We start from the raw sequence: 69,791 nt of genomic DNA, 5'->3' as shown, positions 1-69,791 counted from the left end.
AGAGAGAGGGGGAGACACAGAATCCAAAGCAGGCTCCAGGCTCCGGGCTGTCAGCACAGAGCCCGACGCGGGGCGGGAACTCACAAACCGCGAGATCCTGACCTGAGCCAAAGCCTGACGCTTAGCCGACTGAGCCACCCAGGCACCCCAAAAGTTTGTTTATTTTGAGAGAGAGAGAGAGGAAAAGAAAGTGTGAGTGGAGGAGGGACAGAGAGAATCCCAAGCAGGCTTTTTGCTGCGAGCACTGGGGCTCGAACTCACCAACATGAGGTCCTGACCTGAGCTGAGATCAAGGGCAGAGCGCTTGACCGACTCAGCCACCCAGACGCCCCTGTGTTGTTTTTTTTTTTTTTTTAATTAAAAAAATTATTAAGCCCCCACTGACTGCTGTGGGCCGCGTGAGCCTCCGTGGGCATTCTGGAGGCTCAGTTAACATTCCTGCTTCCGGTTGTCTGGGAACCCAGACCGCTGGGGTGGGCAGCCATTGTCAGCAACCCAGGGGCCCTTGGAATGTAGAGCATGGGACTCCCTCTCGCCACTTTGCAATGCGAGGACATTAGTTGGCCCAGGGTGTAATAGCACTTGGGACAACTGTGAAAACATCCAGGAAGGCGAGGGCTTTCTTAGTTACTGGTATACCTGGGAGGAGTCTGATTGCTGCAGAGCACAGCCTCTTCTGGGTTCTGGGTCTCTCCCCTGGAGGAGTAAGCACGGAGGGGTGTGTCACACAGGAGGTGTGCACCCCTCGCCAGCCGCTGTCCGCTCCTGGGGCTGTTGCCACAGCCTCATGAGTCGAAGCCCTCCAGGCTCCGCCTCTTATTCTGGAGGAGACCTTTGGGGACAGACTGGAGCAGATTGTGTGTAATTCCAGTGGTGAGATCTGTTCATTTAGGGCCGAAGACCTCACCTTTGATGTGTGGGCCCTGAAATGGATGGTTCCCAATTAGGAGTCCTCAGCACCCCTACTCCACCCTCCTTCAGCATTAATCTTGAAACCTCAGCTTTGAGCCAGTTGGGTAATTAGATCCTGCTGACCTAAATTTCCCAAAGGAATCTCTGGGGGAGTGAGCCTTCCTTCTCTCCTCCAGGACTCCGGGCAGGTAGGCAGGACCACGCTGGAAAGCTGGTCATCGAGCGGTGACCCTCTGTGGTACGGGACGCTGTTGAGCAACTGTGGAGACCAGAAAGGGCTATATGCTCATCCTATCAGTGCTGATACTACTGTTTGCTAAAAAGATACAAAATCTTGCAATAGTGTGACATCAGCTGATAAACATCCAGGAATTTGAGGACTGACTCAAGTCTTAACCGATCTGTGCTCCACTGGGGTGAGTAGGGAGGGGAGGGGCTCTGGGCCTGGTGATGCCACCCCCCAACTCCATTCCCCTGCCCCCCCAACCCCTCCCCCTTTCATCACTGGCATCTGCACATATAATTCATTCCCTTCTGTAATCTGCCTCAGGAAAATGACCGGAAGAGATTACTAGATAGCAAATTAACATCAGCTGTTTTTTTCTGACGACGGAAAATCTGTCCAGGGAGACCTTGGACACCTTTGAGCCCTTAGAACAGAATCTTCTACCCTCACAAGTTCTCATGTCCCAGGGCACCCACCTTCTCTGGGTCCCTCTTGCTGCCTGGAGTGAATGGAGAAGGGTTTTAAAATTAGACAAACCCCAGCTCTGCCATTCACTGCCTGTATGACCTTGAACAAATTACTTAACCTTTCTGAGACTCAGTTTCTCCATCTGTAGAACAGCTCTATGTGTTTCCCATGATTTGCTGGGGGGGAGGGGCAATCATCCCACAAATACTGAGTACAACATGTGCAGGGCAATGTGTGAGAATGAAATCAGAGGTTTTTGAGGAATTTCGGAACAAGAGACACATTTTAGATATTATTAGTGACAAAACAAACCAACCAACCCCAAAACAAAAGCAAACTTTCCGGGGAAAAGCATGGGATCCATACACGAAAGGGTAGCAAGATTCACCAGAACAGAAAGAACACTGAAGCATATTAGTAAAATGTAGGTCCATTCTGCATCCCTAACATAAGATACACTTATCTCATGAAGTGAAATTGAAATCCAGTGGACCTAATCTTACAGAACTTTGATCTTACAGCTTTCGTGAATTAGTACATATTGATTCATTTCCTCAACTCTTGGCCTTAACTGGCTTTGGGTTTCACACAAAGGCATGTGTTGTTAGACAGTGACACCTGCTGGTAAATTGTGGTATTGCAGTGTAGCTCTATCAGACATTATTAATCATCAGTATAAAGGGGAAAATGTGGAGAAGAATTGGGGGAACTTTAAATGAGACACTAGGTGATAACCAAGCTTGAGGAGACTTCCTGTGACCTTGAGAAGAGATGATCTTGGGCTCATGATACCAATTATTGCAAAGTTCTTCAAAAACACTTGCAGTGAATTAAAAGTGAGCAGACTATGGTCTTGGTGCCTGTTTTAACTCTTTACCAGAGACTTTCAGTGTGTTTTTTCCCCGTGGGATGACATCTTCAATATTACAGGAGAACCCCATAATAGAAGTAAAGCAATCCTTGAAGTATTTATTCACTTAATCCTTCAGTATTTTTAAAAATTAAATAGTGAAGCACTGAATGAATAAATATTAAACAGCACTACTCTGTACCCAAGAGAAAGAAAAGTAAAAAAAAAAAAAAAAAAAAAAATAGACCAGGTTCCTGACCTTAGAAAATTTCAATTTAAGTGGGAGAGACAGACAGTAAATGGTAGGCGAGATCATTTCAGATAGTAATAAGTGATCATAAATAATCACTTGTTATGTAAGTTTGCTCCATGGTCTATTTTTCTTTGGACAGAGATCTGTATTCGGTGGCCTCAGTTCATACTCGCTTCAGACTCTACATAAAGATTCTAGAAAGATCATCCTTCTGTTCCCAGAATGACAGATCAGAGACCTCCAATAGTCAGGAACGTGTTTTTCCTTCCTGTCCCCCACAGCAGGGCTTGGTAGACACCCTGAAAATGAGCCCAAACTGACTGGTCCAGCCTCTCTCGGGGTCCCCCAGCCCCAGAGAGGGGGTCAGCTGCCTCACTCCCTCAGCAAGCACTTACCGGGAACGAGCTATGTCCTCCTCTGTGCCAGGAGCTTGTGAAGTTAACACTGGTCTCACAGAGACCAGTCTGAAGACTAAAGATGGACTAGTTCCCATCCTGAATCCTGGAAGAGCATCTCCAAGATCTTGGAACATTGGTCCTGCCATCCTTCTGCAGAGAGCCCGGCACATTCTGGCTGGGATTGGTGATGCCCGTTCTGGCTGGACTGTTTCCTCATCAGGGGTGCCCTGGGTTGTTCTCCTTAGGGGACACCAGGTTGCAATAAGGAAGGATTAAGGCATCCAAACCCATAAGATGGTCACAGATACATATATATTTTTTAAGCTAACGTTTGTTGAATGCTTATAATGTGCCAGCTACCGTGCTCTGTGCTTTACACGTATCACCTCCTGTGACAACCCCCCCCCCCACCACGAGATAGGTACTATGATTATCTACATTTTACAAATGGAAAGCTGGGATACAACGTGGCGAAGAAGATCACCCAGAGTCGCCTGGCCGGCAAGTGGCAAGACCAGGACCTGAATCTGGAGGGACTCAAAAGCCCCAGCCGTCCGTTGGCCCCGGTTGGACCGACGCCTGTGAACCCAGGGCGCCAGGAGCACCAAGGGCCAGAGAGAAGATTAAGTGCCACCGTATCAGCCTACGGAAGGGGTCAGGCACAGAACAGCAGCCAAACGGGAGACAGACCCGACGAGGAAATGAGTGGACGGCCCCTCCCGGGGGTGGCTCTGCGGCCAGGTGGAGGGTGAGAAGGGAGGTCAGAAGAGTGAGGTACCGAGATGGCCAGCAGTGGGCCCAGGTCCACATTCCATTCATTTGACGCCAACCCCCCCCTCCAGGAACTCCCCACACCGTCCACTGCCTACCACCTCCTCTACACATCCATCCTATGCCATGGGTACTGGGGTTGAAGAGCTCGCCCCCCAAAATCCTTGCCCACACTCAACCTGTGACTATGACCTTATATGGAAATAGGTCCATACTGTCTTCAAGTTAAGATGAGGTCATGCTGCATTAGGGTGGGCCCTAACCCAATGGCACGTGTCCTTATAAGAAGAGGGAGTGTGGACACGGAGGAGAGTGTGATGTGATGGCAGGGATTGGAGGGGGTTGTTTACAAGCCAAGGAACGCCAAGGATCGCCAGCAACCACTACAAACCAGCAGGGGCAAGGAAGGATTCTCTCCCAGAGCTTTCGCAGGGAGCGCGGCCCTGCTGACAGCCCGATCTTGGACTTCCAGCCCCCAGAACTGTGAGAGAATACATCTCCTGTTGTCCAAAGCCACCCGCAGGAAGTGATGCGCATGGCCTTCATCACCTGTCCCCTGGATGGCCGCCACGGCCTCCTCACCCGTCTCCGTGCTGGCACTCACGGCTCCTCCGATCCGTTTCCCGCTCGGCAGTGAAAGTGATCTTTGCAACATACCTACGGCACGTGGGCCCTACTCACGCTCTTCCCACAGGGTCCAGGATTCTTACCGTCCCGCCCACCCCCAGGCTCGAGGTGGTCTGGCTTCTGCTGCCCCATCAGCCAGCTCTGCGTGGCACCCTGTCCCACCTCTCCGGGCTCTGCTGCTTTCCTCCGAGTTCCACGCTCCCTCCTGCCTGGGAGCATCGCCCCACAGCCTCTCCACCTGGATTTCCATCCCATGTGTGCTTTCTGCAGCCACCACTGGTTCCTCCACCTGCTCCCAGCTCCCGCTCTACCTGACCTGATCATTGTCTCCTACTGCCCCCTCTCCCATTTACCCCACCCCATGCTCGTCACAGCGAGAATTTTATACTTAACTTATCTCAGACCTTGGCACACATGGGCCTTTGTAACAGTCAGCCGTTGCTGTGTAACAAACCACCCCAAAACTGTGGCTTCCGGCCACGATCACTTATGCTCGCTCACATTTCTGCAGCGGGGAGTGGGGAAGCGGCTGGTCCTGCTGGGCTTAACCGGGTGACTGTGCTTTGGGCGACTTTGCCTCGTTTGGCTCATTGATCTGCTCTGTATGCTCATCCTGGGACTCAGGCAGAAGGCACACTGGAAACCCCTGGGAAGCCCCATGGTGCCAGCACATTTCAATCTCTGCTTGAGTCATGTCTGCTCACCCCCCTGCCCCTCATTGGTCAAAACCAGTCACACAGCTGAGTCCAGTCCTCAATCAGTATTTGTTGACTAAATACATTTGCTTGAACAAGATTAGTCATACGGAAATGGAAGGATAGTCATTGGAAAGCAAGGGACAAGGGAGGAGGAACTCCTTGGGAGGGTCCTGAATGCTTTGTGCGGTTGACACGCCCTGGTCCCCAGGCTGGACTTCATGAAAACGTCTCCTGGCGACCCCACAACTGTCAGCATTATGCTCCCGACCCCACAACTGTCAGCATTATGCTCCCGTGGGGAGAACACAGGACACTCCCCACCTTCAGGGGACCTTCACTCACCCACTTCTCACCTTCAGCAGGGTGAGAAGCACCATCCCTGCTAGGCCCTGGGGGAGCATGCTGGGAGAGGAACCACTCCCCCCTTCCCTCCTGCTATCCCTCCTTCAGTGCACCGGCCCCTCGTGCCTCACTGCCCACGGCTGCCGGCCGGTCAGGCCTGGGCGTTGCTGTCCCCCCGCTCCCCACCCCCAACTTTTCTTGGGAACAACCTGCCCAAGAGATTCGGAGGGAATTAGTGATAAGGAATTAAAAGACAAAGCACTACTTGGCTACAGAAAATACACACACACGCGCGCACACACACACACACACACACACACACACACACCAGAAAGGAAATGTAATCCTAGCATACTACGCGGCTCAGCTGTTAAGAATATTTAGATAATCATAATAACGGACACAGCGAATACTGACTTACTCCAGGGTCGTGATTTAACTCCAGTCTGAAGCCGGAAGGAGACCACGGAGCGGAGGATGGTGATGGTGATTGATATAATAATATTAATGGCCAACGCTCATTGAGAGCCTATTATGTGCCAGGCCCAAAGCACACGGGCAGGTCCACTGCCTGCTGACGTGAGCCCGGCGGGGTGCATACCAGCACCCCACACCACAGCTAAGGAAACCGAGCACAGATGAGGTAAAGAACTTGGTCAGGGTTGCTCCGCCGTAAGTGGCAGAGCCCGGTTTCGAACCCGGGTAATCTGGCTCGAATTATCCTCTTCTAGGTAGTTCCTTAGGTTTTAGACATTTAGGTGATATGAAAGTGAAAAGACATAGGAAACCGTGGTATGAGCAGGCTATTGAGAAATATGGCGGTAGATATCCAAAATAATGGCCCAAAAGAATCACAAGTAGTCACTTCTTGGGTGAAGCATTTGGGCGTGGGGGTGGGGCAGGAAATGGTTTGGGTTTGCTTGTAGGTAGCCCTCTGGTATTTTAAAAACTACTTGCATGTCTTATTTTGATTCAGATACAAATCAAATCGAGAAGGGCGCCCGAGTGGTTCAACCGGCTAAGCGTCCGGCTTCGGCTCAGGTCACGATCTCGCCGTCCGTGAGTTCGAGCCCCGCGTCGGGCTCTGTGCCGACGGCTCGGGGCCTGGAGCCCGCTTCGGATTCTGTGTCTCCGCCTCTCTCTCTGCCCCTCCCCCACTCACTCTGACTCTCTCTCTCAAAAATGAATAAATATTTTTAAAAATTAAAAAAAAAACAAATCAAATCAAGAAAAGGAGCTTCCAACAGTACAAAAGGGATCCCCAGTCTCCCCCCGCCAACCCCCAAGAGGTAAGCCTCTGGCCGGCTTCCTGTGTGTCTTCTAGACCTGTCTGGGCTCTCTAACTTGGGGGCTGCACACCACACCCACCAGATCTCCCTTTTGTATCTCTCCCCGTAATGATCTGTCTCAGAGATGGCGCCCATCGGGGTCTCTCTAGAGTTCCACTGGATGGTTCCATGAGCATCTAGCCAGGTCTACCAGCTGCAGGGGGACCTAGGTGAGCTCCTCCCCAGGTGCCTGAGGACCTAAACGGAGTCAGCCACCAACACGTGGGAGCAGAGCCATCAAGCCCAGTGGCCTTTTGTCCCAGGGAGAGTTCACACCCAGAAGGAGAGCTCCTGTCCCGGCCACTGGCTACTATTGGCACGGGCCCACGGAGGATCTCGGGGGAGGCAAGGTCAGCAAGCCAGGTGGCCTTGAACGTCAGAGCCTCCCTGCCCCCTTCTTGGTTTTGGGGTCATCTGGCTTCCCTCGTCCTGTGACAGATGCCCAGTACCTCTCTGGATGAGTGGTGCTCTGGGCTCCCGGGTCAGCCAAGTGCCAGCCTGCTCCTCCCAGACGCCTCCAGGAATTGCCTCAGGAGAGAGGGAGCCCCCTCCCTGTCCTCCGCCCTGTCATGGCTCCACCGCCCCCAGGGTTGCATCTGCTCGGTATCCAGGAAGCCGAGTCTGGGTGAGGTCCCCGGGGTGCCCACTCAGAACCCAGAAGGAGGAGGACTCGGGCGGAGTGAGCTGAATTTCCTTTCTATTTAAAGAAAAAACCCAAGTCAATATTTTTAGGTGCCAGCTAAGAAGTTGCTTCCTTTGCGCAGGGTCATTGTCTGTTGCGCGGCTGGGTGGTGGCTGACCCAGCCTGCAGAGCTGGGGAGGGGAGAGGAGGAAGAGGAGGAGGTGGAGGGAGTGGGCGGGGGGTGGGGGGGTGGGGAGGGTTTCCGTCTCCCTGAGCTGGTTCAGGACAGATGCTGACATCTGGTTTTAAGGGAGGGGTCTGTCCCCCCCCCCTCCCTCCCCCCCCCCCCAACCAGTGGGTTTGCCCGGCACTCCAGAAGAAACTTGCAGGAAATTGGTGGCAATTCGAACCCAGGCTCCTTCTGGCCTCTGGGTTGCATTCGGATACCAGACCACCCAAGCAGCTGGCACTTGGCAAGAGTGGACTGAGCTCTGTCTGGAAGCACATCTGGGAGACGCTCCACGGCGGACGCCGAGGGCCAGGGCCATCTGCGGGGCTGTCAACCTGTGTCTTTCTATGCCCAGAAGGGCCCGTTGCAGGAAAGCGTTCCAGGTGCTTCTGCAGCTTGTGTGTGTGTTGGTGGGGGGCAGTCGGGAGGGAGGAGGTCACCTCTATTCTCCCAGAACAGCTGGGAAGGACGCAGGACCGGCAAAGGCCCGGAGAGAAGCTCTCTGCCCACCGCCCCCCCTTAGAAGGTTCTGGGCCTTGGGGCAACGGATGGGGGAGGTAGAGGCTTCGTTGTGCTGAGACGGGGCCCTTCAGAAAAGCGAGGGCAGGGGAGAGGCTGAGCGGGCGGCCTGATGGACAACTTTGCCTCGAATGGCTACGGTGTCGACAGTTAAGGGGGCACTGAGAAGACTGTGCTCTCCAAGGGCCCAACGCATACTTGCGGGGCAATGTGAAATGAAAACAGCTCATTGGTGGCTCCCAGGCCACCTCTCCCTGGAGCCCCGAGGTTCCCTGTCACCTGCAGCACCTAAGAACGCTTCGTTCATTTCCTGAGTGCAGGGCCGGGTCTCAGTGACCCTTGCAGGAGGCAAATCCCTGGCCCGCCAGAGATCTGCAACCGTTAGAGAAACGGGCCTGGTAGGTGGGCACATGTCCCCGCTCTGCCTGTGGCTCCGGCCACCCAGGCACGCTACGGGGCTCTCCCGGTGGGGGGCCACCCTGAGACCCAGCTCTGTGCCTCTTCCCGGAAAGCAGAGTTTGTTATTCTGGTTAACAGAGGAGGAACCAGAGCTCACGGTGGGAAATTCAGCCCCACCGCTCTGCAGCCGAACAGCAGGGCCCGGATTCGAACCCAAATATTTCGGACTCCAGGGGCCAACCAACTCTCAACCTCACAATGTGCCTCCCGGGTGTCTTGGAAAAAAGCCAGGGACGGTGGGAATCCCGCGTCCTCGCTCCCAACATCCTACTGAGGGGGGCGGAAAAGTGCCTCGTGAACTTGGGGAGCGTCGCTGGCTGACGTCGGCACCGGGCTCGGGTATGGAAGGAAGTGGCGGCAGCAACTCTGAGGGCCAGAGTGGGCCGTGTGGGCAGAGCCGCAGACCCAGTCCTCGGCCCCTGATGGAAAACACACGGCGTCATGGACTGACAAGCCGCTATGCTGACAGAATCAACGAGCACCTAGTGGGCGCCGACTGTATACCAGGTAACGGGGCCATAGCGATGAGTAGGTGGCCCTTGCTGGGCTGATGGGGAGGGTGCCCAGTGACAGATCACAGCTTGGTGTGGAAAGGGAGGCCCCTGCTGGCCTCGCTCTCGGCTGAGTCCCTGGTGCGCCCCCCCCCAGTCCCCGCACTCATAGGTATCTGTAGACTGAACGAATGACTCCTTGTGTGAGCTGGTTTGGCAGCTGGGCTCACCCCCTTCTTGCTGGGCCCTCACGCCACGGCCACCTGGTGGGACCCCTCCAGGGCTGGAAACTCCTCAAGGACCCCTACCGCCCAGGAAGTGACTCGCAAAGTTGTCCCTCAAACCACCCTCACCCACCTCAAGCGGGACTGTTCTTGAAGTCTCGGGTTTTATATTGGAAAGGGATGGAATTCGGCTTTTTTTTTTTTTTTGCTCCAGGGGTTGTTTTAGGGTGAAAATAATATCTTCCAGGGCGCCTGGGTGGCTCAGTGGGTTAAGCATCCGACTCTTGATCTCAGCTCAGGTCATGATCTCAAGGTTCGTGAGTTCGAGCCCCGCCTCAGGCTCTGTGCTCATGGTGCAGAGCCTGCTTGAGATTCTCTCTCTCTCTCTCTCTCTCTCTCTCTCTCTGCCCCTCCCTCACGTGTGTGTACATGCTCTCTCTCTCAAAATAATAAACTTTAAAACAATAATAATATTTTCCTTCAATTCTGGGAGCACAGTTTTGTTTTGTTTTGTTTTTTTCTAGAACATGGTGCTTCGTTTGTCCTGTGTCTTCAAGTCTCCCCAACTCTGTGTGGTGATCCAGTCTGAGAAGTCGGGAACGACCTGGGAAAAGGTCCACGCTCCTTGGTTGGCCTTCGAGGCTTGAGGGTCTGGCCTCTGTCACCTCTGCTGCCCGCACTCACCACTGGGACTGCCCTCTCCAGCGGCACAGGACTGCGTGTGGCCCCGTACCCAATTCAGGCTGCTTTAGGCCTCCTGCCTGGGATTCCCCGTGAGGCCCCCCCCACCTCCTCTCCAGGTCGATGTCTACTCAGCCTTCAAGACTCGACTCGGCACCTCCTCCTCCAGGAAGCCCTCCTGACCCCCAGGTGAGGCCCAGTGCTCTGCCTGTGTCCTCCGTAACGCCCTCTAGTATCAGGCTTCTAATTTGGTTCTAGAACGATGCCTCCTATCCACGCTGTATTATCTAGGATCCTTTAACGGCAAATGCCAACAATCCAATCCGATTGGTTTAAGCTGGAAAACAAGTGAGACTGATTGGCTCACAAAACTGGAGCAGGGACAAGAGGAGCAAGCCTCGGGGGTGACAGGGACCTTGGAAACCCTCTGTGCCTCTTGTCTAACAGGCTTCTTTCTCTGGGACAGGAGCCCTGGCTGCCTGCTCCCCAGGAAGACACACAAACAGCTCCCAGCCACAGGAGAGAACGCTCTTTTTCCGCCAGCTCCAGCCCGTGGTGGAAAGCGTGTGGGCTGGTGCAGGCCTGGGCTGCCGACGGCGTCGGGGCTGGGGGGGGCGGGGGGCATTCCTACCCCCGGGCCTGAAGGGCCAGTGGGAAGGAACAGGTACTGAAGCCCCAGGGAACAGACGCAGACCGAGGCCATGCTGCATGCACCCTGGGACCTTCCTGCAAGGACGCGGCCACCCTTCTCAGCTGGCCGGTAAGTTACCCACCCCTTTCCCATCCCATTACTGATGGACCGGCTGGGGCTGGAGATCCGGCCCGTGTAGACCCACATCCTGGGGCCTAGATTGGGTAGGGGGGAGGCCGATGGAGAGGGGAGCAAACCGAGCTGTGCTAAAGATCGGGCCCCGGAAAGGGGCTCGGAGGCCGCTCTGCTGGGCTGGGGGACCTGCCGAAGGAGAGGTCCTGAGTGGGTTCCGGGGCTGGAGCACGAAGACGGGGCGGCCCGGAGCCGGCAGGGGGAGGAGGGAGGGTGACGAGGGAGTCCCTGGTCAGGAAGAAGGAAGCCTGTTGGTGGAGGGGTCACCAGGGCGTTCTTTCTCCGGAAGCTCGCCACCAAGAGGCCCTCCTCCTGTGCGGCCCTCAGAGGGGAGGCCGCAGCCGCAGCCCCCCGCCCAGCCGCATCTTGGGGTCTGCGAAAATTCTCCGTGACGGCGCCCTGAGTTATAACACCTGCAAGGAATCGAACCGTGGCGGAGAACGAGAAGCCGTGGAGGCCGCATTTTGGAGGCGCTGAGAGTCGATCCGGCAGTTTCCTGAGGGGGGGGGGTGGAGGGGGGAGCTGCGTCTGTGTGCGAGAGACCCGAGGCCACTTTTGAGTGTCTCCCCCGGAACTCTGCGCTCAGCAGGGGTGGGCGTCCAGCAGGCCGCCTGCCTGCGAGGCTGGCAACCACCACCCTTGGGTTTCCCGGGGAGGGGGGGTGGGGGGGGATGGCTGCTTCTGTAATAACTTCAGAATTAGCAAACCTTTGTGGCGGACGTTTCCTTCTCCGGAACACGGGATAACTGCCAAGATGGTTATTGCTATTAACGAGGCGGCCCCGATTTCTAAGGACCCATAGGCGCCGAGGAATGGGAAGCTTTTCTAGCACGGGTTCGGCCCGCGTGATGGATCCACGCAGACACCTCCTGGTGCTGTCATCACAAGGCCCCACACTGGACACAAAGTCCTCCCCAAGGTGTCCCAGGCGGAGCCACGAGCCCCACGCCCTCTCTCCCTCTGGCATCTCGAGCCAGTCGGTGCCGCGAGCCGTAGGCAGCCCCGGTTCCCTTACAGGAAAGCCTATGTGCACACACAGTGCGGGCTGCCGTGCTTGAAATCAGAATTTCAACTCAACAATGAGTAACGCTTTAAGCGTAATATGTCCCAAATGTTGCATGGGACACAGGTCCACCAACAGTGCATTTTTGTTCTTTATCTGAAATTCCAAGTCACCTGCATGTCCCGTAGATTTAGCCGCTGGGTCCGGCAACCCTAACGAAAGCCGGCTGAAGCCGGCTTCCTGGCCACACCGCCCGACGTCCCTGAACCCAGCCTCGCTGAAACGGCTCCCGCTCCGGGCCTTCCAAGGACAGGAGCCCGGCACCTCCTTGTTCTTTCAGACCTCGTTTGAAGTTGGGCTTCCGTCACTTGCAACCCAAGGTTAAAACAGGCGGTGACGAAGGGGCGCCTGGCGGGTGCAGTCGGTCAAGTCTGATCTCGGCTCAGGTCATGATCCCTCGGGCTCGTGAGTTCGAGCCCCGCGTCGGGCTCTGTGCTGATGGTGTTGAGCCTGCTCGGGATTCTGTATCTCCTCCTCTCTGCCCCTCCCACATGTGTGCACGTGCACTCTCTCTCTCTCTCTCTCTCTCTCTCTCTCTCAAAATAAATAAACTTGAAAAACAAATTTTTTTTTTTAAATTAGAAAATAGCCAGTGATGAAGCCACAATTCGGGTAAAAAGTAACCCGGTGGCCCGGGAATCTCAAACTCCCCGGAAAACTCAAAATGTAGCACCAGGGGCTCAAGACTCTTGAAGGAGGGTTTCGGGATCTGGTGCCCTGGCTGCAAACTCTCCCCCCCTTTTCTTTCTGGGCCACTGATTATTGCCGCCGTTATAATTACTGTCCTATCGGAGTTTGTTTTCCAATTACAAAGTAATTCATGTTTACCGGGGCATTTTAAACCCCACATTTCTGTAAATTTAAAAGAATAAACAAGTTGGGGCTCCCCCCCCCCCCGCATGAATACCTTCTGTTACAGCATTGTCTCCAGCAGGCAAATGCTAGATTCAACATCCGTGTTCAGTGACAGAGGACGGGGAACGTTCATCCGGACGCCGCTGTCCCTCGGGATGTGACGCACGCGTGGAAACGAAGTACGAAGACCGTGAGGAAACACAGAGAATGCTCATGAAAATATACGCCTAAAATAAAGCAGAACACACACCCCTGTGATGGCAAAGGTCACGTGTCCCGGGAGGGGTCCCCGAACACGAAAACAACAGATAGAGCGGCAGGCAGGCATTGTGGATGATTTTTCCCCATTTCACGTCTTGTGTGTGGTGTTTTTTGTCCGTAACTAGAAATCCAAGGGGGAGAAGATTCACCTTTCCCAATTTATCTCCCTCGCGGTTGGAAGTGGGAAAGGGAAGAGACCTCAGCTTTGCAGCCCCCGTGATTCAATTAACACAGGGAATAAACGAGGAGCAAATTATAGCAGTAGAAATGGGAGTCACCCTCCGGCCCAGCCCCGGCTTGGCCGTCAGGCAAAGTCGCCCGGGTTTGGTGCAGCCTGCAGGCTTTGGTGGTAACCCTCCCCACCGGCTACCAGCCTGGCTTAACGACATTCTCTACTGTGGATCACGCTCTCGGGGGAAGCAGGCAAGAGCTGAGCCGGCCAAGGTGGGGCCCCTCTATCAGCTGGAGCCCTCGTCTGGGAGTCCGACGGAGGCTGGGGACTGGTCGCGGGTCGGCCACTGGCTGGGAGCCGCTGGTTTGCCCAATGGCAGCATCTTCTGTCCCCGGAGCACCTGCTTCTGAGACGACCCAGTAGTTAAGGGTGTAGACTCGGGCCGGACAGACCTTGGGCTTTACCACTTGATAGCGGTGACCTTGGGCAAGTCAGGGAACCTCATCAGAAAAAACGAGGCCTCTCACTCGCGCCGTGTTAGCTGCTGTGCGGTGGCAATGGCCTCTTAGCTTCCTGTGACCACGAGCTCCAAGCTGGTGGAGGTCACTAGTGACCTTCGAGAGCACTTTTAACAGAGCAGTGCGGGTGGACGTAGCTAGGAGGCCACTACGAAATCCATTCCTTCTGAACGGTCTGTGTGTTAAAATGGTGAGAGCTGACAGGAGGTGGGGGGGCTTCCCAAAGATGGGCGTACGAACCCCCCCCAAAAAGGAGAGGTGGACGGTTCAAGAGAAGGCGGAGCATAAGCTCCATGAAGAAGGGGCTTTGGTCCCTGCGGGATGCCCTGGGCTGGAACAGAGCCTTGAGCCGGTAGCTGCCCGGTATCTAAACTGAGCACCTGGGGCCTGGCGCCCTGAGGCTGAGCTGTGCAGGGCTGCGTGGTCAGCCGGCACCCCCCGAAAGTGCTGGCAGAGGGATTCATGCAGCCAGCACACGGGGGGGCCCCGGCCTCGATGAGATGGGGCACAGAGAGGGAGGATGCACACTCAGGAGACACACACACACACACACACACACACACACACACACACGAATCAGTGAGGACTCCAGCCTCTTAAACACTTCACATCCTTCTAACGTTAAAGAGACTTTTGTGGAAAGTGTAGGTATTGTGTGGGAAAAAAAATATTTATGTGGCGTTCAGTAAGCCCTTGAGTTTGAAGTAAAATTATTAATGCACTATTGAAAATGAGATGAGCTCCAAGAAAAGGATCTCATTTTTCTAGAAAAATGTTTATGTTTGTTTATTTTTGAGAGAGAGAGAGAGAGAGCACAAGTGGGGAAGGGGCAGAGACAGAGAGAGAGACAGAATCCGAAGCAGGGTCCAGGCTCCGAGCTGTCAGCACAGAGCCCGACGCAGGGCTCGAACTCACAAACCTCGAGATCATGACCTGAGCTGCAGTCGGACGCTTAACCAACTGAGCCACCCAAGCGCCCCTTAAAATATTTTTTATCTCTTCTATTTGTATCTGTCTTGCAAGAAGTTCACCTCGTAGCACTGCCGCTCATTTCTGGGGGATTGAAATGAATTTTGTCCCCCTACATTTCTTTGGGTACTTTTCGCCACTGTTAGAATTCAGTTACAACAAGCATGCGATATTTATACAAAACTATGTGTGATTTTGTTTTTCTCTAAAAAAAAAGCCAATATGCAAAGATCTTACAGTGGTTAATGCTGGGTGGAGACAATCTGTATGGATTAGTATTCTTATCTTTGTGCTTTTCTGTATTATTTTTTCTTTCAGTTAAAGATAAAAGCATATGGGGTGCGCCTGGGTGGCTCAGTCGGTTAAGCGTCTGACTCTTGATTTTGGTTCCGGTCATGATCTCGCGGTTCACGGGTTTGAGCCCCGCGTCGGGCTCCACGCTGACAGTGCAGAGCCTGCTTGGGATTCTCTCTCTCGCTCTCTCTCTCTCTGCCTCTCCCTCTGCCACTCACGTTCTCTCTCTCTCAAAATAAATAAACTTTCAAAAAATAAGCAAAAAATAAATAAATAAATAAAAGCACGTGGAGTGGAGGGAGGGCGTAACTGATTATTTCCAACAATGCTTCTTCCAACAAAAAATACATCGGCAGTTGCCACAGGCCCAGGGCTTGGGATGAGAGAGGGGAGGGGCTGTGTCCGTGCAGGACGCAGGGGTGGGTGAGGCGGAGCAGGCACATCACACCTGCCAAGGCCCGGCAGCCGCACGGACCTCCCGGTCTTGCTCTCCACCTACAGTAAGTGGGAAAGTGCCAGGCGTGGGGTCAGCCCGTGCCCATCCTCCCTGGTGCCAACATGAATTCTGGCCCCCGTTGCGGCCATTGCCACTCCGGCCCACTGTGAACGGAGGGGATCCGGTCCCCCCCTGGAGATGATGACACCCACCAGGCTCCCTTCTGCCTGCCACACCCACCAAGGAGCCCCGTGCGCTGGACGCACCCTGTGGAAGCCTCTCGATCCCAGCCGCCAGCCCCGTTCTCCTCTCCTCACCCACAGGCACCTGTCTGGGGCCCCACAGCACACTGTCCCGAGCCTGTCTCGGTGACTCTCCCCCAGGCCCCTGCTGGGGTGGCCTCCCGGCATTACCGAGATGACCCCGCTCAGCACCTCCTTTCGGGGGGAGGCACCGATGTCTGGTGACCTGTGGACGATGACGCCTGGACAAGCCCTGAACCCTTCCAGCTGACGATTCTTGCCCTGCTTTCCCGACTGCCCTTCATTCATTCATTCATTCATTCATTCACTCATTCACACACCGCCTGCACGGTACATACCCAGAGCCTCTGCGGTCTGGGTCCTCAGCGGACAGGTCAGGGACGGCTGGGCAGATGGGGGAGAGAACAGAGGGCAGTCCCCTTCTGTCGGGGGCTGGGCAGGCAGGCTGACGGCCTCCAGGGCTCTGGCAGTGGCTCCACAGAGCCGGTAGGGGCCTCTGGAGGAGACATTTAGGCCAGCACCTCCTGAGCGTGTCCACCAAAACCTCCTTCTGTTGTCTGCACAGCCCTCCCTCCCGCCCTTCTGACTTGCTTTCCAAAAGCTTTGGTCAATCAGGGGCGCCTGGGTGGCTCGGTCGGTTAAGCGTCTGACTCTTGATCTCAGCTTAAGTCGTGGTCGCCCGGTTCGTGAGTTTGAGCCCCCTCCACCGGCACAGAGCCTCCCTGGGATTCGGTCTCTCCTTCTCTCTGCCCCTCCCCGGCTTGTGCTCTCTCTCTCTCTCTGTCAAAATAAAAATAAATAAATAAACTTACAAAACAAAACAAAAAAAGCTTTGGCCAATCAGGAGGAACGGTCCAGGTGAAGCACTAACCAACAGCCAAAGCAGCACAGCGCTGGGCCAGCCAGAGCCGGGGCGGGCACCCCGAGTGATGAAATCCCGGCCCCACACGGAGGGATCTGCCCTCTTGCTTGGCCCGGATCGCCTGTCGGGTCGGCGTCGGGCCCCCGCTGGGCTTCCTGAGACACCCTCCACCCCCACCCCCAGCTGCAGTGGCTCTTGTGTTCCCTGCCACAGGTGACAGCCCCATTCTCGCGAGGTGAAGCCCTCGGTCCCCAGTGGTGGGCAGATGGCTGCCCACCAGGGCGCCCAGGGCGACATGCCCTCAGGCTGGGGTCTAGGGACAGGGAGTCGCTTCTGGCCATGTCCTTGGACGCACTCTGATTTGACCGACTTGGGCCACAGGACCCCCCGAACCAGTTGCTGCGGCTGTGGGCACTGGATGTCTTGAGCCGCCAGGACCCCCGGACACAGTCCAGGGAGGCTCACCGGGGCGGGGGGGGGGGGGGGAGCAGGTACGGGTGACTCTCCAGGACCGCCTTCACGGACACTAGCTCGGCCGCGAAGCCTCAGGTGTCAGTAGGCGGGGAGCCTGCCTCCCCGTGTTTCTGGAGGGACGGCACCACCTTCCCTGCAGAGAGTGGGAAACCGACACTGATTTGTCCCCCAGCTCAGGGCCACCCCCCCCTCAGGAAGCCTGTTCTCTGCGCACTTCCCAGGCAAAGTCACGGTCAAGAACTGACTACGGCCTCTGGTTTCCAGCCTTCATTACCGCCCACGGGCCTTCCCTTCTTCCCCTGGGGACTCTGGGCGTGTGTCTGTCCCCTGTGCCTCTCGGTCCCTGGGGACCTCGCCCCTTGTGGATGTGCCTGCGGCTCCTGGTGCCGCCTTGTGAGGTCACCAAATGTGCCTGGGTCCCACAACCAGCAAATCTCTGGCTCCTGTACCCCCAGTAGTTCTGGAGTTTCGTCGGACTCCCCCAGAGTCCTTATGTTCCTGGGAACATGGCACGGGTTGGAGGTGAAAATCAAGCAGAGGACACGAGAAGACCAACAACGCCATCAGGGCCTGCGGACTTCAGAGATGCTCCCTCCTGGTGCCGCCCCCTCAGACACCACAGCACGCGCCCTCTGGGCAAGGTCTTCCCCACCTGTCGCGCTGCCACCAATGCTGGGGGGACCGTTTAGGGACCTATGAAATCCAGTCACGGGGAGGGGGGTGCTGAGAGCCCTCAAGCAAATGGGATGCAGCTGGTGGGGCCAGACAAGCCCGTGTCTGCAGTGGGGAAGTAAGGATGTAAGCGGGTCCTTGCCCCCAGGACCTAACTGTCCCTCCCCCACTGCCAGAACAAACCCAGTGCCGTACCCAGTACCAGGTCCGTAAGCCGCCCCACTCCATCTCCCGGAGGAAGAACGAGCGCAAGGGTTTTGGCAAAACGATTTTATTGTTTACAAAATAAGTGTCACGTCTGACATACAAAAGTCATTTTAAAAACTCGGTTCTGAATGCGTCTCACGGTCTGAGACATCTTTAAGTGGCCACTATTTCCATAAAAACCGGGGGCAGTTTCTCTTTGCACAAAAAGGCAGGGCACATTCCTGCTGCTTGGCGGAGAGGAGCCTTCGTGCCCGCAGTCTCCCCACCGCACGCGGGGCGCAGTCCCTCTGGGAACAGAGCCCCCCGCGGCACAGAAGCCCAGGACCGAGTGTCCCGGTGTGGGACAGAGAGCGCCCGGACACGGCCCTGGTTCCCGCGCCGGCCCCACACCCCCTCCAGGTCTCTCGCTGGCACCGGACCCACTCGGCCTTCCCGGCTGGAAGCACGCGGCCCTGCACTCCGTCCGGGGCAGCGACCGCTCTCGGGCCCAGCGGAGAGGCCCTGCCGGCTGCGCTCAGCCCTGTTCTTCCAAGAGGACGGCCCCGGGAGGGGCAGGCGGTCAGGGCGCACCTCATGGCGGGTGCCCTCGGGGCCCTCGATCAGCGCTAACCCTGGGTCCTGGCCTCTCCCAGTTACTAAGCTCATGACGTTTTACGACTGACCTTTCTAGGCTGACGTAGCGGTACAGCTAAAGACCCAAACTGGACAAATTTGTGCCGTGTCTGTCTACACTTCCGCTTTCAAAGCTAACATTCAAATATGCTCCCCTGGGCTCTCGGCCCAAGAAAATGCGTTTCCTTGGCCCTACACCAGAGGGGCAGACAAGGTGCAGAGGCTTCCTTTCGAACACCTGAGAGCAGCACGAGCGGTCCGCGCAAAGACCGGCCTTGGGAATCAACAAGCAGAAGCACAATTAATCTAGACCTCCGCCCCGTCCAGCCCTCCGGGCAGACACAGAGGCGCGGACACGTCCCGGGAGGGGGCGGGGGATCTGCTTTGCCAACAGATGCGCCCCCGGAAGCCGGCTGGAGAGGAAGTTTCCCCCAAAGGGATCGTTCTCCCCAGCTTGCTAGGATTTCGGAAATGCCTCCTCAAATCTCTCGCTGCCCCTGTCTCGTGCTGGTGACAGCATTACTGAGCTTGCACCTTGCGTAGCGACGGGCCTGGGACCTCAGGTGCCGCGCTCACGCGCTCACCCCCCACCTCGGGCTGCCGGTGCGGGGGTGGGAGCGCAGGCCCCGGAGAGGACCTCGGCCACGGCCGCGGCAGGTCCTCGGGAACACAAGCTGCTCCCTGGTTCCTGCTCCCCAGGGGAGGGAAGGCAGCTCTAAACGGGGGCGGCGCCCTGCTCTAGCTGACCGGGCGCCAAGAGGCGGGGGATCCAAGACCATGCGGCGCCCACCTCGAGCCCCAGGCCGGCAGCACGAGGCGGACGCCGGACCGCGGGGACTGTGGCTTGGGTGACCCACCGGTTGGCAGAGGGAAGACGGCAGGCAGGGCCCTGACCCTCTTCCTCCAGGAGGGGCCACCTGGAGGGTGGCCAGGGGGGCACGGGAGGGGGACAGGCAGCAGAGGCTACAGGTAAGCATGTGGCCGGCCGGCGGCCAGCCTGGCGACACTGGGAGGCGGCCGCCCTCTTAAGGCCCTGGCCCCTCCAGACTTTGTGTTTCAAAGGGTGAGCGCGTGCGGATGGCGCTAGCCTGCCACCGAGGGCGCCACTGGCCTTTCCTGTGCCTTGCTCCTTCCCGAAAATGCTGCCAGGTAGCCCTCCTTCCGGAACACGCTGCCAGGCAGCTTCTCTCAAGCGGACTGAGTTCTGCAGGGTCCCGGGTGCTGAGGACAAAATCGAACTGGATAAAACTGATGCCGAGTCTGCTTATGTGAGGCTGCATACGTTTTTATGGGAACAAATTGTTTGTTCCGGAAAACTGAATTGCACGCAACACCCCGCCCTGCCACACACACACACACACACACACGGTTCTGTGGAAGCTTCTCCCCTTCTCTGTCACACTGTCCTCAGCTCTCTGTGCCAACGGGGAGAGGAGGGACCCAGGCAAAGCCCTGGGCCCGGGGACACGAGCCTGTGCCTTCGGGAGCACTCCCCTGGAGGAGCGTTCCCAGCCAGGTCACTGGCAGAGCTTGGATTCTGCGGCTAACGGGGGTGCCTGTGGGAAGAAGCCGCTGTCTGCAGAGACAAGAAGCAGGGAGGGTCATCAAGACGCGACTATTTTCACGTGCGGTCAGCAGAAACCTTTGCTCCCAGATCAAAATCAGACTCTCAGCCTACAACCACCTGGAAAGTCCCTCAACTCTTTCCCCACAACAAATGGTAATATGCTCGTTCTAGAGATGCTAATTTGACGAGGAGGGGCCCTTCCGCCTCGCCTCGTCCAGGTCGACAGACAGCGACAGCGAGGGCACACAGGCCGCTGACTGCCTCCCCAGGGAGCCGCTCCGGAACCGGAACTGCCGTTCTGGGCAGGAGGGGGCGCCACGGGGCCAGCACCCCTGTGGTCATCAGAGGCCTCCAGCTTCAGCTTCCAAGCCATCAGTAAACAAGGACCCCTCCACTTGCCTCACGGGGTGGCTGACAGGGTAGCAGAGACCGAGCGAGCAAAGCCCGAGTGACGGCTGACTCCCCAGAGAAGGTGTGTTTCTTGCTGAGGATCGGGGTCCAGAGAGGGTGAAGGCCTTCACCCCCCGGGGGCCCGGTTCTGAGAACCGCTTCTTCCCAGCACAGGGACAAGGGAGGGAAAGGGAGACTCAGACGCGGAGTTACTGGCTGTGTCTCCTGGTGGCCTTTGCTGGTGTGATTTTTAAGACGGCACTTGACCGTGGAGAGGAGGATCCTGAGCCCCTCTGCCCCGCCCCCCCCATCCCGTGCACACGGATGAAGGGGGCATTCTGAGGCAGGGCCCTCCTCTAAGCACCGGACGTCCTGGGCTCACCCCCGCACCGACTCACTGTAATTCAGAATGGTGACATCAGAAGCCTGCTGGCCCTACATCCTGGAGGCCTCCGTGGGCACGTGGGGGGCCCTTTCTCTCAGTGCTGCAGCCGCAGAGGACGAAGTTTCCCAAGGAACACACGGGCGGGGCTCGGGGCCAGCAGCCCAGGGAGGCAGAACGTGAAAATGGGAAGAAACGCACCCGGGAACTGCTAGGAGGGGGCTCCTCTCTGGTCACACGTGGAGAGGGCAGGGATGGCGCGAGAGCGCCCCCATGTGGCCACAGGTGGCACCCGGCCTGCAGCCACCCACGTCCTCTCATGCCCGCTGGCCAGCCAGGTGCCTAAAAGCTAAAATGCCGACCCTCCAGAAAGAGAGACTTCCCGACCCGGCACTGGGGTTCTGCCTCGCCAAGGGGGGCTCTGTTGGTGCAAAGAGAGGTGTCCTGTCTGGACGGGTCGCTGGAGGTCAGGGGAATTTTAAGAAGAGAGCCTTCCACATGGAGAGCCCCCCTCCCAGGCACCAGATTCACACGCACACATCTCAAAGCGAGACCAGAATTCTTTTAAATCCATCGCCTTGAAGGAAGTGTAAACAATCAAAAGTAGAGAAATAGATTTGGCCGGGCTCCTCCTCCCCAAGGAAAGCTCTCTGTGGGGCACCCACACCGGACACAACGTGTGACTTTAAAACAAGACAGCAGTCACAGAAAGATCGGTCTCATTCCTTTACAGTCCTGTCTTGGGGGCATGACTCTGCAGGAAGCTGGAATACAAATTCAATATGTGAGAATATTTTTTAAAAGAATTTCAGACTCACCGCCGTCCCCCTCCCCCGCCGGAACCTTGGGGGTTTCGGAAAAACAGGCATTACTTGACCCACCGCTAACCAGGAACAGAGCAGCCACGCTCCTCTTAAAGAGAAGCTACCTATTTCTTTTCCCAGCTCTTTCACAGTGTGTTAGCGGGAGGGGCCGGTGGACAGCAAGTAGGTCGCTCCATCCGGCATCATCCACTGGGAGGGAGCCTAGTCGGTGGGACGCCTGCCCCCTCCCCCCCCGCCCCCCGTGGCCCCACGAACCCGCCATGTCCCCGAGAAGGCCGCAGCTGCCCCAGCGAGGGGGCCTGACTCCCGTCTGGTCAGATCAGAGCACCTGGATGGTGGGGACCGTTTGCACGGTGTCTCTCCCCACATATGATGTGTCACCATCAGAGAAAGACTTAACTGGATCTTTCCTGGTAAAGCAAGAGGGTATACTGAGAGTGGAAACGCCCACCGGAAGTCCCCTGAGGTACAGAGGACCCTCATAAGTGGGGGATCCCTGGAATGGCCGAATCATCTCTGCGCACCTTGCATCGCGAAGGGGGCAGGGGGCCGGCTGGAGGAGGGAGAGCAGGCGGGGACCTCCCCCCGACGCAGAGAAAGCTGCGAGATTTCTGGGACCTTTTAACTTCCTTGTGTTTGTTGCTGTGTAACGCTACCATCCAGCCCTCTGGGGGGCAGCAGAGAGACCGAGGGATGAGAAAAGACCCCACCATCGTCAGAGTCAGAACCGAGAGGAAGGGAACCCAGAGGGAGCAGGAGAGACAGCCACCAAGAGGCCAGAACAGAAGGCTAAATGTCAGAGGCTCAGGAAGAAGGGGAGGAGGGGACAGAAGAAACGGCGACTCGGCCAACTCGAGGTCTCCGGACAGTTCCCAGCAACCTGCTCTGCGTGGGCTCTGCACCCGGTGGACACCTGTGTCCCTTCTCTCTACCATCCGTGGTCTGTTCCCATGGGAGCCAGCTCAAGGATCACCCCCTCCGGAAAGCCTTCCTGGGTTAACCTAATCACGGCGTTCTTGCCGGAGTTGGGAGCCTTCCCCCCTGCCCGGTTCTGTGCTGCTGGTGTTCATGGGGAAAGGCCACAGGTACGCTCTTAAGGTGGATACTTCTCTCCTGAACGGGACCGGAAACTTCTCAAGAGCAGAAACTCCGTTTCTTCCTTGCACCTGTGTCTACCCACCACAACTAGACAGGGACCGTCAAAGGGATTGGGATAAGGCCTCGTCCTTTTCCTCTCTGGCGGCCTAGCCCCGAGGCATCGGGTTCCAGGCAGCCAGGGCAGGTGGCAGGACGGGGGAGAGGGGACAGTACGGGGAGAGCGAGAGCGGGAGTGAGCAGAGGCCCCTGGGGCCCTCATCCCAGAAACGCCTCATAGTCCATGTACCAAACCAGCTGGCCGGAACTAGGCAGGACGCCCGAAATGGGCCATTTCTTGGGCTCGTGGCCCACGCGGCTCACCAGCATGGTGATCTCACGCTTCACCCTGCCCATGACCAGGACCGCCACCTTCCTGGCGCGGTTGATGAGGGGCAGGCTGAGGCTCATGCGCTGGAACGGCCTGGAGGGGCTCTCGGTCAGCACGACCAGCTGCTCGCCGTCCAGGCCGCTGGGCGACTGCGGGAAGAGGGAGGCCGTGTGCCCGTCCGCGCCCATGCCCAGCAGCACCAGGTCGAAGCTGCTGTTGGCCACCAGGGCCGAGATCTCGCTGGCGTACGTCTGGGCGCCCTGGTCCTCCTCGGCGCACAGCCGCTGGCGCAGATGCACGGGCATGGGGTGAATGTTGTAGTAGGGGACCCTGATGTGCTGAAGCAGGTGGGTCTGCAGGTGCTGGAAGTTGGACTCGGGGTCCCAGAGCGGGACGCAGCGCTCGTCCACCAGCCACAGGTGCGTGTGGGCCCAGGGGAAGCCGTAGTGCCTGGTGGCCAGCTGCTGGAACAGGGGCACGGGGCTCGAGCCGCCGGACAGCGCCAGGTGGAACGTGCCAAAGCGCCGCACGGCCCGCACGGCCGTGGCCTCGATGTCGTCGGCCAGCTTTGCGATCAGCTCCTCGGGCCAGGCCGAGATCAGCGGGCTCTCTCGGTACTTGGCCTTGAGAACCTGGAAGCCGCTGGGCATCGGCGCGGGGCCGGGGCCCGGCACCAGCCGCTCCGGCTGCTGCTGCGAGAAGCACAGCCGGGCGCCGCCGAACTCGAAGTCCAACAGGTGCCCGTTCTCAGCGCCTCCCGGGTAGAGGCGCGGGACCTCGTGGGCCAGGCTGTCCAGCAGGGGGGTCCAGAAGCCCCAGGAGGCCAGCAGGTTCTCCGTGGTGACGAAGGAGTCCTTTCGGCCGTGGAAGATGCGAGATATGAGGACGGAGTAGGCGTCCTGCTCCCTCACGGGGCTGTAGGCATAGAAATCGGACAGCGGGCGGCCGAAGAGGCGGAGCCCCGGCCGGGCCCCCAGCTCCTTCCAGCTCTCGGGGGGCAGGGAGGGCCTGAACAGGTTCCGACTGACCAGCACGGCAGGGCTGCCCAGCTCACCGTGTCCGATGTAGAAGACGATCTGCCGAGGGAGGCACTGGCTCTGGTCGGCGACCCAGTGCTCGTCGTTCTGGACGCAGTAAGCCTGGTTCCTGAACAAGATGCGCGCGTAGCCCACTCTCTCATCCAAGGCTTTGCCGGACATCAGGATGAAAGGGACGCCCTCCCAGCGAAGGTTGTCCATGTGAACGAGGACGCCTGAGATGACAGGGGACGGCAGGGCTCACGCTCTGGCACAGAGAACCGAGGACTTCCCGGGGCGCCGGCCTTCCCTTCCTCGCCTCCGCCAGCCCTTCTCCTTGCTGCCCCCTCCTGCAGGCAGCCTGTGGAGCACCCGTGACCTTGCTATGTTCACCCTTTCCAGCATCTTCTCCTGCCAGCCAGCGCTCGAAATGCAGCCTCTGGGCCACCTCGGACTCCCACCTCCGTGAGTGAGGTACCTTAGAGTCCCAGTCCCCCTGAGAGACAACCAAAGTCTCGCGGTGGGGGCGAGGTCGGGCCAACCCCGACTCCTGCCGGGAAGGAACGCTTCCCTCCAGTCCGCAGAGCACCCGGGGGTACCTGAGGCAGGGTGGTGTGCGGGTAAAGGGGCCTGCAGGGCGCCGTCACGGCCGTAAGAACCAGAAGCTGAGCGTGCTCCTGACGTGTGTTCCTAGCCTGGTTTTCCCAAGTCCTCTCTCTGCACGACCCTGGGCAAGTCTGTGCCACCCTCACAGAGCCTCTCATTTCCTGACCTTTAAATGGGGATGATAATCATACCTGCCTTGCGGGTTTGTGCATGCGAGGATTTAACGAGGTAACATGCAAAAAGTGCCTGGCACGTCGTAAGTGCCCAATAAACAGCCACTGCTCTTGTAGTGGAGTTTACTGCCTGCGGCATTAGGGAGCCAGCCCTCTCCAGGAACGCTCTGGGCCCGTGGAACTGTCCACGGGACGTCGCCGGTGGACATCTGTCTGAGCCGCAGGGTGACTGCCTGCTGGAGGGGGCCCGGGCCGGGCCCGGACACAACCGCAGCCTCACTGGGGGCTAGATGTAAGGGGGGGCCAGGTCTGAACCCGGCTCAGAGAGCTCTGCGGGTGTGTGTGGACGTGGCCCGAACCGAGATGACTACCGGGTGCCCTACCCCCACACGGACCCAACAGGTGACCTACCGCTTTAAGATAGGGGAGGCCGGAGAGCCAAAGGAATCTCCTCCTCGCCGACAAGCACCCTCGTGAACACCCCACCCGAGGTCCCTTCCAACCCAAAGCGAAGCGTGTTCGAGCCTGGAAAGCTGCCCCCGGAGGCGGCTGCCCACGCCCGGCCCCCGAGCCCACCTGCGAAGGTCGGCGTCAGGCTGTGGAAGCTTTCCGGCTTCTGCTGCTCTCTGCGCACCTGCTCGCTGTATGCCTGGTACTGGCCCAGGACGGCGCTGCCCTTCTGCAGGCCCCGCAGAGCCCGGAAGGCCCGGAGCTTGTGCTGGAGCACAGACTCTGAGCTGCTGATGTTGTGGGGCAGCTCCATGGCCACGAGGGTGAGGACCTCGGTCAGGTGGTTCTGGAGCACGTCGCGAATGACGCCGTACTCCTCGTAGAAGCTGGTGCGGCCTGTACAGCAGAGAGGAATCAGAGGCTGTAAGGAACAGTCAGCGGGGCGCCTGGTGATGGGGGCGGGGTGGGGGGGTGCTTAGTCGGCTGAGCGTCCGACTCTTTGTTTCAGCTCAGGTCACACTCTCACAGGGATCGGGCCCCGCGATGGGCTGTGCACTGGCAGTGTGGAGCCTGCTTGGGATTCTCTGTCTTCCTCTCTCTCCACCCCTTCCCCACTCATGCTCACTCTCTCTCTCAAAATGAATAAACTTAAAAAAAAAAAAAAAAGAGGGCAACATGCCAGACTTCCCCAAGGCACACCTGGCCCCCTGTCCCTGCCGCCTGCCCCTGCCGTCTTCATCCCCCAGTCCGTAGAACTTCCAAACATGACTTATGTCAGAGCAAATCTCAATTAAGAGAAGGAAGGAGGGTGTCTCTGAACACTCTAAGTGAAGCTGTCAAACCCTTGGGCCTTCCCGGGAATCTGCACAGTGAAGGGTCTGGTCCCGGAGAAGGCCAGACTGCATTTACCTGCAGATCTGTGGCCGGACTCCCGACCCTCCCCAGGCGTCAGCTGGGAGGGAGGTGTGGCCCCGCAGGAGGCCACAGCATCGAGGCGAGCGCCTGGGCTCTGGGCTCTGGCTGCCGCTTGCTAGCGTGGTCCTGGGCGTTACCCGACTCCTGGGTCTGTCCCTGCATCCCGCCATTAAGTGGGGCTAACAGGTGCCACCCCGTTACCAAGGGCACAAATGTGCCAGGCAGCGTGCAGGGGCCGAGGAGGTCCCTGTCCTCAGCTTTCAGTGGGAGGGAGGAAAAAATAAGTCAACAAAGGAATTACAGACAGAGAGTCAGAAGAGGGCAAAGGGCGGGTCCTCTGAGGGCAGGGGAGTCAGGGCTGCCAAAAGCGAGGGAAAGACTGGCGAGGAAGCCTTTCGGGCGCAGACAGCCCGAGGCGGGAAAGGGCTCGGCTGGGAGGGCCTAACGGAAGGTGAGCAAGACGGAGAGGCCAGGAGGGCAGGGGCTGGTGGCACGTGGGTCCGCATTCAGAGGAAGCGGGTGGGGAGAATGATGCAGGAAGAGACACGATCCTGGCCCACTGCGGGGAGAACGGTGCAGGCCAAGGAGGCCAAGGAGGAGGCTGTGCGGTTGCCCCAGCGGAAAGGCAACCGGGCTGGGGCTGATGTGGCAGCAGAGGAGCCGGAGGGAGTGGACGATCTGTTCTGGGGGCAGAAGTGACGGGACCTGCTGACCGCTGGGGGCAGGCACAAGAGAACTGCTAGATTTGGGGCCTGAGCCAAGGACGGGCAGCGGTAGAGGGCCACGGGGAGAGGAACAGTCTGGCGGAGGGGAAGCCATGAGTTCCCCTGGGTGTGTTGAAGACTAAGACATCCAGGGGAGGACGCCGAGTTGGCAGGTGGACAGGGTGACAGGGTGAAGGAGAGCGACACAGACAACACCGAGCACAGAGCCCCGCGGCGGCAGCCCCCCCACTGCCCACAGGCTCCCGAGGGGCAGCGCCCACGGTTATCCCTGTTCCACGCCGGAGGGAAGAGCCAGCCGTCTAGGGCTCGTCCCAGCAGAGTCGGGAGCTGGCCGAGCCCACGCTCGACTCCACAATATCCTCCGGACGCAGCACGAGGTCTGATTATCGGTGCCTCGGATACACACAACCCAACAGGCGTAGAGCTTCGGATTCAAATGCACAACCCCTCACACGGCCTGGTTCATATTCCGCCGACCGGCCAACGCCCAGGCCGGTTCGGAGCCTTGGACAGAGAGAGTCTGCCATCACGGCAGGAGGGGCAATCGTCCGTCAAAGGCTTTGTGTGAATCATCTAGAACTCAGGATTGCTTCTTTTGCCCGGCAACTCCTAATGCCCTACAAGTCTCGGCTTCTGGAGGGTTGTACTGACCTCTTGGCCTGCACCCCCGGGGGTGTCCGGGGCCCTGTCTTCCACAAGCCCCACTGACTGCCTCAGTGCCCATCCGTCTCTCCCCCTGCCACGCACAGGAGTCCCGCAGAATAGGTGCCGCACCTGTCCGCCCACTGCTGCTGGCCTCGCAACCGACACGGCCCCGCAGCCGCACCCACGGGACACCGGGCAGCAGAGAAAACGGACATCTACACGTCATCACGAATCAATCGCAAAAGTATCACGTCAGGAGGAAGAAACAGGATTGCTTTGATAAAATAAAAATTTTGAAAACAGGATACGAAATGACTACCATAAACACAACGTCAACAAACGAAAAGTACGGTTGGAAGTCAGAAATTCCACGGATGGGTTTTATGGATAAGAAACATCTGAAAAGAGTCAGTCATGAGAAGACAGATCTGACGAGACTATCCTGAGTGCAGGATAAAGGGGCAGAAAGACCCACACTCACACGCAATCACACACACACACACGCACACGCACGGTATGCCTCTCCTTCAGGATGAAACAATATATTGTTTACGGAATCAGACTTACCCACAAACAATGAAGACAGTAACCTACCCCAGATCTGGAATAGTGAAGGGGAGGAAATGGGACAGAATTTGGGGAAAGACACAATAAAGCTCTTTTTAAAAACAGGGCGCCTGGGTGGCTCAGTCGGCTAAGCGGCCAACTTCAGCTCAGGTCATGATCTCAGGGTTTGTGAGTTTAAGCCCCATATCAGCCTGCTTGGGATTCTTTCTCCCTCTCTCTCTGCCCCACCCCCCACTTGTGCTCTCTCTCTCTTAGTAAATAAACTTAAAAAAATTTTTTAAATGGTTTGGTTGGGGGGCGCCTAGGTGGCTCAGTCGGTTGAGCGTCCGACTTCAGCTCAGATCACGATCTCACGGTTTGTGGGTTCGAGCCCCATGTTAGGCTCTGTGCTGACAGCTCGGAACCCGGAGCTTGCTCCAGATCCTGTGTCTCCCTCTCTCTCTGCCCCTCCCCTGCTCACTCTCCCTCTCTTTCAAAAATAAATAAATAAATAAACTTTTGAAAGAACGGCTTGGTGGGTACACTCGATGTGTTATATCGTAGTTCTTACACGTCCTACATATATTTAGTATGAATTCTTTTTGATCTAGTTAATATTTAATTCAAACAAGCAAAAAGAAGTGGCCCCTAATTCAGACCTGGCTGGCCCCGCACGCTCCCTCACAGGGGCCACCCAGGGTCCTCGGCACCAGTCCTGAGCCACCTGCCCCAACCAGGCTCGTGGCGCGAGCTCCTGCCAGCTAGGTGGCGAGGAGGGCCAGGCCATGACTGGCGGAACGTGCCCTGAATTCAGCCCAATGTGCCACGCCCGATGGAACACCGTGTCGCGGGGCAAGAAATGGACCCAGGAACCTGCTGGCCAGAAGGCACCTCTGTCCTCAGGGGCAGGAGTCTGACTCTTGCTCTCGGCCAGAACTTGAGGGTGCAACCCTGGCCACGCTAAGCCCTGAAAGAGTGGGAGAATCCAGCCCAGCTGTGCCAACCGAAATGCCCAAAGTGCCCGCCCGCTGAAACGGTGCCTGAGCTCCTCCAGCCCCACAGGGCTCTGGTCTTCAAAGTTCTTACGATACGGCTGAGAAGAAGGACATCAAGAACAGATAATAACTATATAATAACAGTGTTCATCAGTCCTTTACTCCTCACAATACTGATATATAAGCAGGTCTTACTTTTAAAATACAAGTTTTAAGGGACACGTGGGTGGCTCAGTCAGTTGAGCGTCCGACTTCGGGCTCAGGTCGTGACCTCGCAGCTCGTGAGTTCGAGCCCCACACAGGGCGCTCTGCGGTCAGCGCAGAGCCCGCTTCGAATCCTGTGTCCCCCTCTCTCTCTGCCCTTCCCCCACTTGTGCTCTCCCAAAAATAAATACGTATTTTTTAAAAATACACATTTTAATTTTAAAAATACAAGGAAACGAAGGTTCAGAGAAGTTAGGTGACTTGTCCAAGGCCACAGAGCTGACAGAGGTAAAAATGCGATCAGACTTGGGCAGTTAGCTCCAGAGCCCGCAATTCTTACCACGCAAACACCTCCTTTTTAACTTCCTACCGCTCCCAGTTTTTAACAACCATACAAGTGAACGTGCCACTCGGGGGGGGGGGGGGCTGAATGGCATGAGCACCAGCGGATGTCAGGAGTGGAGTGGAGGAAGCAACCTGAGCTGGGCTCTGGAAGGATGGCTCTAGGTCAAAGGTCAGGGACCCAATGCCTGCCGGGGCCGGGCCACGGAGGCCCCAACACACGGTTCATACGACGACGTAAGCCCGGCCTGGCAGAAGCAGCCAGTCTGTGACTCGGAACAGCAGAAATCGAGCGAGAGCAGACAGAGAGGGCCTTGGACGCTAGACTGAGAGGTCTGAGGAGCTATATTAAAAGTTCCTGACCACAACCAGTTGAGCAGAATCACCGTAGGCTCCACCAATGTCACTCCTACGTGTGCACCCAAGAGCAATGAAAACACACGCCCACACAAACACTTGTACACGGACGTTCACGGCAGCACTATTACAATCGCCGAGAAGAGGAAGCCACCCAGACGTCCATCAACCGATGGATACGTAAAATGTTATCATTCACGGTAAAAAAGAAATGAGGTCTCGGTACACACCGCAACATGGCTGCACCTTGAAAACACGTCACTCGGAGAAAGAAGCTAAACACGAAAGGCCACCTGTTGCGTGGTTCCATTTACAGGAAATGTCCGGAAGAGGCAGCTCCGTAGACACAGAAAGCAGATTCGTGACTGCGTGGGGTAGGGGCATGTGGATGAGGATAAGGGGCACAGGGGTTCTTTGGGGGGTGGAAAATGCTCTCGAATTGACAAATCCACTGCCCTGGATACTTGAAATGGGTGCATTGTCTGATACGTGAATTATATGTCAAACACGACTCTTTCAAATAAGTGTGAAAGCAGGAAGGAGAACCATAACAGAGGTGCTGTGGGACAATCAGGCCGTCTCCGGTCTACCTGCAAGACAAACTTTCAGGGAAGGGGACTGGTCCGACAAGGCAGCGTTCGGGGCAGTTAAGGGAAGGAAGCAGGGCTAGGGCAAATGACGTAACGGGAAAGACAAAGACGTTATTCGGGGGATGAGTACATGCTTCACGGTGACTGGCTCTGGAGTGTGGTCCGTGGAGCCAGGAGGTACGGGTTCGAACACCTGTTCTCCCATCTTTCAGCCCTGCAGCCCCGCGAGAGCCGCTCTGTCTCACACATAAAAGAGGGAAAGTCCCGTCCCTCCCTTGCAGGGCTGCTGCGAGCATTAATGAGTTAACACATCTACGAGGCTTGGAACGGAGCCCAGCACACGGGAAGTGCCGGGAGATACCGGCTAGTATTTTTATTATTATAGGAGCTGCAAAAGAAGGACCAGCAGCCGGCAATGCAGAGAACAGTCACCATTTGGAGATAAAGAAGTTAGACAACGCAAGTAGTGTTTCATGAGAAAAGTTCAATGGCGGTTCGAGTTCTGAATCTGCTGAGTCTGAAAGTGGTGACATTTGGTGCAAATATCAAGAAGACAGCTAGAGGTTTAAGACTAGGGCTTGGGTAGGCAATGAGTGCCAGAGACATATTGGATTTCATCAAGTCCAAAATGCCGACGATGGCAAGAGCATCACGGTTTTACTACCGCTGAGAAAGAGACGGGCTGCCAACCACGTCAGCTATGGTGCCCCATCAACGGCGAATGCGACTTCAGAGATGTTCAAATATTCAAAAAAAATGTGTGCCCTGCAATCAATGGATTACAGATTTAAGAGTATAAAGAAGATAGTTAAAGCTTGGAGAACAGATGAATTTTTGATGGAGGGAACCCAGCAGAGTCCTTCAAGGGCCCTGTTATCTGTTTACCATTCATTAGTTTAGCAAATCCCTAAGTAGCCCTCTTCCTATTTTTATCCTCTCTCAAGGCCGGGGAGAATGCACTTCACAGGTTTACTACCCGCTGTGTAAAAGAGAGCTTCCTTTATTCCTTAATTTCAAGCTTCAGGGGCGGCCGTGTTTAGCACAGCCCGGAGACTTGCAGCCCCTCCCGGTTAAGCTCTGCCTTTTCAGAACCGCCTTTCCGGGAGAGACCACACAGCCGACCGCAGGACAGGGGTCCAGCCGGGGCACCAGCTCTCCTGCGGATGCCAACCACTCCGGTTTTCCACCAGTTACTGTGGACTGATTCTTCCTGAAAACGATCTCTATTCACTCCTGGTATCCTCTCCTAGATCAAAAGCTGAGGGTTAAAAACCCACTGGTGTCTGAATAAGGACAGAAAAAAGCTCAACCGGGTTGGACAGCTAGGAGCAAGACCACAAACCTGGCTTCCAAACGGCTCAAGGCCAGCGCTACCCAGGATCACAAGGTCACAAGCACGGGAGACCCACCGCTTTGCCCCTCAGCCGGGCTACCCCTCAGACCCTCGTGGGGCAGCGTCCCACGGCAGGCAAGACAAGCTGTGTCCCATGTGCCTGAAAAAAGCTCCCACAGACCCACCACACCGGCGAGGACGGGAGGGACATTGGCACCAATGCAGGCAAAGCTGTAGGAACACGAGGTACGAACACCACTGTTGCATACGTTCTGGAAAACGGTCTCATGAGATGTAATGAGCTGTAACGTAATTTCCACCATTTGGCTAGTAATTCCACTTCAGAAGTACACTCAAAGGAAAAAATATTTTTTTAAAGGCTCATAAGTGTTCTAGGATGACGGCGGTCAAACAATTTTGTGAATAAATTAAAAGCTACTGAATTGTACACTTTAAAAGGGTAAATTTTATAATATATGAATTATATCTTAATTTTTAAAGCCTGAAAAGTACTATTTAAAATAGCAAAAAGGGGGCACCTGGGTGGCTCAGTCGGTTGAACGTCTGACTTCAGCTCAGGTCATGATCTCACAGTTCGTGGGTTCGAGCCCCTCGTCGGGCTCTGTGCTGACAGCTCGGAGCCTGGAGCCTGCTTCGGATTCTGGGTCTCCCTCTCTCTCTGCCCCTCCCCTGCTTGCACTGTGTGTGTGTGTGTGTGTGTGTGTGTGTGTGTGTGTGTGTGTCAAAAATAAAGAAATGTTAAAAAAATTAAAATTAAAAATAAATAAATAAAATAGCAAAAAGTGAAATGCCTAAGAACACAGCAATCCATATTCTGTGACAGAAACAGAAATTTCACAGAAATAGTTACTACAAGGTATACACTCTATAGATTGTTGACAGGTGGAAGCTGAAATACATGTTCACATCCATATGTGAGAGAGAGATGAACCAGGCGAAGGCTGGACGTAAAGGAGTATTATAGACCAACTACGGGTGTTCGCATAACCCAGCACGAGTCACATGTGAGTCCCAGGGAGCCCCAGAGAGAGAGGCAGCCTCCTCTCCTTGACAACTTGCAAGGAGAGCAGCATTTCCACTGGTAAAGCATTTCCATGTATGTGATTTCATTTAAGCCTCCAAACAACCCCAAGAGAGAGGCAACAGAGATCGTCATCATCATTCAGAGATGTGCTGAGGATCGCACCCTTCAGAACGGGGACCGCAATCCCCCTCCCCACTGCCTCCACGCTGCGGGAGATCCAGATTTTCCCGGGAAAACACAGATTTAAGAACCACAAAACTGAAAGCTAGCCGTGATCCCCACCCGTACCTTCGGGGATAACTAAAAATAAAGAGGAGGGAGGGCCAAGGAGAGAGCAGGTCTGCCGGCGCTCTCCCCGGTCAGGAGGCCAGGCAGCCGCCCTGAGCTCACCTTGCAGATGGCCCTGCAGAAAGGGGGGCCCAGGGCCGGAGGGCAGTACAGCTGGTGCGCACCTGGGAGGACCCAGGCTGCCTCGGTCCCTGCGTGAGGGGCACTGAATGGCCACTCCAGCCCTCAGAGGTCAGCGTGCCCTGTGCTCCTTCCCCGGTGTGGGAACAGGGGGTTGGAACCCTCCCCGGCAGGGGCAGTTACAGCATCCTCGAGAAGTGTCCCTCTTTCTGCCCGCCTGGGTGGCTCCATCAGTTCAGCGTCTGACTCTTGATTTCGGCTCAGGTCATGATCTCACGGTTCGTGGGATCGAGCCCCACGTTGGGCTCTGAGCTGACAGAGCAGAGCCTGCTTGGGATTCTCCCTCTCTCTCTGCCCCTCCCCTGCTTGCTTTCTCTCTCAAAATAAATAATCTTAAAATAAATAAATACATACACACATACATCTATGCATACAGAAAAGAAAAGAAAAGAAAAGAAAAGAAAAGAAAAGAAAAGAAAAGAAAAGAAAAAAGAAAGCCTTCCACCAAGAGAGGAAAGCAGGGCAGCAGAGGGGCGCGGAGATGCCGTGAGCACATCCTGGCAATAAGGCCAACTGCCGAGGGCCCGCACGGAGTGCGCCACAGGCACGGGGGTGAGAAGCTTGGGTTCTGAGGTGCCATAGAACTTGGATCCCATCCCGGCGCCCCCAGAATAAAGGGCAGACCAGCCTGGACAGCTGTCCCTCGGGCCATCAATGACGCAGCCCTCCCTTCAGCAGAGCCTCCCGGCGGCCACCATGAGGGCCAGCAGGGGTCATCTCCACACAGCCAAGGTCACTCCTTGTATAGCCCATGGTGCTGCTTCAGGAGATCCGGCCCCCCAGGATTTCTGTGGCTCTGAGGGGGCGGGGCACCTTGGGTGTGATGGGGGAGGGGGCCCTGGGGCCAGGGAAGGAAGTGCTTTTCCTCTCCTCCTCCCCTTTTCACTCTCTCCCTCCTGCCTGTGCGGCAGCCTTCACACTGCAGCAGACTCCTCTGGGCCAGAGGCTGCGGCAGGGAAGGAGAGAGCCACTCAAGAGCCAAGGAGAGAGGGAGCTGGGGAAGCCAGCCTCAACCACTCGGATGACTGGACTGGGGCCCAGTGGCGGGGGAGGGGCAGGGACGGGACATCCAAACGACCTTGCCACTCAGAAGTCCCTTTCCAGCGCGCAGGCCCGGCGTGCAGCCCCCTCCCTTTGCGGCACTCGAATGGCAGTGTAGCCTGCCATCCCTGAGGGTCCCGGAGCTGGGCCACCCCGGAGGCTCCCCACGCCGCACAGCTGAAGCGGCACCTGCCCCCCGCGAGGGGAGACCGCCCCTGCACTCTGGCCTTCTGAAGCCTGACGCCGACTGCTGCGCTCTGAATCCCACCTTGGAAGCTCCCAGGCCGCCCTCAGTCCCACCGTAGCAGCTGGCCGGCCACCCACGAGGACCCACAGCAAGGCACGGTGACCCCCAGCAGGAGGCCAGCCCCTCCCCCTGCCCGCTTCCCATCCCGACTGCTGAAGGCACTGCCAAGGCCCAGATGTGCCGGCCGCGGGACTCACTGGCCATGGGGGCACAGCCTCGGGGCCCACGTCTCCTGTCCTCTCTCTCCAGCCTGAACTAGTGCGACGGGCGACTGGGGGGCGGACAGGCCGACCAGGGAGATCCAACCCCCAGGATGGCATCTCTGACGAGGACGGGGCAGGCCACACCCTTATGGGTTAGAGCCCCTGGGGGGGGCGGGTATAGAATCCCACCCCACCCCCCACCCCCCGCCCCAGTTGCCTGCCCTGCCCTGTGTCTCTGCGCCTCTGGGCTGAAAGCACAGGGCCCAGCTGAGGGCAAAAGCCTTGTGCTCCGGGGCGTGGCAGCAGCACCCCCTTCCCCTCCGAACCCACGTCCTGAGGCTGCTGGGCCTGGGCCTTGGTCCCACGCGGCAGCCTTGACAGCAGGGCCACCGTGCCCACCCTCCTGGGCCGCAGCTGTCTGGTACTGTCCGAACCTAGATTCTCCCTGCCTCCGGCCGTGCTTTGGCGAACAGTCCTGCCCGGGCCTCTGTCTGCCTTTGTGCCTTGCCTTCTCTTTTCCTTTCTCCAAAACCCGAAAGTATCTTTGCTGGGTAAGCAGGCCTCTGGTTTGCTCAGCCCCTGGCTCCCTAGGGATCCCGCAAAGAGACCTGCAAGTGACATCAGGTATCGAAAGGGAAATGCGGTGGAAGGTTGGAAGGGATACGGGGCGATGGTGCCAGCTGGTAACCCCAGCCATCACCGCTCCTCCCCAGCGCAGGGTGGGCACAGGAAGGGGCCCCCAGAAGCGGGGGAGGCGTCCCGGTGTCCCGGCCCTGCCGGTGGCTGAGCCAAGTCTGGGCAGAGGCTGATGCTGGGCTGCAGAAGGTGACGGCGGCACCCTGTCACCATCCCACGCCCTCAGCACCAGATCTGAAGTTTAGCTCTCTGCCGGTGAAGCAAGAGCCGGGCCCAGCCCGCACCCCCACGAGCACGGCGGACACACAGCGGCACAAGGAGGTAACCCACAGCCTGAGCCCCTGCTAAGGACAGAACGGGAAATAACGGAAACGCTGGGGCGGGTTCCCGAGGCCCACGAAGGCTCAATGCGGCGGGGAGAGGGTCAGTGTCCTGACAGGGGCTCCGGAATGGAGAAACCCAGCTCCGCTCGAGGACGGCAATGCCCTCAGAGGCTGGGTTCACGGGGCCCTGCCCGACTGCCCCAGCCCGGCACCCCTGCTCCTGCCTGCCTCCCACGGCACTGTCGGCCTGCATCAGTCATTTCGGAGTCTGTCCTAATAGACCCTCTCCCCCCAGCGAGAGGTGTCGGGGGGGCAGAGGCTGTGCCTCATTGCCCTCCGTATGGCCATCGCCCTCACACGGAGCCTCTAGCACCAGATACATGTTTGAAGAGGAAAGGAGGGAAGCTGGAGAGAGTAACCAAGGGAAGGAGAAAGGAAAAGAGAAACAGGCAAACAGGAGACAGACCTCCTGGACCCCCAGCCAGGCCCGAGGGGTCTGCCCTCCTCTCTGCCCAGGGGCACACCGTGGGCCGAGGACAGTGGCCTCGGCCCCGCAGACAGCAGCCAGCGGGATGAGCTAGACGCAGTGCTACGGAGCCTGGGTGCCAAAGCCAGACCTCTCACCCCAAGGACCCGGCCCCACCGCTTCCTGCCGCGTGACCTTGGGCACATCACCAAACCGCATCCGTAAGTGGAAGCTAATAATAGGACCCACCTCAGATGGCCACTGGGGGGACGGACACAAGAAGAATTAGCTTTTATGGTCTTGGCTGAGAACCGATGCTCTGACCATAATACAGTCAAGGCTCAAAAAAGTGGAGGGAGTCACAGAACGCCAGCACTCCGCGGAGCCTCAGCAGCGGTCTTCTATATGGCCCGCTCATCTCGCAGCTGAGGGGAGTGATGTGCTGAGGTCACCCAGCAGAGACAGGCCGGAGGCTCCCTGGTCAACGCTGCTCATTCATTATTCGTTCAGCGCTTGTGACGTGCACGCCAGGAGCCTGAAAGGAGGCACCTGACCCCCTCGGTCCGGTGGGAGAGGCACACTGGACCCGGACAGGACACAGAAAAGACTGGAGGGCGGACCAAGGAGGCACGTGGTGCTCCGAGGGCGTGAGGGGAATGGAGCTCGTCAAGAAGGCCCCCTGAGAAAGTGATGGCCGAGCTGGGAAGGAACAGGAGGCACGGGAGGCGAGGAGGAGGTGAGGAGAAGCATCTGGGCAGAGGGCGCCACCGGTACCAGCTCTGGGACCCTGATGGGCCCCACCACACCCACGTAAGGTCTTGGCCACGTAAAGCCAAGTTTACTCACCCAGCCTGCGTTCCCTAAGGGCAGCGAGGCCCGGGCGGGCTCTGCCCTGGGGGTTAGCACAGGCCAGAGCTGGGCCACAGCAGGCCCCGCAGGAACACCACACACCGGCGGAAACTTCCCTCCGAGAAGCACCAGCCGGGGCGCAGAGGCTGGGCAGATCCCCCGGCCCTCGCATCTCACCAGGCACAGGGCCGGCGGAGGCCAGGGAGCCGCGGAGCGCGGGGGCCACTCACTCACCCTCGGCATCCACAGTCTCCTTCATGATGATCTCCACCCGCTCCACGTGGTGCCGGCTCCAGAGGCCGTCCAAGGCCTTGCGGTTCTGGTCTCGGAAAGGCAGGATCTGAGCCACGGCCTGCCGGGGAAGGAGGCCAGTTGGGCGCTGGTTCTCAGGGTGAAGAAGGAATCCTGACTCCGAGAAAGGGCCCAGGCTTCTCTACCCCCTGCTCGGAGGAGACGCTCCCAGGACGCAACAGTCCCTGGGCTTTGGGACCTCACAGCTCTAGCGCGCTCCAAAAACTTGTAAGTGACCTCCGCAGCGTTACCTGCTTTTTATTTTGCGAGGAAAAAAGTACTGCAGATTATTTATCTTCTATGACCATCGACTTTTAATAAAAGAAAGAGATCTTTTTACCACTAAAAATGGAGCAAGAAAAGCTTTAGATTGAATGCATTCAGTATTCTTTTCTCATTTTCCCAGGAACAGGTGAAAACCTCACCAGGTCCTCACCTCTGAGGCCCACTCTTTGGGGATGCTGCCGCTCCAAACAAGGCTGGACAGAAAGCAATGCCTCCGTCCTGGAAAACTATGAGGTGCCCACCCACGTGGCCCTGGGCTCACCCAGCCTGGTCAGCACCAGAGGGCGCCGTGCTCTGTGCTCCCTGCTGGGGTTTCTAGGGAGAGATGTTCCAGAGGCACTCCAAGGGCCTGCCCAGAGTGAAGTGGCCAGCCAGCCTGCATCACCCAGGAGGCCACCCCACGCTCCGCCACAGAACCTGGCTGAGGAACACGGACTTAGGGTCCCTACGCAGCGCGAGACCTTGTTACCAGCCTTTGGCTCAAAACAGAACTCAGGAAGACACGGATACTGAAAAAAGGCAGTCGGATGTGGAATAAGTTAATTCTAATCTCCCCACCGGGACCCCCTGGAAGCCAGGCCGACACCAGAGTCCCGGGGCCACCCGTGTAGATGATGCAGGGCAGCGACTGCTGCTTGATCCAGAACGCGGCTGGACAGGCGGACCAGGGCCACACAGTCCTGCCCCTTGCCGCCCTGCTTCTCCTCCAGCCTGTCGCCGCCGGCCGGCCCTCAGGTTGACCATGGCAGCTCGGATTTCACGACGGCTCAGGCCTGATCCCACATCAGCAGAGTGGCTCCGCAGGTGGGGTCTCCCCGCGCCCGGCTCACGCCAACTCCTGGCTGCAGCTCACCTGCTTGCCCAGGTAATGGTCCACCCGGTACATCTCCTCCTCTCGGAAAAAGCCCCCGAGTTCCGTGGCCAGCTGCTGGGCTGAGAGGTGGTCATGGCCGAAGGGCTTCTCGAGGACAACCCGCAGCCAGGCGCCCGGGCCCGGGCGGCAGCTGCTGTTAATGTTGCGGGCAATGTCCGCATAGGCAAAGGGTGGCACCGAGAAGTAGAAGATCCTGCCGGCCTCCCGGAGGCCCCCGCGTTGGACCTGTGCCTCAATGTCCTTGCTCAGGGCCATATAGTCCTTACGCGTCGCCAGGTGGCGGTACGCACTCAGCCGCTGGAACTGGCCCTTGAGTTCGGAGCAGCGGTCGGGTGCCACGTCCTCCGGGCAGGAGAGGGACTCCAGGACCTTGGCTATGAACGCTTGGCCCTGCTTGGTGGACGTCAGGGCAGCCCCATGGAAGCTGAAACTGTAGTCCTTCCCCGCCTCATCCAGGTACAGCTGGAACAGCCCCCGCCATAAGTATTTCCTGGCCAGGTCCCCGGTTGCTCCCAGCAGGATGACGGAGACGTGTCCCCGGAGCTCCTGGGCCTGCAGGCACCCCAGGAGGGCCACGCACATCACCACTGTGAGCATCTTCCAACAGCCAGGGTGCCTGGGCATAGGTGAGGCAGACAAGGAACAAGGAAAGATCAGACATGGTTCAGGTGGCTGGGACATGGAGGTAAACACACTTCCAGGCTCTCAAACGTTTCCTGCCTGGCAGGAATCAACCACGTTTCTCAGAAAAATGCTATAATCCCACGGCTTCCCCGCTGCTCCCTCCTCAGCAACTTGGCTTCTGTGCCAGGAAGCTGGTGCGTAGGGAGCCTGCCCCGTAAACAGGGACCGTACGCGGGGAGGGGGTAGGCCAGTTGCTACAGACGGACTGCGGTGCCGCAGGAAGCTCCGGGGAGGCCCCCGGGGCCGCCGCAGGATTTGGAGCTGCCCACTGGAAGATCGACGCCAACCTCATCCATGAGCACAGGCCACCAGGCCCACGAGCTCGGGAATGGTAGACGGCCCTCGGGTGACGGCTGGAACTACAAGAAGACAGGATCACCCCCGTCACTCCTCGCTTGGCTTCCCTCGTGTCTGCTGGGCTCCGGGCCCAGAACGATTACTAATATCTCCTACGGCACGGTGAATAACAACACAGACTCTGGAACCAAACGAGGTGGAATCCTAGCTCAACTCCTCCCTGTTTGACCTTGGACAATTACTTAATCTCTCATAACCTCGGGTTCCCCATCTGAAATAGGGGTGACAGCGACCTATACCACAGGGTTATTAGAAGGAGAAAATGAGGGGCGCCTGGGCGGCTCAGTCGGTTAAGCATCCGACTTCAGCTCAGGTCATGATCTCACACTCCAGGAGTTCGAGCCCCGCGTCGGGCTCCGTGCTGACAGCTCAGAGCCTGGAGCCTGATTCAGATTCTGTGTCTCCCTCTCTCTCTGCCCCTCCCCCACTCATGCTCTGTCTCTGTCTCAAAAATAAATAAAAAAACATTTAAAAAAAAAAGAGAAAGTGAGTTAATGTTTATCAGATGCTTAGGACACTGCCCACCACCCCCGAGCACTACGTAAGTGGTAGTCGGCACTAGGGTATGTTAATGACAGCAGCGGCCCTGAACGGAGCGCTTCCGTGCGTAAGATCCCACTGAGTGCAGGCAAAACAGCCAATGGAGTGGGTGCCGTGATAGTTTCCCTCTTGCAGAGAGAAAAGCTGAGGCTCAGACGGTGAAGGAAGGTGAGGAAGGAGGGAGCCCAACAGGCGCCAGGCTCTCTGGCCCCCGAGCTGACACACAGCAAGTGCGTGCTGCATCCTCCCTCGTGCCTTGGCTGCTCTTCAGGCTAATTTAAAGCCGCTGACATGTACGAAAGGCAAGAGGCCTCGGACCCGCCACGAATGCGCCAGAGGATCTGCTTTCACTTGCCTTCTGTTCTGACCAAGGTTGGAGGGCTTACTGTGTGCAATTCTTACTCCGCGGCTCTCCCGTTCTCCGACTTCCAACGGAGGCCAGGGCTTTGGGGGAAAGGGAGAAGTGAGGGGGGAAAGTAGGCGTGGCCAGCTACTCGGCTCTGAGAACTCGAAGGGGCGACGGGGCCCAGCCCGGGGCGCTGGAGCACTGAACAGGGAACCGAGATGACTGACAGCAGGTGTTCCCGGATGAAGGGTGAACAACACCCTCAACCGTGAGGTTCGAGTCTGGCTGTACGGTAGGGACACGGAGGTGTGAGGCGATACCCGGCCCCCTTACCTTCCTGCATCCCTGTACCATCCCCCATCTTGAGAGGGACCTGGCCACCCTCTGACAGCCCACTCCCCAGCCCCCCCTTTTCCCTTTGCCTCCTCCTCGTCTCTTTTGACGTTGCAGTTAGCGGCCAAACCAAGATGAGGCTCCAACGACAGGATGTGCGTCAGAATCTACAGGACACCAGACATTTCCACTATTCAGCTTGATGTGGAGGGTAAAGAGACCGGCTGCGAGGCCTCCAGCCTTCCCCTTGCACTCTCCCTTAACCTGTGCACTCACTCCCGAACCAGATGGGCCACAGGACCAGCCTTTCCTCTCCCGCTTCCCAATCCCTGTCCTTGGCCCTTCACGCATTTCCTTCTCGGCTGGCAATCGCCCGTCTGGAGGGAAGACAGAGCTGCAAGGTCAGTGCGGGAGAGAGGCGGTGAGAAATCTGAAGCCCGGAGAACAGCCTGGAGAAGGAGGAGCCTCCAGCTGGCGAGCTGCATTTCAGAGCTCCTGATCCCACCCCCGGAGCCAGGGCTCCGGACTGACAAGTGCCGGGGACAAGAGGAGGAGTCAGGAACCTCAGAGGGCCTGGATGGGCAGGTGAGGGAGCCCCAAGGACCAGTCCCTCTCCCCCAAGCCCAGAAGACTGCAGAACTGTCGTGTCCCCAAGCCCGAGCCTCCAGTCACTGTGCTGAACGGCTTCCTCAGTCACGTGGAAGAATGTGGCATTTGGGTCAGAGGACCAGGGCTCAAGACCACCTCCTGGCTGTGTGACCTAATGAACTCTCCAAGTCAGTTTGGGTCCACTTTTCCTAACTATAAAACAGGGCTAACACCACTGAACTAAATGAGGGGCTTGTGACGATTAGCCGAGATGATGCAGGCGACAAAGCCCTATGCGGACATTAACTAACCCAGCTCAGTGCCAGGCGCTTCCTGGCTCCTGGGGGGGCATAATGCCACCGCTGCCCGACAGAACCGCGCAGCTCAGCGGCTACAGAGCTCAGCCCCGCAGGCAGCCCCGAGGAACCAACTCGGGCATTGACGGCACATTCCCCAGACAGGTCCTTACTCCCGGCCCCGAGGGGAGGGAGACAGTGACCGGTATGGTCATCCTCCTCGCTGCCCCGACAGGGAAATAAACAGGCTCCCCGAAGCCCAACGAAGTCAAGAACAGGGCCCCAGCTCTGGAGCAGGGGTGAGGCAACAGGGAAACCAGACGGCCCCAACACACCCACCGACGGTCTAAACCACCCTCGCGCGGCACGGCTCTGCTTTTGCGGGGTTTTCTGAAGCACTTCCCCCTGCCTCTCTGCCTGCTCCAAGAGGAATGGGCCTACAGGCACCTCCTAAAATCACACACCTGAAGTGAGCCAAAAAGCCTGGACGTGACAGTCCAACTGCTAATACTGCCATGAACCGTTTGTATCTTTCATTCACAGTAAGTTTCATTTGCAGAGCTCCGGCGCAGGAAGGGCAGCCTGCGGGACTGCGTGTTGGGCTGAGTGGTGGTTCTTCTCCAGCTCCTGCCGTGAATCACCACGCCACCTCGATGACCTCTCGCCGAGGTGTCTGTCCTGGCCAGCCCCCCCTGCCCCACCTACGAGACGAAGAGACTTAGCGGAAGGATCGCTACTTGACTGCTGCCCCCCAATCCCGGGTTTTCCGAGGAAAGGAGAGAACCCCTCTCTCATCAGGGAGAGGCCCCAGCTCTGCCTTCCTGTAGGGCAGCCGGGTGCCTGCCTTGGGGGAGGGGAGAGGGGCGCTGAAACGGGAAGCAAAGAGCTGATGACCACGTGCCCTTCCGAAGCTAAGACGAGACTCTTGAAGCTTTAACCGAAGTGTGTGAAGGATGCAGTGTCATTTACGACACTCAGATACTTGCCAGACACACACTACCCCACCGCGTGCGGTGCCGCGGGACCTCGTCTAGGGAGGCGCAGAGGACCTTCTTCAGACAGGCTCGTCTGGGTGTCAGGACTGCTGGGCCCGTGTCCGCAGTCCTGCCCCCCGAGTCCGGTCTGAGGGGTTCCCGCCCGGCATCCTGGGCAGTCCACCTTTGGAAGAACAGCTCCGCCAACGCTCCCAAAGCTGTGAACACCGACTTGGCGGGCCTGGGGGTCTGGATCAGAATCTGCTTCCGGTCTTTGTTTCTGCCCAAGCGAAAGAGGCGGGTGTGGGGCGCAGCCCCGCAGCTATGCCTGACCCGCTCCGGTGGCAGGGTGGCTGCTGGTAAACCACAGGGGGAGTGGCACTGGTCTGCTATTCCCAGCAGACACGGGGCAGGGGCAAGGAGCGGAGAGGTAAAGGTCAGTGGCTGCGGCGGCCTTGTCCCCTCTCCCGATGCCACATCGACACCTTTGACCTCCACCTTCTGTATGCCAAGCGGGAAGGAGGGGCCTGTCTTCTTCAAATCATAGCCCAGGAGTTTGGAATTTTTGAAAGAATGTGTGGGAGTAAAAAGAGTTCAAACTAAAGATCATTTTTAACCAGAGTGCGAGGGGAGGGGCCCAGCGCCCTCTCCAGTCACTAACTCCAGTGTTTTCCCCGAACTCTCCCGGTCCCGGCCCATCTGCACAAGACACACCCAAACCAGTCAAACCCTTCAGCCACTCTGCGGCCTCGACTCCTCCCTTCCAGGGCCCCTTGGGAAGGGTCAGGGACAAGAGTTGCAAGATCGGGCTCTGGGGCCAGTTTCCTCCCCAGATCTCAGAAAATCCTTATTCCTATCACCTTCTCAGGGGTCTTGGGTCCCTACGACCCAAAGGTGTGCTAGAGCCACCCTGTACCTGCACGCAAGATTCACCTGCTGAATTTTTAGGAATTTTTCAAGCCAGTTGTTAAAAACAGCCATTAAATTAAAGACCAAATCAGGGTGCCTGGGTGGCTCAGTTGGTTAAGCGTCCGACTTCGGCTCAGGCCAGATCTCATGGTTCATGAGTTCAAGCCCCGCGCTGGGCTCTCTGCTGTCAGCACAGAGCCTGCTTGGGATCCTCTGCTCCCCCTCTCTCTTTGCCCCTCCCCCACTTGCATTTTTGCTCTCTCTCAAAAAAAATTTAAAACCAAATCGTACCAATTTATAACCCAAAAAATTATATTCAAAGATAATAAATACTTTCAGTTTACCATTTCCTATTTTACTGTATTTTACTATCAACCTGGGTTCTTGACATTGTTCCCGTCTACTATGTCTGTAAGGCGAAGATATTCTACGATGCGGTGCTTGAAACGGCCTGGGAAGGGATATTTCACCACAGATACCGGCAAATGCTGTAAATCGGGCCCCCCCCTCACCAAGCCCCACCCCTGCAGAATTGTTACACATTTACCAACACAGGACACCAAATCTGCCTCTCCAGTCTGGGTTTTCTGCCCCTCAACTCCAGGCTCATACAATCAACTGCTACTCTGACACCATTCACTGGGTGTCTAGAAGACGTACTATGTCCAAAACTGAAGGGACTTATCCCCTGACCTGCTCCACTTCTCCAGCCTCCAGAAATGGTAACTCTCTCCTTCCGGGCACTTAGGCCAGAAACTTTGGGGGTCATCCAATCTCTCGGCAGATCCTACGGTTCCTATCACCAAAATTAACCCAGAGTACAACTACTCCCCGCCTGCCGCCACTCCACTCTGGTCCCAGCCACCATCACCCCCGTCTGGGTTCCTATAGGAACCACCTAATTGGCCTCCGGTTTCTTCTGCCTTTTCCTGAACATGGCACTCGGTGCCCTTTTTATGGCCTCCCACCCATGACCTCTTTGATCTCTTCTGCCACTATGCCCCTCTCTAGGCTCCAGCCACCCATCGTCCTGCCTCAGGGCCTTTGTACTTACCGTTGGCTCTGCCTGACCTACTTTCCCCTGCAGATGCCCACGTGCTTCACTCCCTCACTAACTTGAATTCTTTGCTGAAATGTCACCTCGGTGAGCCTTTCTCAGCCGACTCTGGCAAACTGCAAACCTCCCACCGCCACCTCAGCCCCTGCTCTAGTTCTCTCCGCAGTACGTATCATTCTCTAACACGCCGTCTGTGAAAAGCGTATTTGTTTTATTGCCTGCCACCCCTCCGCGTAAAATGCAAGTGCCAGTGGGGGCAGGGGGCTTTGTGCTTTGTTCGCTGATTACCTTCAGTATCCAAAACAGGGCCTGGCACACAGAAGGTGCACTATAAATGTGTGCTGAATGGACAAATAAATCCCATTCTGTAGGAGACCACTGTCGCCTGTGTGCGAGCTATCTGCATCAGAATGATGGCACGAAGGAAGAAGTCTCTACTGGTGACTTCAAGCGCTACGGCCCAGTACGCACGCCCAGCAACAACACCAGTAATGATAAAAGAAACGTTTACAGAGCATCTAACTATATGCCGAATCCTAGAGCTTCACATGCATCGAAGCTTTTAAATTCTTGCCACAACCCAGGAGCTAGGTACCATTACTATGCCCATTTGTAGAATGAGCACAGGGGAAGCCGAGGTGCACGGGGAGGGGGGCGGAAAGAACTTACTGAAAGGCAGGCAGCTCAGAGGTGATCAGCTATAAATACGGGCAGTCTGGCTTCAGCACTTAGGTCCCACGTGCCAGTAAAACATGTGACTACGACCCCAAGCAGTGGGATTTAAAACACTGCATTGGTGTGGACACGGATCCTGCCCCTCTAGGAGACGCGAACAACGGTGGTGCCAACAGTCTATCTCTCTCGTGTCTCAACCACGGGGAAGGCAAACAAGTCAATAAGAAGCACAAGATGAGGCAATCCCCATAAAGCACTTGGCACGAGCTAGCCGACGGTAAGCAGCCCAGAAATGTTTGTTTCTATCATTATGAAACCAACAGCATCGTGAGTAAAGGTACTTTTCTTGCTAGTTTCTTGGAACTCCTGCAAAATGAATTAACCATCCCACAACAGAAAAAAAGACATACCAAGAAACGGCTCATCAACAGTTTTCATGACCTTCCAGTCATACTGGCGGTGGGGGGGGGGGGCATCAAAGAAAGAGAATGCTAGAAAGAGAATGCTTAAAAGTCCCCAGCCCAGCCCTTAAGGGATTTATAATCTAGCCCAAAGAATAGGGGCGTGAACCCCAGCTGTAAAATGGGGATCATCCGCCTCATTTTAACACTGGGCCAAAAAAAAAAAAAAAAACCCAGATCACGGATGTGAAAATATTTTAGAGGGCAATGGTGGTAAGAGCTCTCCCAAGGAGCCACCAGGCTCTCAAAAAGCAAAAACCAGACTTCCTGGGCAGCAAAAAGCAAAACGAGACTTCCTGCTCTGCCCGTGGGTTAGGGTCTGTCCGGCAGAATCCACCGGGAAATGCGGCATCATGCAAAGACACCTCACCTTGTTCAAATTCCATCAATAAAGTCAGGAGTGGCTAGGCCACTGATGACCAAAGGGAAACCTCTAGGTTTAGGTGGCCTAACACTGTCGGACCCAAGAGTAACTTAGTAAACTCCAGTCTTTGTATAAACATAACTTGAATATCTGCCTAGAGGGGTTACTTGTTGGGCAGTCGCGTACCTCAAAGAAAAGTTACTGTCTGAGAAATGAGCTCTCTTCATGCCAAGCAGGGAGCATTGTTATCTCGAGGGTTCCTAAAACTAACCAAAAGATGAGCCTCATAAACTCAAAACGTCTATCCGCCTTCGATCAGGGCAGAGAATGTGGAAAATAACTGAAAATCTGCCCATTCTACACCAATTCCCCCTAATTCGCTACCTTTTCAACGAGCCATGCGCCCCGTTGGGAGGACAGGCGGTCGGGTGGGCAAAGAATTTAGGTTTATGACCTTTCCAGAAGTTCTCATTTCCAACCAGACATTCAGGCTGAAGTGACCTGATTCTCAAAGAGGCGGACAGGTTTACTTCTGGAAAACTCTTCGTTGGATGGGGTGTGCCGCAAACGCTGATGGAAACCGGAGGGCGAATGCCAGAGATCAAGCTGATCTCGGGAAAGAAAGCACGGGGTTCCTCCTCTCACCGGGCTGACTTCCAGAAAAGCCTAGAGAAGGGGACGCCGTGGGCCCCTCCAAACTAGCCGCCAACGGGGGCTGGCCGGCCCCCGCTGCCAAGGGCTCTGCGGAGGAGAAAGTGGACAATTTATTTGGAGGAAGCGGGGCTGGGAGGCAACTCGGGCCGGCGCTGGGCCCCGGCCGGAGTCCCAGCAGCGGCGGGCGGGCGGGCGGGCGGGCGCGCGCGCGGGGGCCGCGGAGACGCCGCCCGGCCGAAAGCCCGAGGCGGCCCGGCCGCGGGGCCGCCGCGCCGACCTCCGGCGCGGCCCGGCGCGAGCGCGCCGCCGCCGGCCGACTGTCAACAACGCCCGCGGCCGAAGGAGCCGCAGACCAAGCGGGGGAGGCAGCTTACTTCATCTCGCCCGTCAGAGCCGGCCGCTTCTCCGGGAAACGTCGGCGGCGGCGCGGGGCGCGCGGCGCTGCGGGCCGGGCTCGGGCCAGGCCGGGGCCCCGCGCATCCTCTTCCGCAGGCGCGGCGCGGCCCGCCCCGACAGGTGCGCGTCACGCGGCCGCGCGGCCGCCGCGCGCTCCGGTTTCGCCGAGCGTAGCCGGGGGGCCAAGTCGGCCGGCCCAGCCGCCCCCTCCCTGCCCCACCCGAGCCGCGTCCGGCCTGGGAGCGCGGGGGCCCCCGCGGGCCTGGGCCCCAGACCACCGCGGCCTCGGCGCGCGCGCCCGCGCAGTCGGGCCGGCTCAGGGGCGCGCGCGCGCGCGCACGGTCAGGCCCCCGGCGAGGGGCGGAGGCGCAGGAGAGACCACGCCCCCTGGCTCGGGGTCGACCGAGGGGTGGGGGGAGGCGGAGCCGCCCGGATGATTTCGTGGTTAGCGTAGAGAGGGCGGGACTTCAGAGTGAAGTGGGCGGGCAAGCGGCCGGCCGACCCTCCGCACCGGGTTCTGCGGTTCTGCGGTGCATCTTTAGGGGCTGCCCTCTGAGACACCCGAATAGTGGAAGGAAGTGGCGGTGTCGCGGAGGAAGCCTGGGAGCCGGGTGGCCGGGTCCTCCCCAGCATCTGGCAGAAGCTGCCGGACCTGGAACAGGTTACTTGCCTCCTCGGGCCTCGCTCTTCTACGTCTGTACAATGAGCAGCTTGGTCCGTCTCACTTTCAGAGCCCAGATGTCGTGATATAGGGATCAGAGAGCACGCTATTACCGGGCCTCCACGTTCAGTTTCAAATCTCTGCTTACACCCGTGTGACCTTGAAGACACTAACCGGAGACTCAGTTACTTCGTCTGTACAATGGGACGATGAGAGCATGGCCTTTTCTCTAGGGTGGTGGTGAGGTGGATACGTGAGATAACACGGTCAGCTGCTTCTGTCAGCACCCAGTCGATGGCATGTGAGCCCTCTACCCCCGTCCTCACCAGTGTCATGCAGTATCTGACCCTCAGCCTGCAGCAACCTCGTACCTACTTTCTCCCAGCCCTACAGGCTGTCAGGGCCCCTAGTGGCACCCCAGCCATTAGAGAGGCAGCTGCTCCTTCCTGAGAGTGAAGGTCCTGAGTGACCTCGGGCTAATTAAGGCAGGGCTACCCAGGACCACCTCCTGGATGTAGACCCCCCCATCCCTACTCCCAGAGCACCTTAGCTCCACCCCTTTCCCAGACCCACCTTCCTCCCACTGCAGGGACAGGAGAATGCATGGTCACCTCTGCTAAAGAGTGCAGAGCACCCAGGAGAGGGGATTCTGACTGCAGAGAAGAAAGCTTGTAGCAGCTTTTTCTTTCATGAAGCTTCCGCGAGAGGTAGAGCATTGAGAGCGAGCAGAAGGAACTTGGCAGTGGCCAGCAAAACTGTGTGGGGCCAACAGGCCTGATTACCACACAGGATATTGGGCAAGAGGGTTCCAGGAAGGCTGGGAAGCTGGAAGGGGCTGGGCCCCACTGTCATCAAGGCCAGGGGCCATCTGGGGGCCTGCAGTGAGCTGACAGCTCACTGCAGGCCCCACAAAGAATTCAGGCGGTATGCTGGGTGGGACCTGGGTGGGGGCATCGAGGAGCCAGGTACCCACTGGGCTGCCTCCACAGCTGGATGTGGGCAGGAGGGTCTAGGGGAGGGGCCAGGCAAAACAGTCTGGGAGAGGCCAGGACTCTTGGCCAAGAGCCCTTCCCATGTTCTGCAACCCTAGGTGCACCGTGCCCTCCCACAACTGTGCGAACCGGGGCTGAGGGAGGCATTATGGAAGATGGCAGGTGCCCAAAGACTGAGATGAGCCAAGGGGACCTTTCCTGGGTCCCTGTACAGCCATCATAAGGGTGATCTGCAGGTACCTTGAGGGCATCTTTAAAAAATTTCCCACAGGCAAGTCAACCGTAAGCAGCCCATTAAGAATGTTCGCGTGTCCCCTTAGGTGTCAGGGGGGCGGGGTCTGCACCTAGGATGAAATGAGCCAAGGCTGTTACAACTGTCCTCCCCATCGACAGCTGCTCGTCCCAACTCCATACCTCCTAGTCTGACCTGGACCATCGCTTTGCCTTCTTTCCATCAGGAAAACACTTTGGTGTCATCGAGGTGTAAGCGTATTGCCCCCGCCAAACCCACAAATCTACAGCCTTGTCCATTAGGGCCTGTGATTGGCTTCTGCTCGTTTGCCAACCCGATGCGTTGCTCATTTCTGTGCTGCCAGCAGCTACGAGACGCTCCAGGCGACATCACCGGGGACCAGGTGTGCCCAGAACCCTCCGAAGGAAGCCGGAAGAGAAGAGCAATGCCCCCCCCCCCCACCACCACCGGCATCTTGCGGCCCAGACGGTGTCTGTGGCTTCTGACTTGTCAAAGAGCACCGTGGGGCTCTCTTCGCCAAGCTCTTTTTTTTTTTTTTTCATCTTCCTAAACTGTGGGGTGGGCAGGAGTCAGGGTTAACTCAGCCCGCTTCACTTCACAGACATGGAAAGTGAGACCCAGCAAGATGAATGACTCACGAGAGAGGTCTGTGGAGTTAGAAAGAAAATCACGTGGTGGGTTCTATTTTCAGAACGACTCACCAAGTCAGCTCTGCTCGTTCACTCTGCTCTTTGCACCGGGAGGGGAGGGGGAGAACAGGTGTTGTGGATTTGCAGCCACAAGTCGAGTTTTTCACCCCCAGACATGAGAAAGCTCAGCGCTTTTTCTCCCCTAAAGACGGGCTTTGTGACGTCCGCATGAAGTGGCTGCAAACAATGTTTGTTTTTCTATTGCTGCGGTGACAACACCATTTAGTGACGTAAGCAGTGCAAACGTATTATCTTACAGTCCTATGGGTCAGAGGTCCCGCGTGGGTCTCCCTGGGCTAAAACCACAAGGTTGCAGGGCTACGTTCCTTTCCAGGGCAGCCCTTTTGTGGCTCATTTGGGTGCCTCCGGAAGTCAGTTCCTTGTGGTTTAGGACTGAGATCCCCGTTCCCTGGCTGGCTGGCTGTCCGCTGAGGGCCATTCGCAGCTTCCAGAAGCTACCACATTCCCTGGCATATGGTCCCTTTCCTCAGTCTTCAAAGCCAGCCACAGAGGGTTGAGTGCTTTGATCTCGCCTCCGTTTTGGGGTTCATGTTTCTGACCCTTCTGGGAAAGGGCCTCTACTTTTTAGAACCCATATATTAGATTGGGCACACTTGGATGACCCGGGATCATCTCCCATCTCAGAGTCCATATCCTCAGGCACATCCGCAATGTCTCTTTTGCCGTGTAAGGTGACATGAGCACAGGTTCCAGACATTAGGGCCTGGACATCTTCAGGGAGTCATTATTCTGCCTACCGCCAACTAGAACTTTCCAGACTCCTAAACCCTCTTGATTGTCCAGGATTTTTACCACATGACTTTTTACAAATACCTTTACTAAAATATAATTCACATACTATATAGTTTACTCATCTAAAGCGTACAATTCAGGGGCACCTGGGTGGTTCGGTCAGTTAAGCATCTGACCCTTGGTTTTGGCTCAGGTTACAATCTCACGGTTTGTGGGATAGAGCCCCCCATCAGGCTCTGCGCTGACAGTGTGGAGCCTGCTTGGGATTCTCTCTCTCTCTCGCTCCCTCTCTGCTCCTCCCTGGCTTGTGCTCTCTCTCTCTCTCTTAAAATAAATAAACTTACGTTAAAAAAATAAAGCGTACAATTCATCGGTGTTTAGCAGCCACAGAGTGGGGCAGCCATCACCAAGATCAATTTAGAACATTTTTATCACCCCAACAAGAAACCATGTACCTGTTACCCCTCACTCTCCATTTCTCCCCCACCATCTCAACCCTAGGTGGCCACCAATCTACTTTCTGTCTCTGTGATTTGCCAATTCTGGACACTTCATATATGTGGAATCATATAATGGGTGGCCTCTTGTGTCTGTCTATGATACACACACACACACACACACACACACACATAATGTATAGCAACATAATGTTTTCAAGTTTCATCCATGTTGTGGTATGTATCGATACTTCCTTCTTTTTATTGCTAAATAATATTTGATTGCATGGGAATGCAACATTTTGTTAATCCGTTCATCAGCTCATGGACATCTGTGTGATGGGGATTTCCACTTGGGGAGCATTATGAATAACGTTGCTATGAACATATGTATCCGTGATTTTCCGTGGACCTGGTTTTATTTCTCTTGGATACATACCTAGGAGTGGAATCGGCCAGTCGTATGGTAACTCGACAATTAACTTCTTGAGAAACTGTCAGAATGTTTTCGACGGTGGCTACACCGGTCTGTCTACATTCCCACCAATAATGTAGGAGAGTTCCTATTCCTCCACCTCCTTGCCAGCATTTGTTATCATCTGACTTTTTCATTCTAACCATCCTCGTGGGCGTGAGTTGGGATCTAACTGTGGTGTTGATTTATGTGTTCTTGATGGTTTTTGTCATTGAGTCTCTTTTCATGGGCTTATTGGCCACGTGTTTATCTTCTTTGCAAAAATGCCTAGTCAGGTTCTTTGCCCATTTTTCAACTGGGTTATCTTTTTATTATGGAGTTGGTAGAATTCTTTATATATTCTAGATACAAGTTCCTTCCCAGATGGATGGTTTGCAAAAATTGTCTCCCATTCTGTGGGTTGTCTTTTCACTTTCTTGATGTTAGCCCTCGAAGCATAAGAGTTGTAATTCTGATGATGTCCACCTGCTCTATTTTTTCTTTGGTGGCTTGCCTTTTCAGTGTCCTATTCTACAAAGGCTTTGCCTAATCCAATGTCATGGAAATATAGGCTTGCATTTTCTTCTAAGAGTTCAATAGCTTCAGCTCTTACATTTAGACTCTTGGTCCGTTTTGAGTTGATTTTTGTATATGACCTGAGAGACAACGAGTCTAACTTCATTCTTTTGCATGTGGATATCCAGTTTTCCCAGGATGCTTTGTTGGACTGTTTCATAAGATGCTCCGGAAACATCTGTTTGGATAGCTGTGCAATGCTGACGTGACCGAAGTCCCTGCCCAGTCCGGTGAGACAGACCCTTGGCAGACCGATGCCTGGCAAATAATAGTCCCTTAAAAAATGCTTGCCAAGTGAATGTGGTGGAAGGTGGGGAGCCAGCCCTACCAGGTTCGGGTGTTGGCGGCCCCTCCGCTTGGCGCGTGGCCGTGAGTCACTCTGAGGGTGTCTTCTCGAAGCAGCCACCTGACAGGCGGCAGTCAGCAGTCAGAGGAGGTACATCAGTGCCCTTGAGTAAGAGAGGTAAACCAATGATGTCACTAGTGGCTGAGCCAGGTCTCAGGAAAAAAAAAAAATCCCAAATTTTGTTTTGAGGCTGCCTGGGAGGTAAGGGGTCGAGGGAAAAGAAGAGAGAGGGCTGGGGAGCAGCCGGCTGAATGTGAACCAGGACAGGGGACCTTGAGTAACAAAGCGAGGGGCTCCGGTGCTCAATCAAGGTCAGGGTTTCTTGCCTCAAGCTTCAAGAGGCAAAAGCACAGAAGAGCTCTTGGCTGGCAGATGAAATGAAAAGATAAGGCTGCTGGCAGCCGCCCCAGACATCTCTGCACCAACAAACGCTGCATCGCATCCTTCGGGCCAAGTGGGGTTGCAGCGTGGGGACGGCCAAGCTTCTGGAGCGGGCGCCAGAGGAGCCTGGGGTCTGGGGAAGGACAGGGCACCCTTGCAGGGGAAACGTGATGGTCAGCAGGACCTCACGAGACAGAGGCCGGCTTCCCGTTGGCCTCTCCAGGAAGCAGGCACCGTCTGCCTTTCCCAGCCCTGACGCTGCAGTTGTCTTGTCTGGGGCCGGGAGTTTGGAAGCCTCTGGTGAGCCAGCAGCTCCCAGGAGGCTACAGGGTCACAGCAGGGGATACCTCCACAGTCATCGGCCCCCTCCACCCCTCCCCTCTGCAGCCGTGGAAAGACAGGTAAGGCGCCCCTCATTCATCTGTCCGGTACTCACGACATGCCAGGTGTCTAGGCTCAGGGGAGGCAACCGTGACCAAGGCCCCTGTCCTCGAGGAGCTTCTATTCTACTCCAAGCGGAGGGGTGTGGTGGGGAGGTGTAAAAGAGAAAGTACAGAGGCCCCCGAGACAGGAAACAGCGTGGCATCTCGGAAGAACTGGGAGGGATCCCGGGTGGCCAGACCACCGAGCAAGAACTGGCCTGAGACTGGTGGTAGGTGCCCACGAGGAATGTGGATTTTCTTCTAACTTACAGCAGAGGGCTCCGGGAATCATAAGGAGGAGAGCAACACGATCAGTGTTCGTTTTGGAAGAGTCCCTGGGGTTCCTGGGCCACAGGCTTAGAGGAGAAGCATATTGAGAGGGTGGGGGGGGGTCATCGAAGGGTCCAGACAGGCTGGGGGGGGCACAGCTCCAGGGAGTTTCGAAAGGCGTGATTAGTGGGGCGCCTGGGGGACTCCGTTGGTTAAGCATCCGACTCTTGATCTCGGCTCAGGTCGTGATCTCACGGTGTCGTGGGTTCGAGCCCCACATCGGGCTCTGTGCACCGACCACGTGGACGTAGCCTGCTTGGGATTCCCCCTCTCTCCTTGTCTCTGCCCTTGCCCCCGCCCCTCAGAGCTCTCTCTGTCCCTCTCAAAATAAATAAATAAACTTAAAAAAAAAAAAAAAAAGGTGTGATGAGTACTCAGGTATGGCAAGGCCAACCGATTAGGAGATAATGCCATTGGAAGGGTAGTTTGTTACGGTTCCCAGGAAGGAGGACCCCTGTGCTGCCCACACAGGGCCACGTGAGGAAGCCCCAGGGCCAGTCAGAAGGCAGAGGGAGACAGGGAAAGTGTGCACAGGGCCTTCCCGTGGGAAAGCATAGGCAAGGCAGGCTCCACGGGCTTAGCACTGGCTAGTTTGAATAGTTGAGGCAGGTTCTGGGGCACGGGGGCTGCCCCCTCGCTGTGTACCTGGTTCCCAGTGATTCGGGAAGCAGGTGGCCTCAAGTGTGAAAGCTTCACGGAGAAGGTGGATGGGAGTGTAGGCTCTGGATTGGTGGGTTTGTGTGTGCAATGCACACTCCAGGGTAAATCGTTTGCGATCTCTAGGAATTGGCTAGCCTTGGGAGGGCAGTCCTTCCAGAGCCAGCCAAGCTGCAGATGTCAGAGCATCAGGGGGGCTCCTCTGTTTCATAGAGAGAAGCTTGGGAGAGGACATTGACAGGATTGGCTGATGGGTTAAACACAGGGATGAGAGAGGAAGGATCCCCAAGGATAGGGGGGCTTTTGGTATAAGCAGTTGGGTCCCTCACTGTTGAAGCAAGTCTTTGGGGGGCCAGGAGACATAGCTATCCCCCAGGGAGCTTAAACTCTTGTAGGGAAGGCCAGCTTCAAGTAGGGAAGTTTGACAGGTCAAAGTCAGTGGCATTAGGCTCCCTGAAGTATGAGCGGACCTTGCCTTAAATCACAGAAATGTTGCTAAAAAAATATTGCATACTACATAGTACCTATGAATACATACGAATACATAGTTCATAGTAACCATTTAGAAGTCTTTGCTCTCCATGGACTTATATCCATTTCAGAGACCGTGACTTCCATGGCGGGGGCCTCTGCTGCCATAGTCCAGGAATATAATGCTTCCCCTAAACCCACCTTATCTGTGTTAGAAAATCTCTTCATAGGAATTTAAGACTCTTTTGACCGTGTAAATAAATGCCTTTTAACTTTCTTGTTTTGTAAGATCGTATTTCATTAAGTTCAATTACATATAACAGTAAATAACTTCTCATATTATTTTGAATCAAGAGTTGAAGGACAGCGCCCGTGACATAAAATAATTTCTGTGTGGTTTGATTTGATGGTATAGGCTGATGTATTTATACCTGTCACAAAGCTAGAAAGGAGTCTCTCCCTAGAATATAACCTCGACCTGGTAAGGGACCAGATGAGTGGGGGATGTTATAACACCTAAGTTAACATTCTCCAGGTCTTGCTAATTTAGATGCCCCACGGCATCGACGGTGAGGGTGGAAATATTGACTGTTGGTGACAAATTTAATGGTGTGGCTTGGGCCAGGTGATGAAGGACTTGAGTGGCTTTCCCTACCCAGTCTCCCTTGATGTTTGAACAGCCCCATCACAGCAACTGGAATTCACGTATTGGAAATAGTCATACAGGGGCGCCTGGGCGACTCAGTGGGTTAAGCATCCGACTCTTGATTTCGGCTCAGGTCATGATCTCACAGTCATTAGATCGAACCCCACGTGGGGCTCCACGCTGGGCGTGGAACCTGCTTAAGATTCTCTCTCTCTCTCTCTCTCTCTCTCTCTCTGCCCTTCACCCCTCACTCTGTCCAAAAAAAAAAAAAAAAAAAAGACTGATCAAATATCTATTGTCATTGTTTTTTAGCCTCTTTTTTATGGCAAGTGTCTTGTCAACTATACTCTAAACACTTTGAAGGTGAACTGTCCAGTGGCAACTATACCTTAGGAACACAAATCTCTCCCCAACACCCAGCGCCAGGCTCTCCTCAGCACATATTTGTATTAAATACTCTCCATAATATATAATATATATTATATATAATATATATAATATATAATATATCACAGCTGGCAGCTGACAGACCTTTGTCAGATGAACCTTCTTTTCACACACGCAAAAAGTCACATTTGGTTGTGCATCAAAGGACACCATCAAGAGAGTGAAAGAACACCCTGCAGAATGGGAGAGAATTCTGCAAATCTCATGTCCGATACAGGATCAGTATGCAGAATATAGAGAGAACTCTTACAACTCAACAACAACAACAAAAAAACCAGACAACCCAATTCAGAAATGAGTGAAGGACTTGAACAGACATTTCTCTAAAGAAGATGGTAAGATAGATGTATGATGGCCAATAGGCACATGAGAAGATGCTCAGCATCATTAGCCATCAAATCAAAACCACAGTGAGATACCACTCGCACCCCCTAGGAAGACTCCAACCAAACCAACCAAACCAACAAAGGGGGAGAGTAACAAGCGTTGGTGAGGACGTAGAGAACACGGAACGGTTATGCGTTGCTGGTGGGGTCGTACAGCAGTGCACCTGCTGCTGTGCCAAGGTTCCGAGGTCCCTCAAAAAGTCAAACATAGAATTACTACATGATCCAGCAATGCCGATTCTAGGTACATCCCCAAACGAAGGGAAAGCACGGACTCAGACACTTGTGCACCAACGACCACGGCAGCATTATTCACAACAGTCAAGAAGTGGAAACCACCCAAGTGTCAGTCAACGGATGAACAGATAAATGAAATGCGGTCTATCCCTACACGGAAATATTCGGACACGAGAAGGATGGACATTCTGCCACGTGCCACAGCATGGATGGATGTTGAAGACGTTATGTTTTAGCGCAAGAAGCCGGACACAAAAGGACAAATAACGTATGGCTCCGCTTACATGTGATACCTAAGTCAGGCACATGCAAGGGGACGGGACGCACAATGACGGGTGCCAGGGCCAGGGGAGCGGGAAGTTTAATGGGGACCGAGCTTCTGTCTGGGGACAGGAAAAAAGGCTTGGAATTGGTTGGCGGTGATGGCTACTCAACATTGTGAATGGTTTTTTTGGTGTTGTTGTTGTTGTTGTTTTTGTTTTTAAAGTTTGTCTACTTAGGGGTGCCTGGGTGGCTCAGTCGGTTAAGCATCTGACTTCAGCTCAGGTCATGATCTCCCAGTTCGTGGGTTTGAACCCTGCGTCGGGCTCTGTGCTGATGGCTCGGAGCCTGGAGCCTCCTTCAGATTCTGTGTCTCCCTCTCTCTCTGCCCCTCCCCGGCTCGAGCTCTGTCTATCTCTCTCTTTCTCAAAAATAAATAAAACATTAAAGAAATTTAAAAAATAAAAAATAAAGTTTATCTCTTTATTTTGAGAGAGAGAGGGAGGGGCAGAGAGTGAGAGAGAGAGAGAGAGTGAGAGAATCCCAAGCAGGCTCTTCTGTCAGCACAGAGCCCAATGTGGGGCTCGAACTCACAAACCACGAGATCAGGACCTGAGCCAAAACCAAGAGTCGGACGCCCAACTGACTGAGCCATGCAGGCACCCCAAGGTGGTGAATGTTTAATGCCACTGAATTGTACGCTCAAAAATGATTTAAATGGTAAATGGTAAATTGTTGTCACAATTTTCAAAGTCACTAAAAAGAAACATTAAGTCACATTGGGGCAGCGTCCTGTGGACAAGATGCTGAGAGGCACTTGGCTCATAGAGCAGCATTTAATTAGGGTGCCCACTTGTCTCTCCTGCACCCCAGGATGAGGACAGACCAGCCACCCCTCTACCTTTGTCTGGAGAGGGTCGGGCACATGGAGGTTTATCCCAGAGGCTGACATCGGCCAGGACTGGGACAGCTTTCATGTGGCAGAAATTGGAACTTCTTCGAGGGCCCAGCCCCCGTCTCCCCTGCTCCCTGTCCCTCCCGACGCCCCACCAATGCCTGTCCAGCCGCAATTTTATTGTAAAAGGCGAATTATGTGTTAGTTGAAGTCAGACACTTTGCCTTGATGACCAGTCCAGTGTGGGAGAACATGTGAGTCCCTGTTACAAAATAAAAAGGCACGTGAAATTCAAGCACATGCCGGGGTCTCTGAAACACTACATTCCCAGAACGCAGGCAATTGGGTAAGACAAGAGTGATGTTCTCCTAATTCTTCTAGAATTAAGCACTGCATGGATGAGGCCCCAGATGAGTTTATCCGTAAGACGTTCCAGGGTAATGTTAGAGCAAGGCTCCCAGGTACTCGAAGAAATCCACATTGCAAATAGAACCCTAAGGAGTGCGGCTCTGCCCAGACAGGTATTTAGAGGTGAGGCGGGAAGCATAAGTGGAGCCCTCCCTACTGCTCGGTGTGCTAATCGTGTTTCCCTGCAATTGCGAGATTAACCCTGGCGTGTCTTTAAAGCTTTTGTGTCTAGGGGCGCCTGCGTGGCTCAGTCTGTTAAGCGTCCGACCTCGGCTCAGGTCATGATCTCATGGTTCATGAGGTCGAGCCCCGCATCAGGCTCTCTGATGTCAGCGGAGAGCCCACTTCAGATCCTCTGTCTCTCTCTCTCGCTCTGTCCCTCCCCTGCTCACGTGCTCTCTCTCAAAAATAAATACACTCAACAAAAATTTTAAAAATTAAATTATAAAGTTTATTCATTTATTTTGCCAGAGAGGTGGGGGCGGGGGGAGAGTGAGCGGGGGAGAGGCAGGAAAGAGAGAGAATCCCAAGCAGGCTCTGAGCTGCCAGCACAGAGCCCGGCTCAGGGCTCGATCCCACAAACAGCGAGATCACGACCTGAGCCGAAATCGAGTCAGCCACTTAAGCTTAACCGACTGAGCCACCCGGGCGCCCCAGCAGGCTTTCGGAGCCACCAAACCGGGCACTTTGGAAGGGCTCACACTTGCTGTTCTTTTGATTCTAGTGAAAACACTTTCTCTAGCTGGTCTTTCGTTATTGGCAATTCCACCCCTAGCCCCTGGAGACCTGAGCTCTCCCTCTGGTTCCCCCTCCAGGCTCTCCTATCTCTTTCCAGGAAGATCTCTGAACTCTCCCAGACCCACTGGTCTCCGGAAGCTCCCGCCTTGGACCAGCGGTTGGGGAAAGAACGTCACTGCCAAAGGCTGCTTTAGCCAGATGCAGATTTCTCAGGGGAGGGCTGCATCCCTGGCCCTGGGTGGGGGCAGGTGCCTGCCCTGTGAGTTCTCTCCTAAAGATCCTTCCAGGCAGCGGGAGGGAAGGGGAAAACAAGCCCCTGCTGCTCCACCAGGGGGCGATACTCACAAGACACTGATCCCTGGAAAAAACATTCTTTCCCTGACGTCAAACGTGCTGCCTGCTCTTTCTTCCTCGACGTGGTCGCTGAAATACCGGGTGCAAAGTGGTCCAGCTGTCCACACCTCGCGCTGGAATGGGGGGGGGGGGATCGTGGCCTCTAAAGACTGAATGGAGCCGGGGTCCCCTAGAACATCCCTCTACACACGCTTTTCACGACCAAAGATGGAAGGCAAAGCAAGGATTTCTTTCCTTCATCTTTTAAGAGCTTTGCTTAATACTAAATCTAAAAGGTAGAAAATTCTCAGCAGAACTTCAGGGACCCATGCAGATCATGACATGACTTTAGGGGGTGGGGGCAGAAAATTGCTCCCAAACACCAGTCACCGGTAAGAGCGCTCGGGGTTCATGAAGGTCTGCACGGCCCGCACGGGGCCTCGGTGGACTGGAATTCTGCCATGGATGAGTTTTGTCAGGAATATGAATGATTCCACCGGGGCCCTCCTTCCCAGGCACACAGATTCAGTCTCTTCACCCAACCTACTTAGGATGCAACCCAGGCACCCTCTCGGACCATGTCACACGCGTTTATCACTTCCGGGAATGCTCACCCGTCATGCCAGCCCCCCATCCTCGCACCCTGCCCAGCACATGGTAGGATCTGGACACAGCCCCAGTTGAAATCTAAGCACGGGAAGTGGGGAGAGCTCCGCAGAGACCAGGTATTTATTCTTCGAAGAGTCTACTCTTTTCCTTAAGAACATCCTTTTTAATTAGATTTTAGGCATAAAAAAAATCAATCCGGTGCATTATTTTATTACTCTTCTGATATGTTAAACTGTGCCCTTGGTGGCTTAGAACTGTAACCAGAAGAGTCTATAAAACAAAACAGTAGGCAAGTTAAAATTGCCTATATTTTTAAAAAGTGGGCCCTTAACATCCTCCTGCAGAAAAGGCCAAGGGCCCTAACAGACAGGAGAGAGGACACAGTTTTCTAGGGAGCCATTTGCCTACCCAGTATCCATTCTCCCTTTCTTCTAGGAACAGACCCCTGATTTTTTTCAGTGAGGCACCATACACAGTTATAACACTGCACTTCAAGCTTCTTTTGCAGCTAAAAATGGCCTCCTGACTGCCATGTGCTTTTTTTCCTATTCTTCCTCCACCTGCTGCTTGCTTGTTGCCCAGAATGCTGATGTGACAACTGGAGCTTCAGCAACTCTTTTGGCTCATGAGGCACCTGTGAGACAGGAAGGCTAAGAGTAGAAGAAGAGAAAAAGAGGAGGACCCCAGGTCCGTGGTCACCCTGTGGAGCTACCCAGCTATCCCAGGACCTTGAACCTCTAGAATTTTTTTTTTTAATGTGAAAGAGAAATTTCCATGGTGTTTGTTGCAGCTTCTGTCACTCACACAGTTCTTATCTGTTACACATGTCATAAAGGATCACGTAAGCACCAGTGTTTTTATTTTACCCATTTTGGTTTTTTAAAAAAATTTTTAAATGTTTATATTTATTTTTGAGACAGAGAGAGGCAGAGCGTGAGCAGGGGAGGGGCAGAGAGAGAGAAGGAGACACAGAATCCGAAGCAGGCTCCCGGCTCCGAGCTGTCAGCACAGAGCCTGACGAGGGGCTCGAACCCACGGAGTGTGAGATCATGACCTGAGCTGAAGTTGGACGCTCAGCTAACTGAGCCACCCAGATGCCCCGGGTTTTGTTTTTTTTTAAGTTTGTTTGTTTGTGTGTTTGTTTGTTTATTTATTTAGAATATATGGGGAAGAGGCAGAGAGAGAAAGAGGGAGAGAATCCCAATGCAGGGCTGGAACCCACAAACTGTGAGATCATGACCTGGGCTGAAATCCAGAGTCGGACGCTTAACGGACTGAGCCACCCTGGCGCCCCTCTATTTTACCCATTTTGGAAGGACATCTTTCTGGAATGCATTGCTCTCTTGCCTTTTTAAACCAAGCGTGCGGGGAACATCTAGGGTCGTTAGATATAACACAGAACACCCGGTAAATTTGAATTTCAGATAAGCAACAGATAATTTTTTGGTATACGCATATCCCCAGTGTTGCACAGGACATACTCATACTAAATAATAATGTGGTGTTCATCTGAAATTCAGATTTAACTGGGAGTCCCACATTTTTATTTGCTAACTCTGCCAGCCGTCACGGAACAGACTGTTTTCCTGCTGTTACTCATGCTGATGTGTGTGGTGATGCCGTGGGGGCCTATCGAGGCGTGCCGGGCTTTTAGCCCTTCTGTGAAATGGACCCAGGTTGCCATGCTTTTCTTTTTTATTCCACGCTTCCTAATGCTTCCCTATCTTCTTTGGTCATCAGTCTGTCGGTAGCCCTGTCTGTTGCTCCAACAGGCATGTCTGTCCTACCCCTGTCCTCATTGGTGATGTGCCCTGGTAACCTGTGGACGAACACCGCGTTCAGAGGGGCGCGCCCTGGGACCGGAAGTCTGGGTTCGACCCCAGGTCCCCCCGCCCTCCCCCACCGAGTCACCGTGGGCAGCTCATCCAACCCATGTGAGCTTGGATTCCTGCTTAGATAATATGGGGGGGAATTAGAGCTGCCTCGTGGGTTATGTGAGGCTTAGCTGTGGGAACTGCTGGGGCCGTGCCTGGCCCTCCCCAGGCCCTCAGCAGATGGGGTAATTGTCGTGCGGTGGGCTCAGCGACCGGCTAAGCAAACTGGAGAAACACAGATCTAAGGAGAGAGCTTCTATGAGTAAAACATGAGCAACAGGGATGCGGAGGTCGCTGAGAGGGGGTGCAGGAGGGAGGCCGGGGGGGCCGAGGGCTGAAGTCACAGGAGAGCGTGAGGACACATGCCCGGCCAGTGTGGGTGGTGCCAGTGGACAGCGTGGGTGTTGTTATCTGTTCCCCCAGATTCACGTGCTCAAACCCTGACCCCCAGCACCCCAGAATGTGGCTGTTCGGGAGACAGGGTCTTTCAAGGGGTGATTAAGTTAAAATGAGGCCGTTGGGGCGAGCCCTGACCCAATCTGACTGGTGGCCTTATAAGAAGAGGAGGTTAGGACACAGACGGGCACAGAGGGATGACCACGTGAGGACACGGGGAGAGGACGGCCATCTGTAAACCAAGGAGAGAGGCCCCGGGAGAAACCGGCCCCTGCGGATGCCTTGATCTCAGACTTCCAGACCCCAGAACTGAGAAAATAAATTTCCCTTGTTTAAGCTGCCCCGTCGGCGGTACTTTGTTAAGGCAGCCCCCTAGCAAACTAGTACAGGTGTGAAAACAGAAGGTTCTGGAAAGACGGCAGCAGGCCGAGTGCCCGCGTGCCATAGTTCCTCCCTTTATCCAATGGATATTATTATTGTTATTGCTGTCCTTATTGATGTCAGGGAGCTCAGCAATGAACACGGTCCTTCCCGTGACAGGGACAGAAACCCAAGAGAAGAAGAAACCACAGAACCAACCACAGGCAGCGGTGAGCCAGGCTGCGGGGCGGGGGGTGGGGTGGGGGTGCTGTCCGGGAAGGGGTGAGGAGCCGGGAGACAGGCGCTGGGCCAGGGAACCGGTCAGAAGAGGCTCCGAGGGTGGGGGGCAGGGGCCAGCTGGAGAAAGTTCCAGGTAAGGGAACTGCAAGGGGGCATTTAAAGGAACCCAAAGGAGGCCAGCGCTGCAGGAGCCCAGCCCGGCACGAAGGAGAAAGGCCAAGAGGAGGCCGGGGGTGGGTGAGGTGGGCCTGGGCCCCAGGGAGGCGTTTGCACTTACCTTGAGACGGGGGGCAGCTCAGAGGGGCTGTGCGTCTAGAGAAGGTCCGCTCCTCCCGGCCGCGCTGGAAATGGCAGGGCTGACTCCCAAGGGTGTCACCCGAGAGGCCACAATTCGGGCCTCTGGGGAGCCAAGTCTCTCTGAGGCAGGAACACCAGAAGTCGCCAGGTGGTGGAGGTCATAGGTTTGCCTGGAGGGGGTAAAGCATCCCACGGGGCATAGAGAGAAAAGAAAGGGAATGTGTTCATTCATTCATTCATTCATTCATTCATTCACAGATGTGCACACAGCCTCCACCCCATGCCCGGCCCTGATCTGGTGCTGAGGACGCAGCAGTAATGGAACAGCCAACCTCTCCGCCTTGGGGGAGGTTGCATTCCAGGGCAGGGGACACATAATAACACACATATAAGTGTACCACGTCAAGGCGCGAAGAGAAGCAAAGCGGGGCAAGGAACAGAGTGAGGGGGTGGTCCTAGGGTGCTGTTTGGCAGAAGGGAAGGGCTCTCCCTTCCCAGAAGGGTAGGGGGCATTTGGGCACAGACCAAAAGATGTGGCTTCCATAACCAGGGTGGTAATTTCAAGGACCCCGGGAATGCTTCCTCGCCCCGGAATCTATCTTTCCTCCGGCTTGCGGGGCCTGGAAATGCCCCTGTCAGCCCTCTGCAGGTATGGTCTCCGTCCTTCTGTTAAACACGGACGCTCCCGGGAGGAAGGTCAGCGTAAGCCAGTGAACCTGCAGCATCTTGGCCGAAAGACATCGACAATCGGTGCGGAGGAAAGTCACCTTTAGTCCAGGGTGGACAGAAGCTGGATGGAGCTCTCCCCTGCTCTACGCACGGTATGTGCTCCCCAAACACCTTTAAAAACGGACAAGTGAGAAGATCCCCGTAGGGCGTCTGTAAGCTGGCGGGTCTGATCCCCGGGCGTTTATGGCTCTGTTTCAACACGCCAGGAGGCAGATTGGCGGGGTAGGAGATTGTCATACCGTCGCGGACAATGAAGAAGCCGGAGGAAGAGGCAATGTCTCCGTTCGGGACAGAAGGGCTGTCGCCGATCAGAAATGTATTTGGCTCTGTCATCCCCGGGCCCCCACGTGGCACAGCTCAGGGTGGAATGAAGTCCACACGGCCCGGTTGTCAACACGCACGGTGGAGGAGAGTCGAGGCGGAAAAAGCCTTTATCTCCTGTTGAAAACAGAAGCCGCCCTCTCGGACCCCCTCCCTGGTGATGGTGGGTTTGTGTGGGGGAGAGAAAAGGCCAAGCACATGGAAGTCATCACAGAAGGCTTTACTCATCCGGGAAGAAAAACCACTGCGGTGCATTGGACGTCCCTGGTCCCAACCCAGATGATTTGCCAGGCAAAGGTCGAGGGACTTTTTGTGAGTTAAGACGTAGGGAATCTCCTGAGTCAGATGGCAATCCGGAGCTTATCTCCAGGCAGCGCTGCTCCCCTCCCCGTTCCCCAGGGGTTCTACCTCATCCTAAAAAGGGAAAGACCCTGAAGTCAACTCCAGAGTCATATGTTAGAACAACTGCCAGTTAGAACACTTTCCACAGAAGTAACCCGGTTTTCTCCCGTTGTCGCTGAGCATGAAAGGGAATTGTCGCCTGTTAACCTCACATAAGGCGGCCAGTGGAGAGCACTGGGGCTGTATCTGCCTTCCACCCCCCGAGAAGCCGGCGTGGGGGGACCCTGTGAGGAGCTAGACCTACACGTATTGCTTTTCAAGGTCAAAGTTGACGGGGTCATTTGCATGCCAAAGATACAAGGCTTTAGGGGCTAAGAAGAAATCTGTTATGTGTTAGAAACGTGTTCTTGGGGGGGGGGGAAGAATCATCGGATTTGCTAAAACACCACGGGAAAGACAAGGTAAAACACGGGACCCATGATGTTGGCTGCTCCAAACGACCGCCACTGTTCCTACGTTTCTTCTTTCCTATTGATTTAAAAACGAACGCTTGCTTCATGGTCTTTATTGACCCGGCAGGTGTTTTGCTCATCACCAGCGGCAAAGGGAGATGTGCCGTGGCGTCTCCCCCCGCCCCCCTCCATTCTTAGGGTGACCCCGCACACTGCTCTGCCCAGTCCCGTGCGTGGAAAGCCTGCGAGCCCACCCCGGGTGTCCGACTGTAGATGGGCACAGAGCAGGCATCCAAAAGTGCCCCATAAATATCTGCAAAAGCAACAAATCTGAGACGTGGGGTGGATGGAAAATCAATGGTGTCAAGCTGAGAGAGAGGGAGAGAGAGAGAGGAGTGTGCAACCCCAGCATGAGTAAGCTGAAGTGTGGTTAAGAGCACAAATTCTGGAGCCGGAGGGCCTAAATCTGGCTACTTAGTGGCTGTGCCACCTGCACTCCTTTGTGCCTTGGTTTCCTTGGCTGTAACTTGGGGACGGTGACGCAGTACCTGCCTCAGAAGGCTCTTGGAAGAAATAGATAAGTCAGGGGCGCCTGGGGGGTTCAGTCGGTCGCGCGTCCCACGTCGACTCAGGTCGTGCTCTCGCGGTTTTGTGGGTTCGAGCCCCGCATCGGGCTCCGGTAGCGGACATGGCATCTCACCCCTGCTGGTTCTCGTAGGAAAACTGTCGCTGGACCGGGTAGCGGGTTGGACGACGTCTCCCCCCCCAAGGTGCTGTCCCGCTGGAATCTGTGAAGATGAACTTACGTGGAAAAAGGGCTTCGGTAGATGGAATTAAGGATCTCAGAACGAGACCATGCTGATACGGGTGGGCCCTGAATCCAGTGACAAGCGTCCTTATCAGAGGAAAGACAAAAACAGCCAGGAAGGCACCGAGGGAGAAGGGCACGTGAACGCGGAGACAGAGATTGGGGCGGTGCGTCACAAGCCAGGAAAGCCAAGAATTGCCATCAGCCACCAAAAGCCAGCAGAGAGAGGTATGGGGCTCTCTCAGAGCCTCCAGAAGGAAGCAAGCCTGCCAACATCTTGATTTCAGACTTGGGGCCTCTAGAACTGTGAGACCACACCTTTCTATGGTCTTAAGCTACCAATTTTGTGGCAATTTATTACAGCAACCCTAGCAGACTGACGACGATGATATTCCGGGTCTCGAAACCGGACCACACTGAAGAAAGCTTGCTTTGGTTCCCAAGCCTTATGCGTGGCCTTGTCCCTGGAGACAAGAAAATGACTTGGTATTTCCCCACCATTGCTCTTAAAGGCTTGAAATTCCTCGGGCTAAGTCTGCAGATCATGTGGGGGGCGGGGGGCGGGTAGGGAAGTGAGTGGCAGGGCAGAGAGGAGTCCTCAAGGTCAAGTGAGGAAATGGCAGAGGGAGATGGGTCACTTTAGAGAGGGCGATGACAGGCACAGGGGGACGATCAAAGGATCCGCAGATCCAAATTCTCGTCCCGGTTCTGTACTTTACTGGCAAGGTGACTATGGGTGAGGCCCTGCCATTTCCTGGGCCTCAGCCTTCCTGTCTGTGAAATGGAAGGATTAGGCTGCGTGCTCTCTGGGGTCCCTTCCACTGTGACACTCCACGCGTCTGCGGCCGCCCCCCACGGCCACCAGGGGTACGGCACGGAGGAGGGCAGTGCCAGCAGCCTGACTGCGGCTGGTCCTCGGCTCTGTCTGCCAGCACAGCCTTACCTGTGTGCCAAGGCCCCGGAGCGAGGAAGGTGGGTGAGGGTGGCAGGATGCGGTGCCCGCGGCGGCCGTGGCACTGCAGCATCATGGCCGAGCCTGTCCCGGGCAGGACGCAGGCAACAGAGCCTTCCCTCCTAGTCCGTTTAGAAACAAATCACACACACAGCGTCTCACTTCAGTGATGAAATGTACATGGAATTGATGCCATTGGTCCTTCCGAACTATTTATTTGTGAGACTTGGTCGCCCTGCCCCCTGCTTTCTCCTCTATTGTCCTTTCCCAGACTCTGAGTTTGCATTAAATTCAAAATCTGGGAAGACTTACTTCTCCCCACACCCTCTTCAACTTCTCGGTTTATCTCCGCTGCGTTCTCTCTCATGGATTATACTAGGATGCGCTATTCTAACCATATCTGCATTTAAAGTGCTTCTCTCTCCTGGAATTTTCCCAATTAAATCCCTGCCTCAATTTTAAACGATAGCAGCGTGCAGAGAGGCAGGAGCAAAAACTTCAAGAATCACAGACAGGTCAGGACACCATTTACACTTCGTGGCCATCTTGTAACGTTTCACGTGAACACAAATTTCTTAGAGGGGGTTTTCTTGAAGGCAAGCAAAAAATAGAGATTTCCGAACTGTCGAGAATTTGCCCGTGGACAGAGAGGAATTTTCCTCTTCTTTGTACCCTGGGTCTTCCTCTGTCCTTTTTTAGTAAAGTGATGGTGTGGACTTGTCTGGAGCAAAGCGGCCGGTCACTGGTCTGTGCTCCTTCCCGGGGAATCAGGCTGTAATTCTCAAACTTTGGAACAAGTCCCACCTTGTCCAAAATGCGGTCCCAGAAAGGAAGGCGTTAAGGGTTCTGCAGTCTTCTTGTTCTTTTTTGTTTTTCGTTTTGTGTGTGTGTGTGTTTGTGTTTTTTTTGCAAGAAAAGCATCTTCAGGGGAACAAATGGGGAGGTGGAGCAAAGCCTTGGACCTGGTTGTGAGGAAGTGTGGGGAGGGAGGAGGTTCTTTGGAGATGTAGGAGCCGGCATCTTGTAGTGTCAGGGGTTTAAATTAAACGGGGGGGAGGAGGACAGACCATCCCAGCCGCCAGCAGCGTTGACTCCGGGCATCATCTCGGTGCAGGGACCCAGCTGACACTTCTTATTTCGGGTCCTGCCTCCCTAGCAGCAGTCTGCAACTTGCCGGCATCCGGGGAGCACAGCAGCTGATGAGCAGAGGAAAGAGGTAACTTTCAGGGAGGGGTGTGTTGGTTTTTCTGATGCCAGATCGCCTCCTTTCACCAGCTCCTTAGACAGCGGGCGGGAAGACCCCCTTTCCTTTGGGTTTTAAAAAGCTTTCTCCTCCGAGAAGCTTCAGCCCTCTCCCCGCACTTTGCGGAACTCTGGGCTCCGTGAAGTTCTTCCAGGTCCTTCCCCGCATGGCTTTCCAGCCGAGCAGTGCAGGGAAAGCTGAGTCAGGCGCGCTCACGGGGGTAAATTTTCCAAGATAATTTTCAAACGCTGTTCGGATTATGGTTGTTTTTTTTTTTTTAATGAGTTTCTTTCTCACGTTGGTTTCATGGCTTGCGCCTCGGGTCTGAATTCGGCGGCGAGGAATGTAAGTTTGTGGAGGAAATTTCGGTGGGGGTTTTACGGTTAAAAAAAAAAAAAAAATTCTACTCCATTGCAGTCTCTCTGCGGTCCCAGCAACCTGGTTTCTCTGCAGAGGCTCTCACGGTGCAGTCCGCCTCTCCTCTTTACCCTTGCTAGAGTCTGAGTCTCTGATTCCCACCCGCCCGGCCTCCCTAAGCAGTCCCCCGCCCCTTACCCCCTCTCCTTGCCCACCCACCTTCCGCAAAGGACCCCGCGAGTGAGCCGATGGCCGTGACACTTGGGGTTTGAAGGAGAATTTGGGCACTGCAGCTTTAAGAATGCCGTACTGCGAAATCTTTCTCCTTCAAGTGACTGCAGAAGCCGAACAGCAAAGGGAGGAGGTAGCTCGGGGAGGAGGAGGGGGTGGAGGGGGAGGTGGGGGGGAGGAGGAAGAAGAGGAGGGGGCGAGGGAGGGGAGGGGGAGAGAGAAAGGGACACCCACTCTCGGGTCAGCCCTTGGGTTGCTCAGCCTGGGGAGCGCTCAGCCCCAGGCAGAATCCAAAAGCACAGTCAGGACCCGACTCTGGGCTGGTTTCCCTCTCCCACATGCTTGGGGCAAGGGACCCCGCCGACTTACTGATGAGTTTAAGCTTAGTCCTTCCTGGTCTTGGGGCGTGCGTTGGCGTCTGGTTAGCTGGCTTTTTAAGTCATGGGGAATCGAGCTGAGGAATTTGGTCCTTCCCTGTTGTGATCTTTCCAGCCTGGCTTGAACCTCGGGAACGCAGCCGCCGTATTCATTGGGGGTGGAGGTTTGCTTCTCCTGGGTAAACTGAGGTGAGCTTTGGAGGGAAACTCAAAATGCAAATAAATCACTACGGGGCGATCACGGGGGCAGAGGCTGCGGCGGCATTTGAGACCGGATGGATTCCCTCTGCGTTTAGTAGTAGGTACCGGATGGTGCCTGGAGTGGCCAGGCGGCTGGGGGGGGCCGCTGGGGGGCTCGTCTAGATGGGATGCAGAGAGGCAGCGAAAAGCACACTTTGGGCCGCGGCTGTTTCTGGGGGGAGGAACAGGCAGCCCGAGGCCCCCCGAGCTCGGGTCTCCGGGACCAGACTCCTCCCCGCCTGGCCAAGGGGGCCGCCCCAGAGACAGGTGCTGCCTCAGTAGGTGCCGGCCGGAGCTCCGGGCTAGCACTCCTGGCTCGGCATTCCCGGACACGCAGGGCTTGGATCTGGGTCCACACTGACAGTGATGTCGTGCGGCATCCGCCCGGGGGGGTCCCGGGAGCTGGAAGGGCCGAGGCCCTTGTGCGTCCTCCCAAAGCGAAAGGTGTCCTTTCACCAAAAAGAAAATCAGCAAGAACTGCCCCCCCCCCCCCGCCGCCAAAAACGTGTTCAGTCTCACAAGAAATCAGTACTAAGGATGTGCAGCAAACCTCTCTAATTTAACATACGGACTGTAGCTATACTATATATAAATTACATGGGTAGAAATTCTCTCTGGATAACGTATAGACAGACATTATCCAGGCAAGCCCCTGAAGCAGCAACTGGGCTGAGCCTGGCAGGGTGCCATGACCTCCGTGGGTTCCTGCGTTGTGTCCTGCTTC

General features: G+C 55.8%; 1 protein-coding gene across 6 annotated transcripts; it reads right to left on the bottom strand.

Moving 5' to 3' along the window:
* Positions 1–22,848: 22,848 nt before the first annotated feature.
* H6PD (hexose-6-phosphate dehydrogenase/glucose 1-dehydrogenase) lies at positions 22,849–50,297 on the bottom strand. Of its 6 annotated transcripts, XM_042994372.1 has the most exons (7): positions 50,074–50,297; positions 49,360–49,463; positions 48,137–48,286; positions 38,812–39,448; positions 37,617–37,734; positions 25,579–25,848; positions 22,849–24,459 (listed from the first exon to the last, which is right to left on the bottom strand). In XM_042994372.1, the coding sequence occupies exons 2-7, from the start codon at positions 49,368–49,370 to the stop codon at positions 23,096–23,098; spliced, it is 2,550 nt and encodes an 849-aa protein (XP_042850306.1). In that variant the 5' UTR covers positions 49,371–49,463; positions 50,074–50,297; the 3' UTR covers positions 22,849–23,095. The 6 variants fall into 6 exon arrangements, with proteins under 6 accessions (XP_042850306.1, XP_042850309.1, XP_042850305.1 ...); XM_042994375.1 differs by lacking the exon at positions 49,360–49,463 and having other exon boundaries at positions 50,074–50,186; XM_042994371.1 differs by lacking the exons at positions 49,360–49,463; positions 50,074–50,297 and adding an exon at positions 49,534–50,061 and having other exon boundaries at positions 48,137–48,296.
* Between the last annotated feature and the right edge of the window lie 19,494 nt (positions 50,298–69,791).

Source organism: Panthera tigris, chromosome C1 (assembly GCF_018350195.1).
Source record: "Panthera tigris isolate Pti1 chromosome C1, P.tigris_Pti1_mat1.1, whole genome shotgun sequence".
In the NCBI taxonomy this organism is placed as follows: Eukaryota; Metazoa; Chordata; class Mammalia; order Carnivora; family Felidae; genus Panthera; species Panthera tigris.
The sequence above is the reverse complement of the archived record's forward strand: the minus strand, read 5'-3'. Positions and strand labels throughout refer to the sequence as shown.

Bases quoted from the DNA above. Each gene is read 5' to 3' on its own strand.
- H6PD (XM_042994370.1), bottom strand. From the start codon at position 48,843: ATGCTCTACCTCTCGCGGAAGCTTCATGAAAGAAAAAGCTGCTACAAG. The intron at 37,735-38,811 runs GTGAGCTGCAGC...CTTCCCCGGCAG, and splicing joins ACCATTACCTGGGCAAGCAG to GCCGTGGCTCAGATCCTGCC. The intron at 25,849-37,616 runs GTGAGTGAGTGG...TCTGCTGTACAG, and splicing joins GGAGACTGTGGATGCCGAGG to GCCGCACCAGCTTCTACGAG.